We start from the raw sequence: 72,089 nt of genomic DNA, 5'->3' as shown, positions 1-72,089 counted from the left end.
AATCCATCAATGTTGGGCCCCTGTATATGTTAAAGGCATTTTTTGGGCTGGAATGTCTACTACTTAAAGAAGTGAAAGCATAAATGCTTTCTTTGATAATTATGTTGGTCCAACAACATCCTTAAAGCAATTTGTGGAGTAATATGACAATGCATTAAAAAATAAGATTGGGAAAGAACTGATTTTACTTCTTTCAATGCAAGTTTTCCACTACTGATTGATTGTTATTTTGAGAAGCATCTACAAGAAGTTTATACAAATGAAATTTTTAAGTTGTTTGAAGATAAATTGAGAGGAATGCTTTATTTCAATTTTGCACTTGTCACTTGAAATGGGCCAATATGTATATTTCGGGTAACATATATTTTCAGTTGAAAAGAAGGCAAAGTTAGAAGACAGGTGATGTTCGATAATTATTATAATGAGCTTGAATTCGATATTAAATATTCGTGTCATTTATTTGAGTTTAGAGAAATTATTTATAAACATATATGCAAGGTTCTCATTAAAAAGAATGTAAAAGAGATTCCATCTCCATATATTTTATCCTGTTGGAGAAAAGATATCAAATGCAGGCATATTTATGTGATGAATTGTTATGACGGTGCACAAAGTAGTGATTAGAAATTGTGATACAATAAATTATGTTCACATTTTTCTAAAGTTGCTGAAATAGGGATGGAATTCTATTGAGAAGTATAATTTTTTAATGAACTATGTGGATGGAGCAATAGAAAAGTTGATGGATAATTCAAATTGTTGGGAGAGTCATTCTAATCAAATTCAACTACCAATGATGTTTGAGAAAGATCATGAACAATACCAAAGAACAACTTCAACAATAATGTTTTGAACTCCTTTAAAGGTGCGGAGCAAGGGCTGACTACCATCAAAGATGAAGAACTCAAAAGTTGAGGAAATAATCATTAGAAAAAAAGGTATTAATGGTTTTTATCAATTTTTTTTTCTCAATTCTATAATTACATTTGTTTGTTTAAAATAAATGTCATTTCTTGCAAAAAAAAACCCAAACAAAGGGAAATTATCAAACTCAAAATGTCTCATGAAGTGAAAATTATACTCAAGAAAGTGTGGTAATGTGATGCTACTTGTTAGTTACATTTATCATAGTTTCTCATAAAAAAAATTTAATATGTTGGACCACAATTTTTTCTTCTTAGGTAAATTCAAATTCTTTTTTCAAACTCGCTGAATATGCCCATTGATAATTTGACTTTACAAAATCTTGGCATTGATACTTCTTCACAGGTAATCAAAAAGTTCAATGATTTAATCCTTAAAATATCAAACACATGATTTAGTTGATTGAAATTTCATCAAATTTTACTTGGCAACTTGTATACTAATTTTCCTCGAACTTGATTTGATTTATTTGTAGTTGAGTGGTCCGTCAAATTATCCAATGATGAATGATAGAGTATAATGAAGTTATCTTTGAGGTAAATTTATTTTATTTTATGTATGTTGTATGCTTTGAATTGAAAAAAATAGTTGTCACTTTGGATCCTAAGATTTTGATGTTTTTATATACCTAAATAGTTGGTATTGACAACATCAAAATAAATTTCATTTATGGTGATTTTTTAAGTTTTTACAATTAATACAATTTGTTATTTCAAGAGATGGTGTTGAAATTTGAATGTAGATGAAGGGTTGATTAGTTTTTGGTGATTTGTCTAAGCATGTGATGAAGAGTTTTTGCAAAATATTTTATTGGTTGAGAGGTTTATAAGTATGTCTATGTATGTCTATGTACATTTTTTTCTTGTGATCTGTCTAAGCATGTCATGAAGAGTTTTTTGCAAGATATTGTTGTAATGATATTAGTTTTATTGGTGGAGAGGTTTAAATGTATGTCTATGTACATTTTTTTTTATCTGTCCAAACATAATGAAGTGTTTTTGCAAGATGTTGTTGCAATGGTGCTAGTTTTATTGGTGGAGAGATTTATGTGTATGTCTATGTACATATTTTTGGTGATTTGTTTAAGCATTTGGCATTTGTCTAAACTTTTATATTTGAAACAAAAAAACTCCTCCGTATGTGCAAACAATCAAAAATAAAATAACAGGTTGTCTTGTACTTAATTGGATAACATATCTGTAGACAACAATCACAAAACATGGCAAAATTTTTGAACTTCCACAATATTATACTCTTAGCAGTTTTTCAACTTTGACGGTATCTGGTTTTTCACCTGCATAAAAATTTTCTAAGAGTTTTTCATTTGATGATCATATAATCCCTCCATGACAAATTTTATTAAAAATTACTGGAGAAAATTTACCTAAAGAGCTCAAATAGTTCACTACAAATCTTTTGTGATCCTCAAAATCTGGACCACATAAGTTGGCCAAATTATAAGTTAGGCTTGCTCATGAAAGTTATAATTTTAAATTCAGAATGATATTGTAAGAATTACAGTTGACCACTGACTTATCTGAATATTAATTAAAAGTCAAGATGTGTGGTGTTTTAGTATGGCAGTCAGCACCCATCCCAAAGAAGTGATTAGCGAGATCATAAACCACATGGTTGAAACTTGCATATTCATAGTCCTAGCAGATAAAGAAGAGTGACAAATAATACAATTAATTAGAAAACTTGAAAATCTCTAATCTGGATAATTACAATTAGGTGAAAACACAGAGCCCAAAACCAATGACCAAATATTTATCACGAAAGCAATATATGTTGCATCCCACGAAATGCATCATACTATTCTCATCGCATGCATCATCAAACCTTTTTTTTCACTCACCTTCATATCCAAAACTTTCACATAAAAAATAAAAATGACGGTTGATGATCAGTCAACAATCCAAATACTTTCTTAGTATTACTTACAAGATCCTAACACATCTTTCCATTTGCCTAAAAAACCTTTCCCACCCGACAATTAAGTCAAAACACAATCACAAAATTTTATCATTCAAATTATACAACTTCCTTTAAAAAGTAATCCCAAAACCTCACACTAACGCAAGAAAAGCCACTTGCCTAACTATCTTGATTTCAATTACAGCAAATTCACTAGTTATCTTATATTTCCAATCATAATTGATGCAAAAAATAAACAAGTTTTATGGTGTATTTTTATTAAGAAGAAAAACAAATTTAATCAATGTCCTTCATTTCAACTCCGAATTCATTGCTCCTTTGTCCTCTCAACCAATCAAAAGAAGATCAATTCCCTCTTCGTTTTCTTCTCTTCTATTTCGAACACATCCATGACCCTAAAATCCAAAAATTTTAAACCCGATCCAACCAAAACCCCAATTCCACACCGAAACACTTTAAAAAATTCGGTCTCTGCCCAAAAATTCAAATCAAGAATGAAAGAAATCCAACACAAATGCAAACCCAATCAAATAATCCCAAAACCCTAGAATTGAGAATGAAAGATTGAAAGAAACAAGGGACAGTGACAACATGGTCGGCCATTGTATCGGGCAAAAGCCGCTAGAATGATTGACCATCGCAACCAGTGGAAACAATGGGGATGGTAGAGACATCTTCAATAGTGGGCGGTGGCGATGGCGATGGCGACCTTGGCGACGGTGCTAGTGGCATCAGGAGAGACAACCAGGATGGTTTGGGAGATGCGATGGTGGAGCTTGGATGATGAAGAAGACTGAGCACATTTAGGGTTATTTATTTATTTATTATTTTTAACTTTTAAAATGGGGGTGATTAGGATGTGATGACATGGGCATCTCGCGGAGCCTACCTCATTCGAGTGAGGAATTCGGGAAAACATTTAAGACGATATAGCATTACTCATTAAAAAATTCATTTATAATCTATTATTTTTTACTGGTTATCCCTAACAAAGGTCGGGTGATGAAAAAAGCCCCCACAAGAGAAATAATTACCAATGTTTGCGTACATTATTGCATATAATGTAAGTAACTAAGACATACAAGAGCTCTTTTAACATTTAGTAGAAAAGTTAGTTGCTATTGTACTAAAGTGCTTATTGATCATCTTAAAAATATATATAAGTTCCATCAACAAATACCTCATCATTTAATGATGATGAAGACTGAGCAAAGTTAAGGTTTATTTATTTATTTATTATTTTTAACTTTTAAAATGGGGGTGATTAGGATGTGATGATGTGGACATCACATGGTGTCCACATCATTTGTGTGAGGAATTCAAGAAAACATTTTGAACAATATAAATGGTGGCTCATGGATGATGAAGAAGACTGAGCAAAGTTAGGGGTTATTTATTTATTTATTTTTTAACTTTTAAAATGGGGGTGATTAGGATGTGATGATGTGGACATCACTTGGTGTCCACAGCATTCAAGTGAGGAATTCAAAAAAACATTTAGGACGATATAGCATTACTCATTAAAAAAATTCATTTATAATCCATTATTTTTTACCGGTTAGCCCTAACAAAGGTCAAGTGACCATAAAGGCCCCCACAAGAGAAATAATTAGCAATGTTTGTGTAAATTGTTGCATATAATGTAAGTAACCAAGACATATAAGTGCTCTTTTAACATTTAGTAGAAAAGTTAGTTGCTATTGTCCTAAAGTGCTTATTGATCATCTTAAAAATATATACAACTTCCATCAACAATTACATCATCATTTATTTAAACCAACATTTTTTCTCCATATTTTAAGGTTTGTAATTGTAAACCATTTTATTATGGATTTTAATCTTTTTTTTTGTTAATTTTATTTGAACAAATTTTGTAATTTTAATTCTTTATTTTTAAATGATTGGTTGACATTATTGATATAAACACATATTCCTATCCCTATTTTTTGTAATTACATAATCCTTACCGATGTAGAAATCAAACAAAGTTTTAAGGAAAGCCGCCCAAATGATCCATTTAGAGTGACTTTCATCTCTACTTTAAATAAGAAAAATAAAAGATTTATTGAGTATTTAAAGTTATTAGATGCATCCCGAATATTTTGCTATGCTCATCTCTAAAACAACGCAAAGCTTAGTGTTATCTCGTTTGCCTACACTTTAGAAGATAAACAAAATTTATGTTGACAAACAAATATAAATAAAGTGGATAAGTAACAACAGTTACTCAGTGTGGGGTTTATAATTTTTTTTCAAGGCCAGAACAGATATTTGTAGCAAAATCTAAAACAAATTTTGAGGCTACCTCTGTTACAACAGTTAAATTTCATGTAGCTAAGTAAGTCATCTTTCATGAAAAAATATGCTAAGCAAAATGCAAGGATAAAAATTAATAATAGTTTCTTGAATATAAAACATGGTCAACAATCTTCAATATATATGGTATGAAAATTTGCCCATGCATCCCAAATGTAAAACAGAATAAGAAACATTCATTATGAGATCAATAAATCAAAGCTCCTTAATGTATAAATAGTATGGTAGATGTAACAATAATGCCTACATATAAAATCATGTTATTAGGCCTACAAAAGAAAAAACCATCCGGACTAGCCATATCCGGGGCTTGGTTCATGGTTCACTAAGGCTACATTGTGTATAACAAAAATTAAAATAAAAGCCAGGCTAAGCTTGCCTTATCATTGGCTTGAGATCACATCCGTGGTGATATAATGTGTTTTAGTATTCGTTAGGAGTACTCTCCTTACTCCCCATTAAGTTCTCTCAATGCCTTCTTAATAGAGTTAACCATACATCCTGCTAACCACACCCCTTTCAACAGGTAGCACCATGGAGAGCCCTATTGTAGTAGGCAGAGCTTTCGGCTCCTTGTCACCAATGAAAACAATATCTCATAATTATAGCACGATAAGTAGAATTTTTGGCATAGAGTTAAATGTGATTTCATAATAACTATAGTGTCTTCATATATATAAAGGCATGCCGCATACTAAGTAGCTACCAAGCTATAGGGAAGTTTATTTTCTAGTCAATTCTTTTAATAAAACCTTACCCATTAAATATCAAATTTGAAGAACATATTTGCAGGCTAAGTTATTTATCAAAATATTTTTATGAAAGGAAAACCATGTGATAAATCTATCAATGTCTTGTCTAATTCAAAACAGCATTTATTAAGCCTTTTAAGCAAAGTTGAAAGACATAGTAGAAAAAATTGCTCAACATTTTAAAACAAATCATAATTCAAGCTACAAAGCCAACACAAATCAAGTAGTAAAGACATAAAATGACCAATTATAATAAGATTAGGGTATGGGAGCATGATAGACTAGTTACAAAATATTTATAAAACATTATGATGAAGTGCGTAAAATGAATGTAACTAAATTACCCCCTCAATGGGGTTATGCAATGCAAACTACCCTCTCACGAGAATCCAATCAAGCTCCATGATATTTAATCTATCAATACAAGCACTAGCATTTCCAGGTAGAACTTTGCATTCTGGTTCAATAAACAATCTAGCCTCACACACCCACCACTAACACCAAATTCCAAATCAATACTTCTAACTCAAAAGCCAATTCAAGAGTCATAAAAACTTTAAAATAATATAGTTGAATTCACTTCCAACATAAATAAAATATAAAACACCAAGGTGTACAAGTATGGATATAAATGTAATTCTCTCAAAATACATAGAAACATCAAGTTTTTCAATTATTTACAAGCTCACCGACTATGGCTCTTCTTCACGTCTCTTTTTATCCCTCTTATCCACTTTAAGCTCTCTCTAACTAACTCGAATTTAGAGAAAAATCAGAAAATAACACGAGAAGGATAAGTGAATGATTTAACCATTCATTCTCTTGGTTTTACAATAAAAAGCTGATGTATCATCAACCCAAAATCATTCTTATACATACATTCCCTCAACGATACATCTCTTTTATTCCCATAGTAAATACATACCTCCAAATATTTCAAAAAGTTTTATACCATGATCAAATTCTTCAATGTCTCACCATTATAACACCCAATCCCTTATTGGCTATGTTCAACATTATATTATACAAATATGTGTATATCTCTCTATAATCAAACTCAAGTAGTGCACCAATAGTTATATAGTACTTATCTTTACACATGAGTTTTATAAACATAATTAACAACTTATACAAAAATACTAATAAAATATGTTCAATTACATAATTCCACTTAAACCATTCAATCTCAAGAATCAAACCAAGGCTTCCTAAAGGAATTAACATCCCGCTAGCAAATTTTATTCTGATATCATTTACACATAAACCCCAAAACATACAAATCTATGAACAATGCCATCTAAGTTTTTTCTAACCCATTCTATATAATTCAAGCATGCCTAATCACAAATTCACATCTTTCTGTTATTCAATAACTTACACTAGACTCAAGCTATACAAATACATAACAACCTAACATTTCAAATTAACAATTCTCACACAAAATCAACCTTACAATCCAATGAAAGATAATTTCAAATATGTCATGAAATTTTTCATAAGAGAGCCTCATCAATGTAAGATAATTCTATTCTCAACTTTAATTACAAGGGTATAGAATAATCTCATACTTATAAGCCATGTTTGAAATATAACTATATGCATGCTTCAACTTGAACTTGAAATTTCAAGAACTCTACTAACCATTCTCATTATATCTTTTCCTACACTTATCAAAATCATGCAAGTCTTCTTCCAAGCAAACAGGATGTATAGGCTACCACATCATGAAATTTTATAATATTTAGAGCATCCCTCAAATGATGGCATCAATTTGTATCTCACCTTATTTTCTGCACACCAACAATTTTAGACATACATCTTTAATTCATGCATCTCTTCTAGTATACATCTCTAAATACAATGAAATTTTGTAGAAAAAAATTTGACATAGTTGAGAATAATTTTCTTGTTTATAAATATATCTAATTCAATTTCAAAGATTGAGAAAACATAGCTAAACCTTAGGATCCAGCACAAAAATATCATCCCACACAAGTCCCTTTAAAGGATCAGAACTCCTAATCTATAAATCCAATGAATATAAAATTTTACAGGTTGTTAGATAAGGCAATCTACTACAAATCTCCATTTTAAGCTTCTCCAAGTTCTATTACTAAGACCTTTGCAATTGAAGGGTATTTTCTGTTAGATTTATGCCAAAGATATGAAGTTTCCCAATCCCTACAACTCTCTTTGTAAACATACATGAATTAAAACCTTTAAGCATCTTTACAACCCTCTTATCCTCAATTCCAAGGAATTATCTATCCTCTTTTTCATCCAAAGTCTCAATAAAAGAAGATCAATAAAATGCAAGAATACAACATAACACACTTCATCACACTACCAACATTTTACACATAAATTAATATAGAAATTGGTGCAACTTTTCAAGGGATAGAAAGAGCAACAAATTCACTTGAAATTCTAAGAATGAAGAACAAGCTAAACCCACTCACTAATTGAAGCTCACTAAAATTTCCTTCTTCTTCTTCTTCTCCTCCTTATTCCAAAGCAAATACATCCTTCCTTAGCCCTAACTCTACTAAAACCTATCTTCAAAAGCTTATAGAAAATAAATAAATCTCTTGAATCCACATTCATTCTTCTATAACTACATGTACAGTAGCACAGTACAGACTGATTTCAAGTAGAGTAATGGCTTCAACAAAAACAATTACGAATGACTTGATTTGTTGTACTATATTAAGTGACAGATAAATAATATGTCCTATGAATTGATCATGTAGATCTTTTTTGAGCACTTGTTGGATCCTTTTAACTATCATGGAGCACAATCTCTTATATGAGTTCTTGAATGTATATGATGAGAAACCAAACATCTCCAAAGCAATAGGTCTTACTTTATTAATATAAAGGCATAATGTTGATCCATGATTAACCTTATTAAAGGACCATGGTGAGTCACTACAAGAAAACCGTTAATTACTAACGGAATTTACCTAGGAAACATTTTCCTGGGTAATTAGCCAAGGAATAGATAGGGAATAGAAAGGAATGATTAGATATAAAGGTTAGAAATATTACCCATGGATTACACAAGGAAATACTTAGAGAATTAGCAAGAGCAAAACTTTCCCAAACTATTCCATTACTAAATCTCCTGGGAAGTACGTGCCTAATATTTAGCAATGAATTACCATCGAAAATTATTCGTTGGCATCTATACCCTAGCTAATCCCTGGGTAAAATTAAAATATTTTAAAATTACCCAGGGATTACCTAGCTAATCCCTATGTAAAATTGAACAGCTTTAAAATTACCCAGGGATTAGCTAGATAAAATAGTAGTTGTTAGTTGGCCGTAGCTAATCCCTGAGTAAAATTGAACAGCTTTAAAATTATCCAGGGATTAGCTAGGTAAAATAGTCATTGTTATTTGTTCGTATCTAATCCCTGAGTATATTTACTTTAGGTTTTTTATTTAGCAAGAGATTAGTTTCCGTAGGTAAAATAGTTAATCTTAAAAATTACCCAGTGATTAGCTTGGGATGATGGCTATTATGTTTAGTTCATAGCTAATCCCTGGGTAAATATAAATTAACTTGATTTTTTTAGAAGTGTATTAAATTGGTTTTTTTTTAGATTTATTATTGAGTTTAAAAATTTTATTATTAATTGCATTAACTTCATTATGTCATATACATAATTTTATAGTATGATTTTGTTAAAAATACATTAAAAGAAAAGAAAAGAAAATAAATAAATATATAAATGCACTTTCTTTTTGAATTAGCACCTAACTAAAATAACCCCAACCACCATTGTTAGGAAGAATGCATTTTTTTTTTTTTTTTGGCATTCTTGATAGTCATGGCATACCAAAACATGAGTAAAATTAAAAATTTTAATATGAGTGACCAACAAAAGGTTACATTTTTAATTTTTTAATATACCAAGCTTTAATCTTGATTGTTGTTTTCTAAAAGATATATTGAGCACCATCTTTTATATAGACTTATAAAGACATATATTATTATATTCTAATATAGTAATATTATAATATAATAACATTATACTTATGATGCCCCAAATCAAAACATGGGGCCAAGTATACAAAATAATGCTCCAGCAGTACAAGTCCAATTTTTATTATTAATAATGAACCAAACTAAGCATAAGAAACTAAATAATTTTTTACTTTATCAAAATTTAATAGGAAAATGGGTGCACTCACCAAACACACATGAACCCGCTTCTTCAACCCGCTTCTTTCCCAGTAATTACATTTTGGCCAGCCCAAGATATTTAAAGTTTAAAAGAGAAGACAGTAATATGAGAAAATCCTTAATTACCATTCTTTCCCATCCTCAGCAGAGAAAGCTCATTCAATGATCAGTGTCCTGAGATATTTAAAGTTCTTAATAGCTTTATAAATTAAGGCAGTAACTAAAAGAAATCCTTAATTATTAATTTTAACATCATTTTAACCCAACATCCAATAGTCCAATTTATATCCAAAGATCAGTGTCCTTAGAAAACGCTATGATAAATTGTATATCTAACTATCAATATCTTTTCATTTTTTAAAATAATATTTAAAAAATAAAAAATAAAAATAAGAAGAGATGGTGATCAAATGGCTGGCAATAACTTCGATCTCCATGAGACATTAGGGAGATCGAGCGGCCGAGATTGTTCATCCGTGCACCACCAAAGGCCAACCCTTTATCAAAGATAGCCTCCTGCTCCAACCCTAACTTTTCTCCACCAACTGAACGCAGGCGATCGCTGGTGAGCCCTTGAGCATCATCTGGCGATCTTTTTAGCTTTTCTCCTTTGATCTCCTATGGATAAAAGCTAGGGCTTTCAGAGGTTGAGGGTAAAAATCTCTTCTGATCCCGGTAATTCATGCTTGATCTTGTAGAGATCTTGGAATCAAATCATGAATCCAATTTTATTACTTGATGGCTATGGTTTCTTCATTATTTCTTGTGTTCTATTGATGATATCTATTAGGTTGGTTGTGGGACTTGCGCAGGTGATCTCTCCATCGCTTCTTCATCTCCGGCCCGGGCATCCTAGTCCTTTCAAGTGATCTTGATCCATTCCTTCACTTCTCTTGATCTATGATCTCTGATCTCTTTTTTGTTTCTCGAGAATTCTTTTGGTGTTGATGCTCCTGAGATTGGTTAGGGTTTTTGTTGATTTTCTCTTTTGTATTGATTATTGGCTGGAAGGATCATTGAGTTGGTGTGGTTTCTTGAGATTCTAATTATATGTAATTTTCTGACTATAATCTAATTATTTGAATCTTGTTTCTTCTACTCTTACTGTGTTAAAGGTTGATGTCTGGTATTTTTGTTTCTTAATATGTTGTTGGTACATGAAGTACTTTTTTTTTGTTGAAGTGTTACATGTTTTCAATTTGTGATTATTATCTTAATTAAGCTTGCAATGTATCACTTAGAGAATTTTATTTTTAGTGTCTTACCCTCAGTGATGTTTCTAAGTGTTCAATTAGGACAAAGATTTTTATTAGGTTTGATATGGAAGCACTATTTTTATGCCTCCAGGTCTTTCCCTTGTTCTTCTTCTTCTTATTTTTGATGCTTATATTTCTTTGAAATTCATGGCCTGTAGATGAGTTGGATTTGATCGTAAGTGCTGATGCTTCCGTCTTTTGGGAAAAAGTTGTCATCTTGTAAGTTGTAATTAACGCAGTCACTATTGTTGCTTTATCTATTTAGGAAGTTATGATGAAGTTGCAATCGTTGTTCTTGCCTACTCATGTTAATTATATAAACAAAAAAAGATGAAATTTTACTAGTTTATGAAGCTATGATGAAGTTTTAGTCATTTTCCTTGTTCTATGAGGTAACTAGAGAAAGAAAATTGGAAATTTATGGCTTTTAGATCAATCAGAGTTGATTCTATGAGTTTATGATTTATCTTTTTGGGGAAAAAGATGTCTTTTAGGTTGTAATTGAAGCTTGTACTGTAGATACTATAATTCTTGAACCTTTTTGTCCCTTTAAAAATAGAAGATGTCTTTTTAATTGTTTTCTTTGCTTTCAATTCCACTGTTATGATCTTTGTGTGTGCTCTGTTCTTTTTTTAACAAACATCTGCAAATTATGTGCAGTGTTTCAAAGGAAAGTCTTTGTCGAAGGTTCTGGCCATTGAATGCTGAGATATTACATGGTAATATCAATGGTTGCATTTGAATGTTCAAAGTTCAAATGTTTGCCAAGTCTGATCTTTGTGTTTGGTTTTTCTTGTACTGTTGGTAGATTGCAACTTAACTATTGTCTTTTTATTTAATATATATATATATATATATATATTGCTTTTCCATTGAAAATTAGCAAAATTAGTTGTGAACCTTTGATTTTTCAAATTTTATTTGTCACATTCTTTAATTTCATTTTATTGTAATTTTCTTTTACTGGCCAAACAATTTTTAATGTTTTAACTTGTGTTAGAATAATTCATTCACGTTTTACTATGCCAAATCTTAAAGTAAGTAAATTATTTGAATCGTCAATCCTAAACTTTTAGCAGGATATAAAATCCTAACCTATAAAAGAAAAAAGAAAAAAAAAATCACAAGAGATAGGTGGAAGAAAGCATGTGAAATTACTAAACTTTCTTCTTCTAACCTCTCTTTCTTTACTTAATCGCTTATAACCTCTGGTTTTCGGTCTCGAACTCTAGATTTACTTCCATTATGTACATATTGATATATGCTTAGTGTGCAGATAGATTCTTATCTAAATATATGATGACTTCATGCAAGTATCGAAAGAAGTATCGAAGCATGTTTCATGATGAAATTTTCCATCTATTTAGGACTCTGTCTTGAAAGGCCAAACGGCTACTAGTAGCCTGTATGTAAGACAACTTCTCTGCTCTATGTATATAAAAATTTATCAGCTTCCCAACTTTTTCAATTTGCATGCTGATCATATTCCTTTTTTTCTTTTTGTTAATTGTTTATGAAATTAAATTGTTGTCGGTTTTTTTAATTGAATTACTGTTAATAGATAGATAGTCCTTGATGAATTCTGAAGTTAATCATACTTGCTTTCAACTTAGTTTGACAGTGTTGATGTGTTTATAAAAACAAGTACTTTTTTTAAAATGTTTTTTCTTGATGCTTTAAACCATTAAATCTCTGATTTCCCAATTAAAAAAACATAAATTTTTTTATGTTGTAAATAAATATGTTTTGGGATAAATATGGTTCCTAATAAACTTTTGGAAAATTGTTGTCAGTTTTTCTCTTAAAATTATTAGTTAATACATATTTACCCTTTTATAAGATTTTTTTATTTCTTTTAGTTAATATAATATTTTTATTTCAAATAAATTTATTTGTTCACAAAATTTTTATGATTCATAGGCAATTCAAATTCGTAACTGTGGTAATTTATTTATTTTTTTTTATTTTTTTTTCTTTTAAGAAGAATCAAGCATGTGGTTGGTGGATGTACTTTGAATCAAATTAATAAATGATATTTTGGCTATAAATAATTGAAAACTGTAGCATAAACTTTAAATCAAATTAATAAATGATATTTGGCTATAAATAATTGAAAACTGTAGCATAATTGTTGCTTGTTTTTTTGGGTAGGCTTGTTATTTTCATATGTTTGCCTTTGGTACTTGTTATTAGGCTTTATTTATAAGTAGCTAGTTTTGTTGTCTGGTGGTATGTCTCAATTTAAGGGGTGACCACCGTTGAATGTGTGCTTTCTAGAAATTTAAGTAGTTGTTTATATTTGGAAACAGGTAATCCTTTCCCGGCGCCGAGTCATCTGCGAAATCCGTTGTCATTCCTCTGGTGCATACTCAATTCGGAAGTACACGCGTCCAAGAGGTCGGATCATCTGGGTACTCTCTCCCATTCTTGAATTTGTTTCCTATATATATATATATATATAGACACGTATTTGAATTTGAATTATTTGGCATTTTTAGTTGGGGGTTAGATTAATGAATTTATTTGATGTTGGGGTTTTCAATGGTTGGTCTCTGTGTACATTGTGTAAACTATCGACAATGTTTATTTAAGTAAAGATGAAATGATGATTTTACAATTTTAACATAGTATACAGTGAGCATTTCTTTTAACCATCATAAGATATATATATATCTTGTATATATATATATATAAATATCAATTTAGATTGTCTTTAGTAGAAATACAAATACACTGACTGATGTATATTATACATCACTAGTAGTTACATTAGTTGGATCCTATTACAAGACTATTTTTATGATTAAGGATTAAGACTAGGAGATATGAAACATAGTAGCTATGCCCGCTCTAATTGTACTGCCTAAAGTTTATTAATTTATTTAGCTTGCAAATATGTATTTGTAATGATGATATTATTTACACCATTCTCAAATGAAAGATAGGTTGACTAAGCATGGTTCTCATGTTGGGTTTAGTAATGGCAATTGATGGTGCGCATGAGTCCTAAGTAATATATATATATATATATATTTACAATTCAGAAGAGACTTTTTAACAGCTTAGTTTAATTGTGATAGAGCATTTCATGAAAGAACTAGATTTAGTCAACAGACACTTAGTTTGACCTCATAGGCACACAAGAGTGATATGATTACATTTAGTAGGTGCACTATGCCAGAGAAATTATGTCATATGTAACAAAAAAAAAAACCTTTAAGATTTGTTTGTATTTGTCAACCATAGAGGTATGCCCTGTTCACCTAATCTATCTCAATTTACTTGTAGACTTATTTTGAATTTGCAATTTTATTTAACTCTTAAAATATATATTTTCAATAGTATTCATGTGAGCATATATGGTGTATGTGTTTTGAATATATTTTTAATCTACAGACATGTGTTAATTATAAAAAATATATTGTTCTATGTTATCAGAATATAAACGGGAACTGATCGGGAGTGGATGTATAATAGACATACACATAGACATAGATTCATTAACCCTGACTTTGTGGTTGGGGTAGAGTCATTCATCCAATATGCTTGTGACCAACCGAGATTTATGGATGGTGATAAAATAAGATGCCTTTGTTGTAAGTGTCAAAATCAAAGATATGAAGTGGTTGATAATGTGAAGTTGTACCTTCTGAGGAATGGGTTTACTCAAGATTATTTCAGTGGGTATGTCATGGGGAACCTTTGCTATATGCAAATTGTAGTGAAACTCAGTGCAATTCTTCGAGATCGCAAGATGTGGAAGGATCAAGTTCATATAGGGACATAATTATTGATGCAATTGGTCCTAACTTTGATCCATATTATGACGCAAATGAAGAGGAAATGCTAAACCTTATAACTCAAAAATTGTATGACATGCTTGATACAACAGAAGAAATTTTATGGCTTGGATGTGAAGCGCACACTCAATTATCTGCCGTTGTAAGATTATTAACAATAAAATCTAAGTTTCAAATGTCAGAGAGGTGTTATGATGCTGTATTGCAATTTATAAAAGAGGCATTACCAGCTAATAATAAAATGGTTGATAACTTCTATAATACAAATAAGTTTGTTGCGGGCTTGGGTCTTCCATGCGAGAAAATCCATTGTTGCATAAATGGATGCATGTTATATTGGAGTGAGGATAGTGACAGAAGAAGTTGTAAGGTTTGTGACCATCCTCGATATAAAAGTGGGAAGAGAGACATAGGGAATTACAAAGATTATTCACCGAATTAAAAGATGTTTTATTTTCCTCTAACACCTAGGCTACAAAGATTGAATGCTTCAAAGGTGACGGCGAAGGATATGAGGTGGCACAAAGAGCATGATAAAATATGGCGTGATTTTTCATCCTTCTGAGCTCAAAGCATGGAAGCAGTTTGATCTCATACATCCTCATTTTGCATCAGAGGCTCGAAATGTAAGACTTGGGTTATCTACTGATGGGTTTCAACCATTTGGACAATCAGGCAAGCAATATTCTTGTTGTCCTGTTATTATCACACCAAACAATTTGCCACAGTGGATGTGTATGAAGGACCCTTAAATGTTTTTAACTATTATTGTACCTGGCTCAAAAAACCCAAAGCAAAAAGTTAGATGTGTACTTGCAACCGTTGATAGCAGAGTTAAAACATTTGCGGAATGTTAAAGTACATACATATGACGTGTCCAAGAAACAAAATTTTCATATGAGAGCTGCACTCATATAGACCATTAGTGATTTTCCAACTTTTGCAATGCTATCAGGATGGAGTATAGTAGGCAAAAAAGCTTGTCCATATTGTATGGATAAATCAAAGGCTTTTAGCCTTGTTAATGGTGGTAAAGTTTCGTGGTTTGATTGTCATTGGCAATTCCTACCTACACATCATCCTTTTAGAAGAAATAAAAATGACTTCCTAAAGAACAAGATTAAAGAGTCATCACCTCCATCTATTTTCTCTGGGCATCAAATCTTGAAACAAATCCATGACTTAAAATTGAAGAAAATAATAGACGTTGATGCATAATAGTGGAATGCTCCTCTTTGTAAGTTAAGTGGATGGCACAAGCGTAGTATATTTTGGGATTTGCCTTATTGGAGAACTAATGTTATCTGTCATAATCTCGATGTCATGCATATTGAAAAAAAAATGTTTTTTAAAATATGTTTGACATTGTGATGGGTGTGAAGGAAAAACCAAAGATAATGCAAAAGCAAGAGAGGATGTGAAAATATATTGCAAGCATAAAGAATTGGAGAAAAACGAAGCGATGGGGAAATATCCTAAAGCTTGTTATAGCTTAGGTAAGGATGGAAAAAAAAGTTGTTTATCAATGGGTAAGTCAACTTCGATTTCCGGATGGGTATGTCTCGAATATGGCAAGATGTGTTGATATGTGCAAGTATAAGATATATGGAATGAAAAGCCATGATTGCCATGTATTCATGCAAAAGTTAATCCCTATAGCCTTTTGTGAATTATTACCATTGTCATTGTGGAAAGCTTTGACAGAGAGCTAAGCCTATTTTTCAAAGACCTTACTTGTTCGGCGATTAGAGTTGAAGACATGAATAGGCTTATCGAAGAAATTCCTATAATATTATGTAAGTTGGAGCATATATTTCCTCCGGGTTTCTTTGACTCAATGGAACATCTTTCAATCCACTTACCATATGCAGCAAAGATAGTAGGGCCAGTGCAATATTGTTGGATGTACTCATTTGAAAGATAAACTTTAATATAAATACAGCCTATATGATTTTGTATAATATTTATTTTTTCAATTTGATATAACTATTCTTATTTATAATTTAGGTTTTTGCATCATTTAAAACATAAAGTAACTAACAAGGCCATGGTTGAAGGTTCAATTTGTAATGCGTACTTAGTTGAAGAAGCATCAACTTTTTATCCATATTACTTTGAGCCTCATGTGAACACAAAGATAAGAAAAGTACCTCGTAATGATGATGGAGGAGAGGTTGAAGCATCTAAAGGTCTTTTTTCAATATTTAGTTTTTCTGGTCGACTATATGGGTAAGCAAAATCAAGACGTTTGACTGATAAAGAGTACCATGAAGCTTAATCTTACATCTTACTAAATTATGATGAAGTTCAACAATATGTCAAGTATGCTTCTCTACTTCGATTTAATTAACAAGTAAATATTTAGTCTCATTTTTTTAAACCAAATGGTTTCATCTTTGAAGGATATTTGTGGAAGAGGTGGTGGAAAATACACCAAATATAACTGATGCACAAGTTGATGATAAATTGGAAAACGAATTTGCTAACTGGTTTAAGATTTATGTAAGTCTTAACCTTCATATATTTTTTTTATTTATCAATCTTAATATATTGATTCCTTGTAATATTAACATTACATATTATTATGTAGGCATGAGATCCTAATAATAATGTGACCAATAAAATGATGATAGATCTTGCAACTGGGCCTTTAAAATTTGTAATGACTTATCTAATGTATTTCATCAAAAGGTATAAATTCCACACAAATGAGCATGGTGTGAGAAGAATGACAATCAATAGTGGAGTTTGTGGAAAAGGTTCCAATTACTGTACAACATCATATGATTATTATGGTCGTTTGAGGGAGATTTCACAATTAAAGTATCTAGCACTCCCAATAAAAAGAACTACATTGTTCAAGTGTGGTTGGTTTGATCAAACTCTAAATGTTGGGATGAAGATACATAAGGATTACAATCTTGTGGATATCAATCACAAAAGAAGGTTTAACAAGGATACACCCTTCATTTTATCTACACAAGCGACACAAGTATATTATACATCTTATCCAAGCAAGAAGCTTGACAAGGATAATTGGTGGGTTGTATGCAAAATTAAGCCAAGACAAATTATCGGTGCTCTAGTAGCAAATTTGGGATTGCAAGAAGATGAAATTGAAGAGCACTCCATTGACAATGTTAATGATATATAGAGACCTTTAAATGATTCAATTAGAGGTCCATGGAGGTTAATAATAGCCATGATGATATACTAGAAGATGAAATTGAAGCAGATTATGAAACTGAATACAAATCAGAAAATGATGAAGATGAATACATATCCAATGATAATGAGTTGTAATCATTAGTTTTCTTGTTAGATTGGTGAACAAATGCAATACATTTTATATATTGTAGTAGTTGATTTGCAATTTTATTCAAGTTATGATTATTGTTGTATTGTTAGTTTTCTTTTGCTAAGTTATATTTCTTTTGTTAAGTTATATCATGTATTATTTACATATGTTGACTCATTTTCTTATCAACTAATTATATTTCTATAATTGTATAGATATGACTAGGGGTAAAGAAAGGATTAGATTAAGATGTGGAAGGAGTGGAGGCCGCACTTCTCATGCTGATAGTGCACCATTTTCAAATGCCAATATTCCAAGTGTTGAGGAAATAGTAAATGGTATTGGATCTCAATAACTCAATCAAAATGATGTAGCTGTTAGTGATACTCAAGCAAACTATGGTAGCACACAAGATGCTTTAACCATTCTTGAGAGGTTACATATCACATTTGTGAATGGATTGTAAGTATTCACAATTTGGCAATCATAGTATTTGTTATTTGCACTATTTATTGCTTGTTTTTTACTTAAACTATGGCAGATTAGAACCATTTAGCAAATGTGCAAGAATAATCACAAAAAATTTTAAGGAAAAAGTTGACTTTGAAGGATACACATGCAAGATAGTCATATAACCTATAAGAGACTTTTCTTTTGAAGAATTTTGGGTATTATTAATTATCATTTCTAATTTATTTAATTGTTTGTTTTATTTTTATTTGAAATATTTTTTATCTTATGTAGAAGAACTTTATTTGGGATTCCTCATTAGAGACACAAGTAACAGAAGCTTGGGTTTTGAAAGCCTCACAGCGATATAGTGATTTTTTGAGGGATATAAGGGATGCAACAACAAAGCCAGAGTATATAAGTGAGGAGCAGTACAAGCATTAGAAAACTATCTAGAAAAGGCCTACATTTAAGAAGAAACAAGAGATAAATTTTAAAAATCGACGTAGTGTTGCTGGACTATCATGCCATACAAAAGGATCAATATCCAATGTTGAGCATGGGAAGAAGCTTGTAAGTATAAATATAAGATTTTAAATGTATTGAGATGTGTTTATTTTATCTTATTTTGCAAATTTATGTATTACATGTTGCTAAGAGATTTTAATATTTTTTATTGTTATAGGAATCTAAATTGAGTCGGAAAGCCACTCCACATGAGCTTTTTTTTTGCATACTCATACTAAAAAACATGATGGGGAAACTTTTGAAGATCTCAAGTCAAAAACAATGAATGTAAGCATTTCTAAGACCCATGACATTTTAATGCAAGTTGTTTATTTTTTTTTTCTAAATCTGTATTATTAACATTTGTCTTCAATGTAGGATAAGTTGTTGAACTTGAAACAACATGCAATTTTTATAGAATCTGGATCAACAAACTTAGGACCTACTCCAGTAAATGAATTGGCCCTTTATATTGAAGTTGTTGGTGGAGAGAAGAAAAGAAGAGTCTATGGTCTTGGTTCTCAAGCATCCTCCTATTATGGATGCTCTAATTCAAATGTTAAGAACTCAACTACAACATCTACTATGCAAAATAATGAAGATTTATAAAATGAGCTAGTATATGTCCGTAATCAACTACAAATCCAAGAAGAGTGACATCAACAAAAGCTTCAAGAAACTCAATAAGAACTTCAAGAAACTCAAGAGATGGCTGAAATGAGGAGGATGCTACAATTACTTATATATCAAAATCAAACACTTTCTCAAATAAATCAATTAGGTCATGATGAAGATGTTGATCCTACTCCACCAACTTAGTAGTTGTTCTTATCTTATGACTTATTTCTTATATTTGTTGCTTGCTTGTGATACTTTTGAGTTTTAGTATTTGCTACTTATGTTAGTTATGTGTGGTTGCACTTATTTTGAATATGAATTGTGTTATTTTTTATTGTCTTTGACAATGTTTAATATAATTTTTCATACTTGGTTATGATAGATTTCAGTTGTTATTTTTAGCATATTGTAGTAAAATTTATTGATTATTCTATATGAATGATTTAATACAGGTTTTTGTATTATAATTTATAATATAATTCAAAATAATTAATTAAAACTTTGTTTTATATTAGCAAGGGGTTACCGAGGGAATACTCCTATTTTTCAAATTTTATTACCCAAGGATTACCCAGGAAATAATCCCCAAGTATATTTAGCAAGGGATTATCAAGTCTATAATTCATTACTGCTCCATCCAAATACTAATGAATACCGAGAAAACAATCCCTAGGAAATATTACCCAAGGATTACCCCGGGATTTAGTATGTCAAAATTTGAAATTTAGCAATGGATTTCCTATGGAAAATACCTTGCTAAAATTACCCAGAGATTTCCCAGGAAATTTTCGAAGCAAATTCTTGTCTTTGATGAATCGATTAATATAAATTACCTAGAGATTAGCCAGGAAATATTCCGAAGCAGATTCCTTGTCTTTGACGAATTGATTAACAATAATTACCCAGGTAATTTATTATTTACCCACGGAATAATTCGTTGCTATTTAGCAAGGGATTATAAAATCCCTGGGTAAATTATTACCCACGAGGCTTTTACTCAGGGATGTCAATTACTGGGAATATCCTCGCTAATTAATATTACCCACGGATTTTAGCATTTTAGCTAGGGAATTGTCCCAAGTTAATTGCTATTTTTCCTGTAGTACACAAATATGAAAGACTTCATCAAGGGTGAGAGGAAATCACTTATTATTTAAGAATATCTCATGAAAGCTTTGACCATAATAATGACAATGTAGCACCAATGAAGATAATTGGTGACAAAGAAAGAAATGACAAAGAAGGAAGCCTTGATGAAGCTTCTAATTACTAGTTATCAACGTATTGGTAGCATTTTCTTATATCGATAACCTCGAATAGAATTGGTTGTAACTATGCCCTTACTTGATGCTACCACATTGTTGATCAATTATCTTATTGCCTATTAATGAGTTCCTTTGCCTTTAGCTTGTAATGTAAAAAAATTGGTATAATCGAAGTTAGGACTACCAATAATTGGTATAATAGTTGTCGATTAGAAAAAAAAAACCCCAATCACCCTAATGAAGGTAACACTAAAAGAGAGAGTGTTCATCAAGTCGTTTCTGATAATTGAATAGAAGAGTAGTTGTTATATTGAACTATAATTGTGTTGTTCTGTTTAGGTGGTTAATTAATATACATTACCATCAATTGACTTTCCTAATCAAATTATTGTTTAACCAAAAATAATAGAAAGACAACTAATTTTTTTTTATTAAAAGTACAAATGATCATAATATCCTTTTGCATCATAATTCTCTGTTTGATTACAACATGGAAAATGGGCGGAAATTTTTCCATAGAATACTTGTCCATGGAAAAATATTTCATGGAAAACAAAAAAAAAATAGTTGTTTACTTGGCATTATTATATGGCTAGAAAATCAAGAATTTTTTATGGAAAATTCTTGCTTTGTTGTTTGACTGCTCTTATTTTCCATAAAAAATGTATGTAACATTTTCCATGGGGAAAAAAATCTCATTTGTTGTTTAATTGCATCAATTTTCCCCGGAAAAAAAATTACATTTTCCATGAAAATTGTTTTATATTCTCCAAGGAAATTACTTTTTTTTTTTAAATTTTGTTCATATGTAAATTAGTTTAGTTTATAAAATCAGATGTCAAATAATAAATTTTTACAAAAATTCTACTAAAAATATAATTATATGTATTATATAACTTAATTTGTAAAAATCAAAAACTAAAGAGTAGATTTTTTATTTAAATATATTCAAATATCAATAGATCAAATAATAATTCTTGTAAATATTTTAAAAATATTTTGTTTTATCAGTATTAATTTGTTAAAAAAATTGATTTTTTAAAATAAAAATAAAAAATCCTAAAGAGAGATAGATATATTTTAAAAATTAAAAATAAAACCAAAAGAGAGTAACAGAAAATAGAGAGAGATAAAAATATAAAAAAGAGATACCTAATTTATAAAAAAAATTGATTTTTTAAAAAATAAAAATAAAAAACCCTAAAAAAAGTTAGAGATATTTTTAAAAATTAAAAATTAAAAACCAAAAGAGGGGAGAAAATAAAAGCTTAGATATATATATATATATATATAAAGAGAGAGAGAGATATCATGAAAAAGGGTGAGAGGGGTCGCTGGCCACAAGGGGGCAGGCAGGGGGGCGCCCGTCCCCCTGCCCCATTCTCTCTCCGCCCCTACCAGTGCCTTTGTTCTCAAACTTGTTGTACTGATTTGATTATTATAATAAATACACATCCAATGTTATATTATACAAGAAAGAAGCCGGCAGATCAGATCTATTATGCTTAATTAATAAATACAATTGTTAACGAGTTATTACTTTTTAGTAATCTAATTATCATAGTATTTATTTATTTATTTAATAATATTTATTACGACTTCAATCTCCAATAAAGTTTTTTCAAATTGCCCCTCAATTTATTTTTTGAAATAGCTCCCTCAATTTTCCATGGAAAAGGTTTCTTGAGTTGGGAGAGGAAAATTTTTCCACAATATTGAGGAAAAAGTGGTCAGGTAACTTGTGGAAAAGTTTTTCAAGGAAAATTTTTACAATCAAACAACCAATTTGACTGAAAAATTCTTGATGGAAAAATTTTCCATTGGAAAAATGACTAATCAAACACAGCTTAAGAGTTACTTATATTTCTTTTTCCACATCAGCTTGTTGACTTACCAAGTCATTAAAATATTTTATCTCTAATTCCTTAAAGCTCAAAATCAAAGGGGTGAACAATTAGCCAGAGTAGTGATGCTACAACAAAACTGATTGCAAAAGAGGATATATTAACCACATTAAAATTACTATTCAGAGATATCTGTTTTATATATAAGGGCCTGTTTGGCTGCAAAATAAAAAAATATGGTATAAATTTATTATGTAGGAAGTGCAAATGATTATTATAGAAATTATGACATATTTTATTCTATAGAATGAGAGTTTGGTTAACAAATAAAAAAAAATTACGGAGACCGGGTGATCGACTACCGGACCACCGGTGGATCGATGGCCAATTGCTGGAGGTTGGCCGGACCACTGGTGCCCGATCATCGAAGGCTAACCGATAGGCGACCGGATCGGTGACCAACTATCAGAGGTCGGTCAGACCACTGGTGGACAGTTGGTGTGTCACCGGAGGCCAGCCAGACTGATGGTCGGTCGCCGGAGGTCGACCGGACCGCCGGTGGCCGGTCGCCGATGGTTGGTGGCTGGATAAAAAAGAAATGAGAGATTTTTTGCAATAAGAAAAAATATTCCACTCTTAGGTTATGTTTGATTGCCCTTTTTTCCATGGAAAAATTTTCCATGGGTCATTTTCCAGCTAAATAAGCTTTTGTTTGTGGAAAAATTTTCCGTGGAAAATTTTTCCACAAACTCTAACACGTGACCCTATTTTCCCTCAAATCAGTAGAAAATTTTCCCTACCTTCACCCTGGGAAAAGTTTTCCAGGGAAAACGTAAGGAGCTATGTGAAAAGATATCGTGCGATTGAAATATTTAAAATAACTTTTCTTTTAAAAATTTAAAATAATTTTTTTTTCTTTTAATTTTTTTTTAAAAAAAGATAAATTATATAACTTGAAAATATTTTAAATAAATTTATCCAGATAAAGTGAACAGATCCCGCGACGTTTTGATGATAAGATTCAATTCCACGTAGTGTTATTTATAATTTTTATAAGTTTTAAAAAATTTTCCATGGAAAATCTGACTTTTTCCAGGGAAAATTGATGCAATCAAACTACAAATGAGGTTTTTTCCATGGAAAATATTACATTTTTCGTGGAAAATAAGAGCAATCAAACAACAAAATCTGAATTTCTCATAATTTTTTTTAATTTTCTAGCTAGAAAATAATGCCAATCAAACGGCTATTTTTTCATTTTCTATGTAAAATTTTTCCAATCAAACGACTATTTTTTCATTTTCTATGTTCCAGCCATTTTTCATGTTGTCAATCAAACACAGTCTAAGTACAGTCTAAGTGGAATATTTTTTTATGCCATAATTTTATACTCATACCCAAACAGCCAATCTAACATAATTATCAAAAAATGTTAAATTATGCCATATTGTACGGATTATGCCATAATTTCTAACTATCCAAACAGGCCCTAAAAAAATGACTGATAACAATCAAACAAGTGGGTAATATTAAGTTGATCCAAACAAGTTTAGGTATAACCACATTCACAATAAAATCAAATTACAATCACTCAAAACATGGATAGATTAGAAACATACACGTATATATACGTATTTTTAAACGAACATATTTTCCATTTGTTCTATTTAAAATAGGGCCCATGGCCCGCATTTGAACCCAAAACCCGGACCCAAACCTGAACCCAAACCGACAAAAAGAATGCGAAGAGAACGGGTCCAATCCAACCCACCACCAAAGAGCCCGGATTTACAGCAGAGGCCCCAGATTCAGCGCTCTTCTCCCTCCTCCCCCTCCTCCACGCTTTTTTTCCTTCTTCTGTGATTCGATCTCGATGTAGTGAGTACTCTTCTCCTTCTCCTTCTCTCTCTTCTTCCTCTTCCTCTTCCCCCCTCCCTCCCATTCCGATCGGATCTTGGATCGATGCTCCGTTCCTAACCCTTGTGTTTCTCATATCTATCTCTCCTGATCATGGGATCCAGCTAGAATTCCGTGTGTGTTGTGTGGAGGTGTTGTTGTTCTTGCTAAGACCCTCATGGCTTCTTCTCCTGTGAAGTTCTTCTTCGTGCTCCTTGTCGTCTGCACCATCGGATGGGTCGTCTTCATGTAAGCTGGTTTTCTTGTTTTCTTTTTCTTGCTCATGCTTATTGATTTTGAGATTAGTTGTTGTGGATCGTGCATGATGTTGCTGTGATGCGTTTGTTCTTTTGTTGAATTTTGGGTTTTGGTGTTGTTTCTCTGATGATTTTTGAAGGTTTTTTTTAATGCTGTGTTGATATTTTGTGGAAATTGTGTCTTATGGGGATATTATGCGTTTATGATTCTTTTGTTGTTTGTCTGGATAATCGGAGTATTTTTGTCCATTTGACTGTCTGGAATGATTCTAGTGCTAGGGTGTTGATTTTTCTTTCTTTTTGTTTTTTTAATATAAACAGCTGCTGTGAAAATAACATAGGGTTGATTGCTTTGTATCACTTTGTCTTAGTTGTGCTTTTTTTTAATTATTCATTTATTTGGAAGAGGTACTTGAAAATATGTGTAGTTATGATATTTTGAAAAATAAATACTATCACCATCTCGTGATGGCCGTATAGATCTGGTGGCATTATATGACTCTTTCATATGGCTTTGCCATTTTTATTTACTGTTCTTAGCAACACACATTTATTCAGTAATCATGTTGATTTAGTGCACTCTTGTTTTTTATATTGTCTGAACTTTCTTCTGATCTAATCATTGAATACACTTTTCTTATCAGATTTGCTGCTAGGCTGTTGGCTTGGTTTTTGAGCCGAACAACGGGAGCATCTGTGGGCTTTCGAGTTGCTGGTTGCAACTGTTTCAGAGATGTTACTTTGAAATTCAGAAAGGTTTTTTACCATAACTACTATTTAAATTTTCTTTTAAGTTATCACAAGAAAGTTTATGATACTTATGCATGCCATGTGATAGTGCAACTGATCATGGGTGGACTTGATCATTTTACTATATTTATTAGGGCTAGTTCTCACTTATTGACATTTGTATCTGTGAGACAAATTGGATGCTTGAATTTGTTTCTTTATTGCTCTTATTATATGTGGAAGATGCCCTAACTTAGTGTTTAGATTGGAATTATATATGTTTGCAAAGTTTACGCTCAATTGCAATTAATAAAACTTGTCAACTGTTTGAATATTCCATTTTTTTTTAGAAAAATTATTAAATTAAGCTGTAATGGTTCCATATGAGAATGCGAATTAAGTGATAAAAAAGACTGAGCATTCATATAGGACCTATCTGTAGGGCAAATCATTGCTCTATGTTGCTTTCTCATCTTGTTTGACTGTCAATGCAAGTAATGTTAGCACAAGCTTGTGTATATGCTGCTTTCAAGACGAAGGGCAGGGGTTCATGGTTCATCTGTATATCGGTATATAATATATTCATTTTAAGTAAATTGCAGCTAGATAATTTTCATAATTTCCTGTAAGTTTTGCATTTGGACCACTAATATAGCTCACCTTAAGTTTTTGTGTTAAATTTCCAGATTTTAGTCATGTCCATATCTTGAAGAGCCATCTATCGTGTTATGCGTTAAGAACTGAAATTTTTCTTTGATAATCTTCTAACTCTTGTTGCTTTTCATGCACCTTTTGTTGTTTCACGTTTTATGTATCACATTTGTTAGTAGTGAGAAACTCTCCGTGCTTCTCACTGAGAAAGGCCATGCGATATGATTTAGCAAAATCAACAATGACAAATTTTTTGCTATGATGCCTCACCTTGTTCTTAATGGTTTATTAATACATGAATTAAGAATAATTAATCAATATCTCTTTCCATTTGTTTCTTGGATCATAATATGTGGATTCTTTTTATGAATTTAAATATTTGTGCCAAAGTGGGAAGAATTTTATTTGAAAGATAAGTGGGGTTTTCACCATTTCAGATGATAGTGTTTATAGTATTAATGCAACATTTCAGAAGAGGAGTGATTCATTAGTGGGACTAAGAATGTAAAAGAAACATTGATGTAAGTGATGTGAAACCACATGAGGACAAAGGATGTAACATACTAACATATCAGATGATATTTGGTTGGTATTATGGGAGAAAGGGAATTACTGTTTGGACAATAAGTTGTTTTTTTAGAATTCTTTCTAAATCATATCAGATGATATTTGGTTGGCATTATGGGAGAAAGGAATTACTGTTTGGACAATAAGTTGTTTTTTACATTATTTGGCTGCATTTATGCTTCATTGGGTTTGCTACTAATAGAAGTAGTGCCAAATGGTTTTTCATGTTATTTGATCCATAACTGTCAGACAATTCATCATCAGATAAACCCCAGATCATGACATTTATCTACACAATTCAAGTGTTCAATCTGGAATTTGTGGAGACAAACTTAAGGGAAATTCCAATTTAGAGTGCAATTTATTTTAGCTATGTCTAGAAAACAATAATTGGAGTGCAATTTATTTTAGCCATGACTAGAAAATAATGATTTAGGGGAATGTAATACCATGTAAATTTTAATCCATAGTTGTAGATTAGGGCTTATCAGGTTTTACAACATTGTATTCTTAGTAAGATCATAAATCTAAGCCATTGGTCTTGATATTCACATGTTTACACTACCCATTTTAGGATTTCTTGATCTATTTGTAAAAGACTACTAACTTTATGAAGTTTTATTTCTGAATGTATAAAACATGCTAAATCAGTTTTGACAATTATGGATTTTTGATTTGGGAATAACATCTTTGAAATGTTCTGGTTGTATTCATGCTTGAATCTTGTTATTGGCAGATGAACTTCTCTGTGTCTTTTTGTGTGTCTACGGGTATTCTTTTTTACATAAGTTTCAGAATGTTTGGCGCAAAAACAAATATCTATAATAAGAGGAAAGGCCAAAAAGGCAGCAATGAAAATTTATGAAATATCATCATTTTTCAAATTAAAAAAAAAATCATTCATGATTCAGTTCCAACACTATTTAGTTTTAAATTTTGAGTTTCTGTTGTGTGTTTGTTCATTGAAGAGTTTCCTTGCCAAATATTCTTTCCTTGGTTGAATTAGCCAAGGGCGTCCTTATGTTCTTGAAAACATATTGTGCATTATGTTATGTTGAGGTATTCTTCCATTCTGGAGACTGCACTCAGACAGTTACCGTGCATGATACAAGAATTGGCTTCTCCAAGATGGGAGATCAAGAACTCAGAATTTGTAATGACCTGAGCATTATGTTACTTTATTCTCAGGATTTCTTTGGCTCATTTTCATTGTTGTCTTCTTTTTCCTTGTTGTAACAATTTCAGGGGTGGCCAAATGCTTACAGTTGTCTTGTTGTCGTATACCATTCATCTTTCTAGATGAACTTTATTTCTTAATTTTTATTTTTTCCCATTTTTTGACATAAGAAATCTGATTAGAATGTCTCGATTAACATCATCAAGACCTGTAATGTTTGGTACTGTGCAGTGGTTTGAACTGTCAACCAGCTGAATTTGTGCTCTTATTCATGCTGGAAACTTCTATTATTTTTAATCAGTATTACTGTCTGTTTCAGTTACACACATCTTATGATCAAGAACTCTAAAAGCCTGTCCATTGCTGTAACTTTGCCACTAGCTTAAATGTTTTTTGCAACTTCACACCATATCCTATTGCTTATATTGACCTTTTAATGGTACTGCAATGATTTTCAGGGTGCTCTTGAATCTGTATCTATTGGTGAGATCAAGCTTAGCCTGCGGAAATCTCTTGTCAAGTTAGGCTTTAGTTTTATTTCTCGAGATCCAAAGTTGCAATTGTTAATATCTGATTTGGAAATAGTTACAAGGCCTTCTGTGCAAGGAAGTAAGAAGGGTAAGTCTCATAAGCCACGTTCTTCAGGAAGAGGGAAGTGGATGATCTTATCGAACATGGCACGCTTCCTATCAGTTTCTGTGACAGAATTGACTGTGAAGGTGTGTAATTACTGCATTAGAAACATTCCATGATTAATTATTGTGTTGCTTGTTTGAAAATACAAATTAGAAGCATTGCATCCTTTTCACCTTTGGAAGATCCATTTTGTATCTCAAAGTGATATATAAATTGTTGCCTGTCTCAATAAATGTCTGCATTGTTGAAAAATTATCCAGCCTACTTAGTAATATAGATCACTAGGTTGTACATGCTGTTCTTTGAATTACAAAAACTAACATAATTGCTTCCTATAACTTCACATCTTTCATTTTATTTGTTACACAGCAAGAAATAACTTATAAAAAAAGTGGTGTGCAAATCAGTTTGGCTTGAATTGGTTAAGAATTATTGGGACCCTAGAGATATGCATGTCAGTTTTGATGTGGACACCCTAGTTTGCAGGTAATATTATTTCATGTATGTGAATGCTGCACACATGGGCATGATAAAACAAAACTAGCTTGTGAAGCATATTAAAATTTACCTTTAAGATTCTTCAAGCATGGGTATAGAAATAATGTGGTGAAGGCTGTTGCAGACCTGTACTTCTAAGAATGATAGTGTTTTGATGTTACTTCTTTTTAGCTTTTGATATTGACTCTCAAACCCAATTTCATAGATTTAACTTCATAAATTTGGTCATCGTTGTGATGATGTGTTCTACTTGTTTTGACACTTGTTGAATGAAAACTAAACCTTATCGTTGTAGAACATTGCCATGACTGAATGAACATGAGGGATTAGAAAAAGTGGTCAAAGCTAGTATAATGCCCACCAGATACCTACAAATAACTTGTGAGGCACAGTGCTCTTGGATGATTCTTGTCATTCCCTTGGATCTAACCAAACTGATCTTCAATGCACACTTCATTTTGGAGGACCACTGGTCTTAAATTATCATAGGTTAGCCTCAGAACAATTAGGCCTAGCATTTGAGCCTTATGTATTGACTTGGGCTGTTATGACATCCCTCTGCTTGATGCATTATTTGTAGAATCCTGGCATTGTATTGTAAAGGTATGTGCCCCTGGCAGTGGCCATGTATGACAATAGTTTTCTTGTGAATATGACTCATGGAGTCATTTTTTTTGTCATGTTGTACAATGCTTTCTGGTTTTTTTTTACTCATGCTATTTTCTCTCTGAACTAGTGGCCATTGTGTCAGCTTTATTTTCTATCTAGCCAACATCGTCCTGAAATATCTGCTTGTAAATTAACTTTTTCTTTCATATGATATAGGTGCCAAAAGCAATAATTGAAGTTAAAGACCTGAAGTTGGATGTATCTAAAAGTGGTGGATCAAGTCCAGTTCTTAACATAAAATTATACATAATCCCTTTAACTGTGCAAATATGTGATTCACGACTCAGTTATGATCAATCATCTAGTTATAACCAGATGGAAGGCTTGCTAAACTCTGATCTATCTGGTTCAGCTATAATGGAGAAAAATTCTGCCCCTTTTATTTGCGAGGATCTGTCTGTTGCGTGTGAGTTTGGCCATGACAGGTGAGTTGCTTGCTGGATTATGATTTGAGAAAATTCGTTAAAGCACGAGCTTGAACATTAAGTGCAAATTGAAATGCCAGATTAACTCTTGGAAACATGTACAGACTTTTCACTAGGCTTTATATAAGCTTTGGTGGATGATATTACATTCACTTTCCTATGGAGCTTCAGTGTCTTCAAATACTAAATTTAATAGGCAGATTCATTATATTTGATTGATGTGATGTTTAGTTGGGAGAACATATTTCCTCATGTGGATTTTTTTTTTCTTTTTGTTGTCTTGGGTAACGTTTTCAGTTGTACGCTTTAGACTCCTTAACTAGTATGTATTCTTATTTTTTTGAGTATCATGTGGTTTCCTTGAGGCTTAAATAGAATATTTGATTAGTTGCACTCGACGGATGTTTTAGTTAATTTGTTTGGCTAACCAGTACAAGCTAAACACTTGTTTTGATACACAAAATTGGCTTTATATTTACACAGGGAAAGAGGAGTTAAAATAAGGGACCTTGATGTGATATGTGGTGATGTCACCCTCAACCTGAATGAGAATCTCTTTCTGAAAAATACCACCAAGTCAGGGACCTCCTCTGATGTTGATACTTCTGGAGGAGCCACCTTTGATTCCTCTGTAGATAAAAGGTCTCAGAAGAAGAAACTTTCAGTTCTTTCAATGAAGAACCATATTTTGGCATTTCCAGAGAAGGTTTGTTGGCTTCAATGTGAGATATTTTTTTGCATAAGCAATGTTCATGACATCAGTTTCATTTCATTGTGTCATTTGATTGTCTTCTTAATTAACAGTTAATATGGACAGTGCATTATACCAATCATCCATAAGGCTATATCTTAGGCCGAGATGATGAGTGTCGTGAATTCATTTTGCCATACCTCTATACTGCAACAATTTCAAGTCGGATAGAAGCCCTGGTCATTTCACATTGATGTAGCCATAACCATCACTGATTCAGTTGGTGTGCTTTAGTTCATAAATTAGTTGAAGAGTTGGGTACGGGATTAGGTTTCTTGTTTTAGTTGGTTCCTCGACAAGATTGGTTTAATTCATAAGCACTATATTGATATCCAGGGTCTTTTTTCCAATCAGCTGTTAACTCTCGATAGTAGTTCTAAATATCTTAGTATAACTTTTGGATTATTATTGTTATTTATATAACTCTTGAAGATAGATGAAAATTTTAAAATGTAAAATCACAAAGTCACAATATGGTCATGAATGATTATTGCTAGATTCTTGTCCAAAGATTTCATATCATGTTTCAAGGTGAATTAGAATTCTAGATCATTGCATTAAGTATTCAATTCATACTCAATGAGGTGGTGAAGTGGTGATGAAGCAGCTCTTTCTTTCCCAAGAGCTGATAGGCCTATAAGAATTTTATACCTGTAAAAGTAGAGCACCTTTTTCCTTTTTCTCCTTGTCTGTGCAAGGAATGGTGGAGGTTTGCAGGCAGCCACCTTAGCGTGTCTCTACATATTGATTGTTTGGTGGTTTATAGCATCTTCTTGCTTGGATTTTAGTGGGGGATAATTGTTACTTGATCTTCGGTTATTTTTGAACATGTGTTTGTTCGCTAGTGGACGTAATATACTATGATTGCATTGAGTAAATAGTCTTCATTGCTGTTAAACTGTCATCGTATGATAAACTTCAAGTATATTTGCATTTTTTATTCTTACAGCAAATTAACTATCTATCCATAGTTCTTAATAACACTTAGTTCTTAATAACAATTAGAGGGCTGAAGAATATATGTCTTAAATGCAGAATAAGAAATTTTATCCCAAAACTGGCTGCATTTTCCTGAATTTGGTTGGCTAGAGGAAGGGTCAGTTTGGGAATATCAGACATGTATGTCATTTTAGCATATGTGTCTTCCTACTAAATCTTGTGATCATGTGTTTCTGAAGTAAGGTTATGCCCTTATTTATGTAGAATTATCTATCTTTCCACTGGATTTATCTGAATACGAACTTTGTGGGCTGTTAGCTTTCTTCTAAGGTCAGTTCTGTTGAAATACCAAAAACTAAGAGACTTTGTGATGTACCAATTTAGTTAAAAGTTCTGGTTATATCAAACCTTCATAGGTGATTGGAAGTGAGGCATATAGATTGCACATAATATATGTGATATGAAATATTATATTTTGCTTGATGTGAATATACTTGAAAGAATATTAGAAATTACTGACAGCTTCGGTAATGCAACTATGCAAGGATAGCTGAATTTTGCATAATTGGAAAAATTCAGAAAGAGCAAAATAAAATTTGTAAGAACCTCATTTATCCTATAATCTTATATTGGGATGTTTCTCAGCAGATTTGTTTCTTATCAAAGCTCGTACTAGATTTAAGCTTATGATTCTAGCAAGCTAAACATGCAATGAGAAGGTGAAACAGTGGTGCAGAAGTAACCGGATGTGTTTATAGACTTTTTTCTTTTGGATTGGAGACATATAAACTTTGTGATCATTTATCTGAAGCTTAGGCTTTGACTATGTTTGGTCTTGCCTTTCTCTTATTTCTTCTTGTTTAGTTTGTTATATTTTCCAGTAAGTGTATACTTTGTTATTTTTGTAGTTTCAGTTGTTAACTATTTGTTTCGATTCTGTTCCTTCTCCCTATTCATTTTTCTAATTAATTCTACACTAACAAATTCATTTATTTTTGGAAGGTTAGCTTCAATATGCCAAAGCTAGATCTGAAGTTTTTGCATAAGGGTCAAAACTTGTACATTGAAAACAATGTTATGGGCATCCATTTCAAGAGCAGTAAATCACAATATGAGGATTCGGGGGAAACTACTTCTCACCTCGATATTCAAATGGATCTCAGTGAAATTCATGTACATGTTTCTATTTATTTATGTTTTTTGTCATTATGCAACTCTGATTGATATCTTATGTGATACTTAATTTTCAGCTTCTTAGAGAAGGCACAACTTCTATATTGGAGATTCTTAAAGTTGTGCTGATTGCGTCAGTAGATGTACCAATGCAGGTAAGCTCTTGGTATTTAATCTCATTGAATGACATCACTAAATTTGTTCTAAAATCTTGTTATCCTTTGATTTTTAGCATGTTGATTTAAAATTTTTTGCATAAAATCTGAGATTTTTTAATTTTAAACTTTTTGTTTGTGGTAACCTTTTTAGCAGCGTTTTCCTGCATATCTCTTTGAGGTTATCATTCTATGTAGTTGATGTCTACATTGAGAAGATGGCCCAAAGGAGATGATTATGGTGATTGCAGCATTCAAATTAGAGAAGTTTATCTCTTTAATTACATCAGGACAGCTAGTTAGAGTGCGGTGAAAGGCAGTAATGCTGTCTGCCATCACGATTGGAGCCCTACTACCACTGTGTACCAGCAATGTCCTTTTTTAGCAGAAATTCTTCCTTTTCTCTGACAGAGTATGGAAACATAGAAAAACTTAAATTTTGTAATTTAGAACCAAGAGTTTCCTCCACAAGCTATCCATGTTTGTAGATATCTCCTTGTGACAATATAGAAAGCTTCATGATTGAGATCCTGGGGGGTGTGAATGAAAGACTTGACTTGAAGAGTAAAGGTAACATTCTGAAGAGCATTTTGGGTCAACAATGTTCCAGTTTGACTGTGGCCATGTTAGCAGGGATGGGTCTTGTCATGTGTGGTTTAAACTAAATACCTTGCCATAATTTCTGCATTAAGAACATCTTACATTGTTAACTTGTTTCTACTTCATCTGAACTTGAACCACAATTCTGCAGTTTTCTAGACTAGCTCCTTTCCAGCAAATTCTCAATTGTCAGGTTTTTTTAGGTGAATATTAGCCAAGAGAAAAATTTAAGTTTTATGGGACATGCATTTTCAAAAGGCTATGGGTAGATTCAATGTCCATGCCATCTACCATTAAATTATATAAGATTTTGGTAGAGACTATGGTATCAATTTCCCATCTCTCTTTTGTAGAGTGACCTTGTATTCAAAACAGAAATTTGATGTCAACTCTCTGTTCCAATATTTCTTCAGGACATCTGCTCTTGAAAAATTTTCTCCATGTTCTGCTTATTACTTTGACTCCCATATGGTGTTATCCTTGTAATGCATATAATCTGAGATCAAAGGGAAGTTTTCATAAAGTTTTAAGCACTTATTTCACCTACCGTATGATCTTTTCTCTCAATGTCTATGTGTCTGTTCTAGTTGTTTTACGTAATTAGTGCAGCACTAGTGCTATCTCAGTGGCGGAATAATCTATATTATACCCTGTAAGAGTCTGACAGTGTAATAATAATTTGTTTTCATCCATTGTTGGAGGGTGGTGTTATGGAAGCTAACTTTATAGTCCCTAATTCCTAATTTAATAAATTGAATTTGTTCAGCAATGATGACATCTCCCAACACACCAAAACTTGCTGTCACTCTACCAGTTGTAGGAGATGTAAGAATTGATACGTAGAATAACTTTATATTTAATTGATAATTATGTGGTGCAGAAGATATTTTAGCCATTTGCATGGAGCTCAAACTTCCTTATTGCATGCATGCTCCCCCAAAAGTACACACAATAATGAGAGGTAGAGATTTATTAGTAGCATAGTTGATCAAACATGTGATTTTCTCCCTATAAGGACCACATACTGAATCAAGAGAAATTGCGGATATTCTATGAAACCCATATGCTAATTCTCAAATGGAAGTTAACCAATGCTGTGCCTGTTCGAAATGCAAATAAGAATGAGATGCAATCCAAATTGGATTAGTATTATGTGGTTATGTGTATGCTGGGAACGCCTGAGTAATAGTGTGAAGCTTGTTTAAATACCTTAACTTAATAGAAAGAAGGTTTTTATTTGCTTGGAAATCATTAATCATTACTTGGAGCTCTGAGTTGAAGAAGTTATTGAAGCTAGACTATAAAAATGATGCATTCTAGAAATTGATTTTCTAGTTAGTAACTTCTATTGATTTTGTTTTTCTTTTCTTCTTCTTTGGTTTGGATCGAAAATAGAAGAATTTAAGTTGATCCAAAATTCAAAGGAGGTTCATGGCCGGTAAGGATGCCAGAGTCAGTTATTTTTGAATGCACCAGTTGTGTCCAACATTTTGTCTCTCATTCTATCAGCTTAAGTTTTAGGGTTTAATCGAACCCATATATTCTTTGTTTTATTTGTACTGAACATGCTATTGGAGGTTGATTGGTTAGTTTGGATTATCAAGTACGGATGGAATGCAGAGTAAATAATAGGCTCACATTGTTAATTTAATTAACTTGGACTTTAACATATATGTCTAGTTTTCTCATTATCTTATTGTAAACATTTGGATTGAATTGAATCCACATATCATGTGTTTATTTTGCATCTAATAGATAGGCTCTTTTGAGAAATATAGTCCTACTAGAAACAAATCCTTCCACTAAAATCTATTATCTTGATATTCATGTCTGTATGCTATTTTACATTCTTTTAGTGAATTTTATATGATGCCTGTTTCAGCCTGTTCTACCTATTAGAGCTGAGATCGATGTTAAGCTTGGTGGTACCCAGTGTAGTCTTATTATGGGAAGATTAAAGCCATGGCTACAACTTCATAATTCAAAAAAGAAAAGAATGGTTCTTCATGGGGAGAATGTTCACCAAGAACAATTTCAAGCAAGTGAAGTGAAGCCTATCATGTGGGCATGTACAGTCTCAGCTCCAGAAATGACTATTGTGCTGTACAACCTCGATGGAATGCCTGTATATCATGTGAGTTCTTATATTTCAGAATCAGAATATGTTTTCCAGCTCTAAACATGTGATTTTGTTTGGGATTAATGTCATTGAATTATTTAGTATCAGATCCATGCAAGCTTGTTGAATCTGTGATCTTTTTGATGAATTATTAATTGATGTCATCTGGTGAAGACTTCCCTTTACTTTTATCTGAAAATATAGATAGAATGCAAAGGACTCAGAAGATAGATTCCTCTCTGGTGTATGTTTTTTCTAAATTCATCTATATAATTTGTCATTAATGCAGGGTTGTTCACAGTCTTCTCATTTGTTCTTTAACAATATAGCCAATAAAGGAGTTCAGGTGCATGCTGAACTTGGTGAATTACATCTACACATGGCAGATGAATATCAACAATTCAAGGAAAATATATTTGGTGTGGAGACTACCTCAAGCTCCTTGATACACATTGAAAGGGTTAGTCTCGACTGGGGACAAAGGGAGATTGAATCCCATGAAGGATATGACTCTGACAAATTGCACCTGGTCTTTTCTGTTGATATAAGTGGAATGGATGTACAGTTTGGATTGAAGCATGTCGAGTCTTTTATATTTACCATGATGTCGTTTAAGGCCCTTTTGAAAAGTTTATCATCTAATAAAAGAGTCACACAGAACAAAGAAGGACGCCTCAGAAAGACAGCAGCAAAAGGGTTTCGAATGTTAAAACTTAATCTTGATAAGTGTTCGATAAACTACTGTGGCAATATAAGTCTAGATAATGCAATTGTTGCTGATCCCAAGCGTGTTAATTATGGCTCCCAAGGCGGTCCAATTATAATAAGTGTCAATACTGATTGCACGCCACGCAATGCAAACATAACTTCTTCTCTTCCCGATGGCTGCAAGCATCTAAAGTTTTTTACATCTCTTGATATATTCCATCTCAGTGTTTGTGTGAACAATGATAAGGAGTCCATGCAAATGGAACTTGATAGAGCAAGATCAGTTTATGAAGAACATTCTGAAGAACACAAACCTGCCATTAAGGTTAATTTATTTGATATGCAGAAAGGGAAGTTTGTCCGTCGTTCTGGAGGGCTTAATGATATTGCTGTGTGCTCTTATTTCAGTGCAACAGATATATCAGTGAGATGGGAACCTGACGCACATTTGGCTCTCTTTGAATTTGTCACTCGTTTGAGGTTTATGCTACATAATCAGAAGCGCCAGATTTCCACTAATGAAATAAGTAAAGATCCCTTTGATATCCGTGATCATGAACTAGGGAAAGTAATTGTTATGGATGAATCTCAGCCTGAGAAGCAATGCAGAAAAAGGGAGTCAGTTTTTGCTGTGGATGTGGAAATGTTAAGAGTATCTGCTGAGCTTGCTGATGGAGTGGAAGGAATGGTTCATGTGCAGTCCATCTTCTCAGAGAATGCGAAAATAGGTGTACTTCTTGAAGGACTTATGCTTAGTTTCAATGGATCCAGGATTTTCAAAAGCAGCCGTATGCAGGTTTCCCGAATTCCACTTCCAACAACTAATTCAGGTGACACAAAGGTGCAGTCAGCCACCTCATGGGATTGGGTTATTCAAGGCCTTGATGTTCATATATGCATGCCATACAGACTACAACTGCGTGCTGTTGATGATGCAGTTGAAGATACACTTCGTGCCTTGAAGCTTATTACCAAATCAATATCTTCTGTTCTTTTTCCTGTTAAAATGGATAATTCAAAGAAGGGTAAGTCTAAGTCAACAAAATCTGAATCTGTCAGGTTTATTATACGTAAGCTTACTGCAGATATTGAGGAAGAACCCATACAAGGCTGGCTTGATGAGCATTACCAGTTGTTAAAGAATGAAATATGTGAGCAAGATGTTAGGTTGAGGCTTTTGGATGAGATGATCTCTTCTCACAGCAATGATATTGGAAATGTTGAATCAAGTGAGCTCCCTTCTGAAAAGAAGTTAAATTTTGATGGTATTGAGATTAATGTGCTTGATGCTTCAGCTATTCAGAGGTTGAAAGAGGAAATTTACAAAAAGACATTTCGGTCTTACTATGAGGCATGCCAGAAATTTGTCTTTTCTGAAGGATCAGGCGCATGCAGCAGTGGTTTTCAGTCAGGGTTTAAAACTAGTACCAACAGATCTTCACTTCTATCTGTTTGTGCCACTGAGCTGGATGTTAGTTTAACTAAAATTAAAGGCGGTGATGTTGGAATGGTTGAGTTTATAAGGAAGTCTGATCCTATAGCCTTAGAAAATGAGATACCATTTTCTCGGCTATATGGAAGAGATATTTCTGTCAATGCAGGATATTTGGCTGTCCGGTTAAGAAATTATACTTTTCCTCTATTTGCTGCAACTTCTGGTAAATGCAAAGGTTGTGTTGTTCTTGCTCAGCAGGTCTGGTTTAATGCTTCATACTCTTCACATCTTTTAATGCATAACTTTCCTTTATTTTCATAGTATTAAAATTTTATTTATGTTATTCCCTTTCCCATGTCTATTTTATCTAATGGACATTGTCATCTTGGGAGTTTGAGAATTTAACTGTAAATGGTACTAACCTTGGTATGCACAATATAAAATGTTGTTAAAGATTTCATATTCTAGCTTTGTTTTATGTTGCTTATATAAGATAGCTCATTGATATAACATTTAATTTTTGATTAGTCCTATACAGAGTGGACCATTTTGCATGGTATGCCTAAAATTCCTCATTGTGATTATGGAGATAGTCTTCTAGATCCAAAAACTTATTAAGATAAATTGCGTATGTCAATAGGGCTCTATCTTGTTCTTCTTTCCTATAAAATTGTTTACATATCTTAGCTTATATTTCCTTGTTTTGCCTATTGTTTCTAGTGGGCCTGGTTGCCTTGCATCAGTTCAAAAGTTCAACTGAGGAAACTTGGTTTGGACATTTATCACGGCCAAAATTCTCATTATTTGTATGACACCAATTCTAGACTCGCTGTGGTGATCAAATATTCATACAGTGCATGGGAGCAGCACTGCATAAGTGTGCCTAATATTGGGCTCAAGTTTGTCTGATTTGGATATTTCATATTTAGGGGGTTTAGGCATCATGTCTTTGATGTAGTAGATAATTGTAGGAGGTTTTGGAATTCGAGAAATGGCTCTTCTGAGATTGCTTTAACTTCTCTCTGGCCAGGCCATGCACATATGAAGACAGGAATGGATGGAAAGGATAGGATTTTGATTGAATATGAATCAAACAATCAATGGTTTTGGTGGCCTCTCACCATTTTAGAGATCTTGTTACTCACAAGAAATGAAAATCAAAATAATTTCCCCTATTTACCAAACTAAGAATGGAATTTCTTAGAATAGGGACTTCAACTAATACTCGTAATTAATCCAAACTCCTAAATTTAAAATGTTAAATCCAATCTATTGATGACAAAACATACGTTAAGATTTTTTATGAACAGTTTAAGTTTGAGAAGACCTTTGAGCATCCCAAACCCTTCAAGGTTTGTTGTAGAAAGAAGCCTTGATTTGGTCCTAATAGTGTTGGAGTTTATTTACTGGAGTTACTGGCTTAATTAGGACTCTTGTTTGTAATTTCTTATTTTCATACAATTTATATCATTCTATGCTTATTTTCATTAGAAGTGGGTTTCTATTAGAATTTTCCCTTAGTGTTTAGGGTTTCCTTTGTGATTATTAAAGCATCAATTGTAATCATATAAAAGCAACAATAAAATCAGTGAAAGAAAAAGGGTTTTGATTGAGAATTGATTTATGTCGTTTTGGCTGGTACCATGGAAACCCTTAGAGATCTTCTCTGTCCTTGATTTGAGTTAGATTCCTTGTTTTTCCTTTGTTTATAGTAATCTAGAACATTTGTTGAATTAGGATTTGAAAGACATATTGAAAGGTGGCAATCTCTTTCTATTCAAGGATTGCTGTTTGCTTCTACGTATGGCAAGTTTTCGCTGTTGGAATTTTCATTCATTATTATTATGCCCAACTGCTCTAGGTTAGTTACTCCCTGTGCCTAACTGTTTATCTTTTAATCTTCATTGTCTAAAAGGAACTTATCCTTGTTCAAAATAAATAATTTTTCCCTTGCTTAATGTATTGGCTTTTCTAGCCTTTTATAGGCTGCCTATTTCTCATGGTCTTCTGCCTCATTTCCTTAATACTAAATTTAAGCGCAACATCTGACCTGTGGCCTGGAACCAACTAATGGTATTGTATGAAGAAATTAATGTGCAAATATTTTATACATATACTGTATAATCTTGTTGAATAGCTGTTTGCATATATAGTCTTCCAATGTTTGTAAGTGCAGGGACGCCCTTCTGACTATTTGGAACAATGCCCTTTGTTATTGTGGCAAACACAATCTTGATTATTAGAGATGTGTGTGCGTGTGGATGGGTGTGTTCACAAAACTATAGATGTGATATATACAGGGATGTAGGTGCAATACCATTTTAGTCATTACATTTTTTTCATTTCTTTCCCAACTGACTGCAGAGAACAAGTTAAAAAATGTAGCTTATAGATTCTTTTATTTAGATCATCAAGATTCATTCTGCTGATTGCAATCACCATGTAGTTCTGCAGGTGATAATAAATATTTAAGAAGGAATTGTTCTCATTCGTTCTTGTGCAATTTGGTCATTATAGCTATAGAGAAAATTTTAGTTTTTTATGAAGCATACTGCTTGCTGTGTGAAGTACATTCAGCATACCAGGCAACATTTATCATAATGGATCTTATGTATTTCTACATTGATTCATAACCTGAGTAGTATTTTTAATCCTTAAGGAAGCTTGTGCATGGATGTACTTATTCTTCTCATACACCCATAATGCTGCTGCAATTCTTGTGTTTGGTTGTTATCTCTTCAAGAATAAGTTCCCAAATCTTTGTGGGCAAATTCAAGCTTGCATGAAGCACAGGATGGTTCTCTTCCTCTCCTGTTAGTTTGAAAGAAATGCTGATATTATTGCTAATTTTGTGTTTTCATATTTTTTCATTAGTTTGGTTACACAATTGTTATATTCAATTTCGTTTAAATTAAATTTATGATTTTTTAGTATTATGCTTTATGCCACAAGGTTTAACCTCATTTTATTGGGTCCAAGGGCATTGACTTAACCCTAGCCTTTCCAACAGGAGTTCTTAAAGTTGAATGTTAAACCATATCATGTTTAGGAAATCTCTAAGCACAAATATGGCTGAAGGACGAAGAATACTGATGTAGTTAAAGTGAAGTCAATTGAGAAATATATGGAAGTGAAATGTTACCACTTTAATTTGGGTAAATTGGCAAAATTAACATCGGCCTATCTCCATTTTCTTTCTTGATACTTGTGAAGATTGTAAGCTACAATCTTTTTGGAACCAAATCAGAGGCACTGAAGCGTGAGACATTTGAATGAAGAAAGATGGGATTGCATAGTGAAACCAAGGGGATTAGGGTGCGGAAGAGTGCAGTCCTCTGGTACTTTGTGTAACTATGATGAGGGGGTGGCATCCATACTATTCAGGAGTGCACCTTCATGATGCAGCCTTTGTGCTTATCTGATTACTGTTAATTTTTCTGTGTGTGTGTGTGTTTAGATGACACTTGCTGCATCTGTTAAGATTTGGTGATATGGTCAACCTGATTGGTATGAACAAGCTTGAGAACGTGGACAAAAGTGATCTGAGATGAGTGTAGCCGATTTCTGTAAAATTACTGTGATGTATTCAACAGCTAATGAACCATGTACCTATTTTGCTACCACTGCTCAAGACATGAAGTGGTCTCATTGAAGATAAAAGCCTTAAGTGTGATAATTCAATTGTAATTGATAGTAGTAGGTTTAGAATTGAGATTTTTCAAATAACATAAGTAATTCTTCCAAATTTTTAGGTTTACATCATTCACATTTTCCATATTTGTGTGAATTTCACAAATACTGAGTAAATGCCATATATGATGTTGGTATTCAAGTTCAAATTGCTTTTTTGGATTTGATATAAAACTTCTCAGAACTCCAAACTGTCTTGGAAAACTTGGGGTCACTCTTAAATTTAAATGTTCTAAGAACCTATGCAGCTTTGCTTTCTAAATTCGTAGGCCTTTCTCTCAGCTTATATGTTGTATACATAGTTTAACTTCTGCTAATAATTTATTCTGAATACTCCGTCGCAGGCAACTTGTTTCCAACCCCAAATAGTTCAAGATGTTTATGTTGGTAGATGGAGAAAAGTGCAGCTTCTACGTTCAGCTAGTGGCACAACTCCACCAATGAAAACATATTCTGACTTGCCAATTTGTTTTCAGAAAGGAGAAGTTTCCTTTGGAGTGGGTTATGAACCGGTATTCGCAGATATAAGTTATGCATTTACAGTGGCTCTTCGTAGGGCAAACCTTAGCATAAGAATTCCAGATTCTGGCTTAAATAATCAAAATGTGTTGGGTTCTCAACAACCTACAATTCTTCCTGGAGGTCAACCACCCAAAAAAGAGCGCAGTTTACCTTGGTGGGATGACATGAGGAACTACATTCATGGGAAGAATTGCTTGTGCTTCAGAGAGAGCACATGGAATCTTCTTGCAACGACTAACCCATATGAAAAGTTGGATAAACTTCAAATTTTATCTGGTTACATGGATATCCAGCAAACAGATGGTCGTGTATTTCTTTCAGCGAAGGAGTTCAAGATTTATGTCAGCAGTCTAGAGAGTTTATCAAATAATTGTAGTTTAAAGCTTCCACGCAAAACGTGTATACCTTTTATTGATTCACCTGCTTTCTCTCTTGAAGTTGTCATGAATTGGGAATGTGAGTCTGGTAATCCCCTTAACCATTATTTATATGCACTTCCCAATGAAGGAGGGCCAAGGCAGAAAGTTTTTGATCCATTTCGTTCTACATCACTATCTCTTAGATGGAACTTCTCACTTAGACCTTTGCCACTGGGTGAAAAAGATCTCAAGTCTGCTATTGAAGATAATGCAATGCTGGATGGAACCATCTATTGTTCTTCACAGAAGATGGAAAGCAGTTTGTCTGACTTCCCAACCTTGACCTTTGGAGCCCATGACTTGGCCTGGATATTCAAATGGTGGAACATGATGTATAACCCTCCCCATAAGCTGCGATCTTTCTCTCGGTGGCCACGTTTTAGAGTTCCTAGGATTCCCAGGTCTGGAAATTTGTCTCTGGACAGAGTTATGACAGAAAACTTTCTTCGGGTTGATAGTACACCAACATGTGTCAAACATATGCCTTTAGGGGATGATGATCCTGCTTCTGGTCTGACTTTTAAAATGACTAAGCTGAAATACGAACTCTGTTATAGTCGTGGAAAGCAAAAGTACACTTTCGAAAGCAAACGTGATTCTCTCGATCTTGTATATCAGGGTCTTGATCTGCATATGCTGAAAGCTTATTTGAATAGAGATAGTAGCAAAACTGTTCAAGATATTCAAACAGCAAAACATAGCTTGCAGAATGTACCAGCAGATAAAGTGAGCAATGAGAAGAACGGTTATTTGAGTAGTTGCACGGAAAAGAACCAAGATGATGGCTTTCTTCTGTATTCTGACTATTTTACAATTCGTAGGCAAACACCCAAGGCTGATCCTAGTAGGTTGTTGGCATGGCAAGAAGCTGGTAGGAAGAATCTTGAGATGACCTATGTGAGGTCTGAGTTTGAAAATGGTAGCGAGAGTGATCATGCACGATCTAGTGATGATGATGGATTTAATGTTGTAATAGCTGACAATTGCCAGCGCGTATTTGTGTATGGCTTGAAGCTCCTGTGGACCATTGAAAACAGAGATGCTGTTTGGTCTTGGGTTGGTGGAATATCTAAAGCATTTGAACCGTCAAAACCATCTCCTTCTCGACAATATGCCCAAAGAAAGCTGGTTGAGGGTTCAGTACCTGAAGGACCAGAAATGCCTCATGATGACACAATCAAGTCTTCCCCTTCTATTTCTCAATCTGCAAGTTTTTCTTCCCCAAAACATGTGGAGGTTTCTTCACAGCTTCCATCTTCATCATCTTCTACCAAGATAGATGGTTTGTCTACTATTGCTTTTGATGAGTTAATCGAGAATTATCATTTGGATATTGGTCTATATTAGGAAATTGTGCAACATATCTAGATAACTACGTATGGCTGTATGTGAAAATATTGGAGCACTATCCATCTAAATGTTTGATTTTATTTTTTAGAATGATTAATGGTTGGATTAAATTGTTTCAGTCAGTCACTCTCCCATGAAGCTTGGACATGTTGATGACTCAGAAGACGATGGGATACGCCATTTTATGGTGAATGTTCTTCAACCTCAATTCAATCTGCATTCTGAAGATGCTAATGTAAGTGGGGCCCTTATTATGATGTCCATCCTCAGTGCTTTCAATTCCTTTATTTGGTACAAGTAATCGGTGTGTTTTGTTTGGGATTTCATTTACCATTAACATTTTACTTTGTTCTACACTCCTAGAACACATTTTATACATATTATCCTCCAATATTTGCTCTGAATTCATTAGCACCCAAGTTACTGTCAAAAAGTTCATGATCTCTTGCAATATTTGGCTGTATCATAGGTTTTGCCCTATAATATTTTGACTCTAAATATTCCTGTTGTTATTCTTGGTTTGATAAAGCAGTTAACTATTCACCACGCTTTATCAAAATATCAAAGGCCCTTTAACTGTCCTTTTTAATAAAACAGGTAATGATGAAGGCAGGTAAATGTACTCCCCCTTTTAACTACTTTCTCCCAAAGAATCTTTATGATGATGGTTAGGCAAGTAGTTAGAACTTACTGGTATTTTATCAAGGTATATTTTGTAATTAGTGAAGATATAAAATGCTTACTGAAACCTTCCCTTGAAAAAAATTGTAGAATTTGAAACATTTTGGATTGAAGATTTTCAAATTGTTGAAATCCTTAATCATAGGTAGTGCTTGATTTGCTACTTTACTGAGATGAGCAAGTCCTTATTTGTGAGTTTTATACAGTCTTGATAAATAGTTTTTGTTGCACAACCGCAAGCGTACGATTTTTGCCAAGTAGTAAATAAGTTATCAATCCCACGAGGACCAAGCGCGATTACTAATCTATTGCAACAATAGGCTATTTAGGCAATTTAAAGATGGGAGAATAAAAACAACAAAGTAGCAGAAAGTACACAAATGAGGAATACAGAGATTTAGGGGTATGGACTAGGATTCAGATTTGAATGAACTTAGGTTTGGGAACTCACCACAAAGAGCAATGAATGATGTGTTTGGATCTAAACTTAGTTTGGGTAGATTATTTGAAGGGTAATAATCCAAAACTACTTGTCACTCTCTTTCAAGAGATAACAAGTTGATCTTGATTAGGCCATCTCCTACTTTCGTGGTAGATGAACCCTTTCAAAACCTTAATAAGATCAATGATTATATGATGAACCCTCAAGAATTACCTTTCAGTAAATTCAGGGTGACTTAATAGGTTCCAAGACCTTGATTAACCTTTCAGTTAACCTTGATCTCTAAGATAAAGCAAGCAAGGCTTTCACACTCACAAGCTATGTTACTTGAATCAAAAGCCAACTCAAGGAAATCTACCTTTAAACACAAAAAATCCATACAAAAGTAACAACCATCAAACAATCACTACTTTGGGCTAACCCAAATCTAAAGAGAAGTTTTACACTTCCATATCTCAATTACAAAGACAAATAGGAAAAATAAAAGTTATGCAAAAACACAGCACAATAGGGCTTGGAAAACTCCCTATGTTGTCCACGAAAATCTGGTCTTTAGTTCTCCAGCCCTCTTCTCCTTCTTCAACCCCTTTCAGAGCCTTTAGAAGTCCCTTTTTTTCTTCTCCAGCCGCCCCCCTTCTGCTCCTTGCCTTTCTTGCCCTCAAAACCCTTTCATGACGCCTTTTTATAGCCAGTGGCAGGAATTGAGCTCCAATTAACTTTACAGATCACAGGTACTTTCACAGACCACAGGTGAGTGGTGTGTCTTAGAGAAGCTGGTCCTCAGTCTATCAGAGTTTCTTGGTTAGCTCCAGCCTTCTACAAACAAAATAATTAAAATGAGTAGTTTGTACAAAAAATAAAAGGGGAAATCATTACAAAGGCCAAGAAAATGCATGAGTAATGATGGATTACTAGCTAAATGCATGGTGATAGTAATACAATTTTTATGTACAACAGTTTTCAATTCAATTCTCTAACTGCAAGATCAAAGAGCAAAAAGGTCAGCTTCACATACTGGTTGGTATCTGTGTTCCTAAAGGCCCAACATTAAACTTTCTAGGGGTTTTCTGCTTTTCTTTCCTTGATGATAGAAATTATAAAATGAGCAGTGATGGTAATCATGATTGTGTCTGAGTTGCTTCTGCATCTTATTGATAGTTTCTAACCCCTAGTTCATGCATATGGATTATAAATTAGGCAACCTTATTTTGATGTGAAAGCATATTTTTAAAGCTCAAAAATTCTCCTCACGGTGTAGAAATTGGTGATATCTTATTCAGTTGCTGCCTCAAAGAATTGATTTGTCATCATCTGTCTGTGACCTATGTTGCAGGCTTTGAAAGTTCTCTTATTTTTCAGAAAAAGAACCACTTCAATTGGTGTAGTATTCCATTCATGTGACTAGTGGGATGTTCTTATTCTGATCAATCAGCGTTAGGACTGTAATTTAGAGTGACTGGGTGTGAATCGTCATAAAACGTGTTCTATAATAAATTTTCTTGGCTACGTTAGTCACATGTGGAATGTGTACAGTCAACTTAATTCAATTTCATCAGTCGCAACACTAATCTCAAAATAAGCTAGTGCAGATTGCTCCAATGTCTTGTTGAAATTACAGCACGAACATGTATTGAAGGCCTGAAAAATTTATGCAAGTTAAGAAAGAAAAGACGCAAGAAAGGCAATGTGTGAAAGAGGAAGGTTTTGTAGTTAAATGGGTTATTTATGTAATAGGTGTTAGAAGTAAATCTCAAATTTGCAGAATCAACCTAAGGTATCCTTTGACTTGAATTTCCAAGAATAAGCAAAAATTAAAGAAACGTAGAAAAGAGTCTTTAACAAGGTTCGAGTAATCTTCTATTGGAACCTATGAATCTTCATGAGAAAGAATGAGAGAAAAGCAGCAATCGACAAGCCACTGGTGGATTGTCATACATGCCATTAGAATATTGTGTCTGCATTGTTTGATTGATGCATCAAGGTCTGGTGTGCCTGTCATTCTTGGTTCTTAGTTGCATCAATCTGTGCATAGAAGCATGCTTTCTGTTAGTGATGGAAAGCGTGAACATGGTGGATGTCCAGTTAATTCCATTAATTTCTAAAGTTCTTATTAATTTATCGACTCATCAAAATCATTCCTACTGTTTTGAAGCGATGACCTCAAAGAGAAGCTATCGGGCATATATATATATATATATATAATCTATTTTAATTGTTTCTTTTCTTAATTATGGCATATGCATTGTTCTTAGTGAATGATGTCTTAGGCATTATGCTTACACTTTTTTAGCAGCATCTCTTCACATCACAACCATTTGTAGAGCTAAATCTACTTTTACTGTTACGAGTTTTTGTTTAACTTTTTGATGTTTTAAATGTTAAACCCAAATTAGTGCAGTTAACTTCTCCCTACATTTGACAGGGTAGATTCCTGTTAGCTGCTGCAAGTGGTCGTGTCTTAGCCCGTTCGTTTCATTCAGTTCTTCATGTTGGATATGAGATGATTGAACAGGCCCTTGGTACAGAGAGTGTTCATATTCCTGAGGTGGAACCTGAAATGACTTGGAAGCGTGTAGAATTGTCTGTCATGTTAGAACACGTTCAAGCCCATGTAGCACCAACTGATGTTGACCCAGGTGCTGGACTCCAATGGCTGCCTAAGATATTAAGGAGTTCACCAAAAGTAAAGCGAACAGGTGCATTACTTGAAAGGGTATTTCTGCCTTGTCAAATGTATTTTCGCTATACAAGGCACAAAGGGGGAACTGCAGATTTGAAGGTAGTGTGTGTAAACCATCAAGCATTATACGAGTAATTTCATTGTGGAAACTGTTTTGATTGATAATCAATACAACTTTAGTGCTGTATAGTGTAGTATGCAATATTTGTAATCTATACGTGCTTTTTCTTCTTGATAGTTGACATTTGCCATGCAGGTGAAGCCACTAAAGGAGCTAAATTTCAATTCTCCAAATATTACTGCTACTATGACCTCTCGCCAATTCCAGGTTATGCTGGATGTATTAAGCAATCTTCTTTTTGCGAGGCTTCCTAAGTAAGATTCTTTATCACAATTTATTTCCCAGTTTAAATGTATAATTATCGCATGATGTATAAACCTCAGCCATTTTAATTTGTAGTAAATATGATTAGCATTTAAGAGAGTGCTCTCATGAATGACATTGTTTGTGCAAGTGCTGAACCCTTTAGATAGAACTAGGAAATGTTCTATAGTTATCATGAACTGTTCTAAGGTCTAGTGTTGGCCTGATAGTGTTTTGCAATTGAAGGGTGAAATCACATGGAAAACATGTACACCATTAACTTGTTATTTACTTGAGTCTTGAGTACTCAGCTAAATTTTATGTCTGAACCTCATAGTGCGAGTCATATCTGCAGGTGCACTACTTGGTGTTAAATAATTTACATAACTATTATTCTAGCTTATTTATCTTTCTTTAATCAAACTGTACTTGATAAACAAGTTGTCATTTGCTTACCAAAGTTAATCAGAGGTCAACATAATTGTTCATGTATGTTTAGATATTTTTAACCAAGGCTATCTCTGCATATGCTATACTTCTGTGAGAAGTATCGTGAATTAAAATGGAAAACTACCTGTGGGTGGTTCGGTTTTTTAAATGCTTTCATTGATGGTATGGCTTATGTCAGAATGATTTCTTGTGTTTTTTGATCATGGTTAAGTTTGACTTTGATGTTTTGTTTGTCATTGCTTGTTTTAGCAGAAAGTTAGGATGTCCGTGTTTGCTTTGTTTTCCCCCACATTTTTTATTTTTCGTTCTTGCACCTAATTTTTTATTTTCCTATTTTGAGTTTTTATTATTTTGTTCTTTTCCCTAGATTTCAGGAGTTCTGTTTTCATTTGAATTTGTTTATTTTTAAAATTGGTATCACCCTCTAATGAAAAGCATTGTTACGGAAAACTGAAACCAAGACTGAAAACTGAGAATGTCTATCCAAATGCACACCCTTATTATTTATACTATAGTGTTATTACACAGCATCATGCAGGAGGCCATGCTCTAAGCATTTGATTGGACTTTATCACAACAATTTATGGGATGACTGCAGGCTAGATGTGCATACATTTCTTTGCTTGGTTGGAGCACAAGTCCTGCATTCTGATACTTGAGGAAATTAATTGTTATCTGTGGTCATCAAAGTATGATATGTTTCTATCAAACAGGTCTTTTGACGAATCTGTTCATTGGATTTGAACTGTATTGATAATATTTTATGAAATTCAAGATCTGCTCGACTGTGGATTTTCTGTAGAGTCTATAGGCAATCCATCAATATCTATTTATATTGTCCAAACCAATTATTGGGATGATGAGCTTGCATCCTTTTGTCTTCGAAGATGAGAAACATCAGGCATTTGACAGAAAAGTTTCAGTCTTTGATCTTCACTATATAGTGATCAAATTCATTGTGCTATATTCTGTAACATCACACATTCATTATGTCTGTATTTGTTGTTTTATCTGATCTAATGGAAGTAATTTTTAGGTTAAGATTTTTTACGATGCGTGGTTGAATTGTCATCTTAGGTTCTATTAATTAGTTTATTAGTTTCTTGTTGATGTATTTAATACACTTACAACCAGTAATTGACAAAGTTATTAACATATTATTTACTGTTCTCAATGGATACATTTCTCTTTCTCAGGCCTCGCAAGAGTAGCTTGTCATATCCTTCTGAAGATGATGATGATATTGAAGAAGAAGCAGATGAGGTTGTTCCTGATGGTGTTGAAGAGGTGGAACTCGCAAAAATCAGTCTTGAACAAAGAGAGAGGGAGCGGAAGTTACTCCTTGATGACATTAGGAACCTATTGGCGACCAATAATATTTCTGGTGATCCTTGTTTAATGCCTGAAAAGGATGAAGACATATGGATGATTACTGGTGGAAAGTCAATGTTGGTATGTTTTGACTCAAGAAACTATTAAAAACTTGAATCCTTCAGCAAGTACATTTTGAAATTCTCATTCTATTTTACTGTGTTATTTTATGTTCGTGATCCCAATAATCAACTATATCACTCACCCTCCAACCTTCTATTCCGCAATCAGTGATCTTAAACAATAACAATAGTTATAATGAAAAATATTTAATTAATCTCTCAAAATCCGAGACTAAGCCATTGCAGGGGTTATTAATTCCGACACTTATCTAGTCTTTTTTTTCTTTTTTTTTTTGGTTTGGTTGGGGAGGGGGAGGCGGGGCTTGTTTATCTTATACCTCTTATTGAGCATTTAATGTGTAAGTATTTTAAGTGGGTACCGCACTATGGTCAATTTTCATTTTAAGCATTGAACTTCAATTTGTATCATTTTGGTCAATCTATTTTAATTTATGTTCACCAAGAGGGTATCATGGCGATTCCAGAGAGAATTTGATGGTTTGTATGCCGGATTTGCCACGTCAACACCAGTTTTCCGTGCTATTGATATGCGCGGGCATAATACATCATCCAAGTGAGTTACGTGGTCACTCTTATTGGCATGGAACATCCCACGTCAACACCATTTCACCAACAAACTGGTCAATAAGAGTGGTCACGTTGCTCTCTTTGATGATGTGATATGTTTGTATATGCAAATGACACTGCGAACTGATGTTGATATGGCAAATTTGGCATACATGTTATCAAAATATCTCCGGAATCCCCTTTGGTACCCTCCCGGTGAACACAAATTGAAGTTGGGCAACCAAAATGATACAAATTGAAGTTCGATTCTCAAAATGAAAAATGACCCTAGCATGGTACCCGCTCAAAAAATTTACCCAACATTTAATATATAGATGATAGATAGCTATTTGAACCTGTACTTTGTTCTGTTTGTGTCCTTTACCTGTTACCACATATTGTATTTAGGTCCAAGGACTGAAGAAGGAGTTGGGGAACATTCAAAAGTCTCGAAAGGATGCTTCAACTGCTTTAAGGATGGCTTTGCAGAAGGCAGCCCAGTTACGATTGATGGAGAAAGAAAAAAATAAAAGTCCCTCCTATGCTATGCGAATTTCGATGAGAATCAATAAGGTGGTATGGAGTATGCTTGCAGACGGCAAAACTTTTGCTGAAGCTGAGATAAAGGATATGGTAGGTGCCTCTGATATATTTTTAACAGCCCTTCTCTAGATATTTTTTGCTAGGCTGTTTGAATGTTGAAAGAGGCTAACTATGATATTTGGTTTTCTCCTGACATTAACGATAGTGTAGTTGGAAATAGTGAAGAAAGCTTTTTGCTAGTTGCCTACTTGAGATTTGTAGCACTTCTTTACAAAACCAAACCTTCCAATTCATTAACTGGTAAATATCGCTACTCTGAGTTGTGTTTGGATCCTGTGTACAATCTTTGAAGGATCCAATGCCAAAATGGTTTGTATTTTGCTTCTTGTAATTAACTTCAAACAAATTAAGTTAGGTTGGCTAGATTCCACTCCTTGAGACTTTACCAATATCTTACACATGCGTCTAAATGCATGCAGCTGAAATGTTGAAAAATGAATATCAAAGTAACAAGGAAAACTGTAGTCTAAAAAGATGATGAAAAATAAGGAAGCGAGCAATAACCTTGAAGGCAATCTAATAAAGCATGGTTTTAGCAACTGCATTTTAATATTGATGATATTCTGATGGTAATTAAGATGATTGCTTCTGCTTTGTTCCAACAAACTATCAAATCATGTATAATTTGTTTCTATTCTTTTAAACAGATGGTTAGATAGGCTTTTAGATTCATTAAATACTCTCAGGATAGGTTTTATGAAGGAACGTTTTTTCTTGCATTCCAACATTTGGTCTTGTTTCCCATTGTATAGGTCTTTTAATACTGTTTCAAAGTTTTCATTTGTTTTGTTCAACTTGTAAATGTGTTTGATCTTATCACTGTTCATGCATAATATCTCAGTTTGATAGATTCCAATCCTTTTCCAAAACGATTTCCAGTTCTGCTCCTCTAAGATTTGTTTATAGCATAATGGTTGAGGCTGAAGGTTATGATGATTTATCAATAACTTCTATTGTGATCATAATGTTAGTACTCACACTGATTGTCTACTTAAATGTTTGGATAATGTTAACCTCTTTATCATTAAACCATTCAACACAGTTTGCTTAGACAAAAAATTTTCTTCCTGTCTTTAATATTCTCTTTATCAGTACTTTTATCTTTTTATTCTATGATAAGAGAAGAAACTTTTGCAAAGTTTATCCACTTGGAGAAGTTCAATATTTATGATTATCACGTTTATGCTAGTTTTTAGAACAATTTCAGCTAGATGTTTGGTGTGATCTGATAATTGTAGAAATTCATTGGTTGAGCCATAAGTTGTTTACATTCTTGTTCTTGCTTCGTCTTTCTTCTTTGTTATTTCAACCTAGTAGACGTCTTTGTTGACAGCAACTTCTGCATGTTTCTGTAATTTCACTTAGTCCAACATTTGAACATCTGGATTGATACTTGATATTTGTTACTTTTTCCTTATAAACCTGAGCTATATTGATGTTTACAAGACTCTTTATTAAATGGTTTGCCAACAAAAGCAATCTTCCTATAGCCTTCCACTTCACTTCGAATTGAAATACTGATGTTTTAGCCATTATACATTTAAGTTTCCTAAATTATGTGTATACCCATACATGTAAAATAAATTTTAGTATTCCAGTTAATTTGGTATCTGAGGAATTGAAAATGAAATCTGGCTTTTAGATTCTCTTGTTTTTGCATCTGCTAATGAATTTATGCCTATATTCTATAATTATAGTTCACACTAGGTTGCTAATCTAATTAAATCTGGAAAGAGATAATTATAGTTCTTATCTGCACAAGTGAAGTGTACCTCAAATTGTAAAAATATATTGGCTTGTGTATTAGATGTAAATGCATTACCACCTTCTGTCATCTGTCACATGCTAGAGCCAAGTTGAACAATGTGATTATGTTTCTATTGAAACCTTAAACCTTCCCAATGTGGCTCATTATATTACTGTTTTGTGTAGACTCTTCTGTTGATCTTTTGTTAACTCTACTTTGTTAGTTACTTAGCTATTGTGTATTCTTTTTAGACCCTCAGGTATAATTTCCTTTTGCTTATTATGACTGACATGCAAAATTAGTTACATACTTAAATATGTATGTATTTCTTGTTTTCTCATTTGTTATAGCATTGGAATGTTGCACTTGCTATTTATGTTCTTCTGGATATTTCTGTTGCTCAATTCACTACAACGTGTTTCCTTCCCATATTTATATTTTTGTTGTTTCCTTATAATTTTAATTAGCTCTGTTGTTTCTGTTAATCTTTGGGCAGATTTATGATTTTGACCGTGATTACAAAGATATTGGTATTGCTCAATTCACTACAAAGTCATTTGTTGTTAGGAATTGCCTACAGAATGCAAAGTCTGATATGTTGTTGTCAGCCTGGAATGCTCCCCCCGAATGGGGAAAGTAAGACCTTGGTCTTTACTTATTTTTTCTCTTTGCCTTACTAATGGCATTTCGATAAATGAATATAATGCAAGTGTCACTTGGCATGAAGAACTAGTCTTTTTGACTTGATTGATTACTAAACCATTGCTTTCTTTTGAAGAAATAACCATTTACAACCAAAAGTTAGCAGATTTTTTATATATTTCTTTATGGGTATTATATAAACAAAGTTCGTGCCAATCCTCATGGAGTTTTTCTGCAGCTTTTGTAAACGAATTAGGAGAACTTCTTTTCAAGAGTATCTATCTAGAAAAAGATCCAACTGGACCTGTTCTTGACTAAAAATGCTCCTTAACAACATTTGCTTGAAAGACATAAATATGCTTTTCTTCTCTTCTATTAATCAAACTTTTCTTGGCTGATGTTGGTGTGATTTTGTGAAAGCAATGCTTAAAGGTTTGTTAAAACCAATACAAGCATTCAGATTTGTTATAAATTATATTGGTATAATCTGTAATTTCAATTTTCTTTTATTTTTTATTTATTTAGCTAGTGAATTTTCGCTGCACATACTCATTTACCTTGATCTGTATTTAATGATATTTTTTTTTTAAAAAAAATTAATTTTCTGGATCATGTGTTAATTCCTTGGTTCGTTGTGTTACAAGTTGTATTATTACTAGAGAAGGTATTTACCGGCCACCAGTCTCATGTGCCTTGGTCATCATTTTCTGTTAGAGGAGAAAACAAACATATCTAACTCTCTGCATGGCTGCAGAAATGTCATGCTCCGTGTGGATGCCAAGCAGGGGGTTCCAAAGGATGGAAGTTCCCCTCTAGAACTTTTCCATGTGAGTTGTGTTCAACTATGACTTGATCTTGCATATATTTTTTTCTTGCATTTTCTTTTTATAACTTAGTTTGTTAACTTCATGGAGAATTTCTTAATACATAATACACATAAGTTAAAACATTGTCCATTGATTGCATTTAGTATGTGCAACATGGTATAATAGTTTTATGTTCCTAGCTTTTTTTTTTCCAATCCTTTTTCAATAATCTAGTTCTATTTGGTATGATTAACTTTGTTCCTTTTTCTTTCTTTCTTTCTTTTTTTATTTTTTTCCTCCACATCCCATCATGTTCGAAAGAGATCCAGATACCAAATCTTGATATGTTCTCGTTTCTCTTTAATTAGTCCTTTGATATGAATGTTGTCCCCCTTAACAATTTAGTTTCAATTTATTTTGATGATCTGGATGTTGACTGCTGGTTGTAGATTCCTTTCTACCATAACATACATGTAGCTTCATATACAAATTATCTTAACTCAATCGGAATAGATTATGAAATTTTATTTTATAGAGTCAAATTCCAAACATACAAATAATATATTATATAATTTTCAATTAGTTAGATGCTTAGTTATTTAAATAAGAAAGATATGCGCAGCAATTAAATGAAGGTTCAAAAGATTAGGAAGATCACATGATGGTTCTGGAAATTAAGTTTAGAAAGATGAGCAAAAGATCAGTAATACTTGAAAAGAGAAATTCAAGAAGATAGAGAAAATCAGGATATTTTCCGGAGAATAGAGGAAAAAGAACAGAAATTTGGATTTCTGTAGCAAAGGAGAACATGATACATGTAATCTAGAGTGGCTTAGGGTTACACAAGCGACCTGGACACATTATCCAAAAGTTCATATTTGTAGGTTATGCCAATATGCAAGTAATCTACTTCACATCTGCGTATCAATGTTGTAGAATCAAATTGTAGATGTGTTTATATTGCAGTGATATCTCTTTGGGTTGAACATTCAGGCAAGAACTGTTTAGATCTATTTTGAGAGCCAAAGCCAATGGCCCAATGATAAGGAATTTTCTATGATATGAGCTTAAGTCTTAAACTAGGTTCTTTGATTTGGATTTGGATCAGGATTTCTCTTTTGTAAATGTGGACTTGGACTAAAAATTATTATTTTCCATCACAAATAGATAGGAAAATAAGCTAATACCCTGCAGGATTTTTATTGTTGCTAGTGTAGGGGGAAGCTCCTCTAGGTGCAAAGTATCATTCAGTTGGATGCAAACCAAACATATTGTTTTCGCCTAATTCAACCCACAGGGTTAAATTGGTATAATGAGAAACCCAAGCTTATATATTCAAATCTATATTTTCCAAATTAACCCATGGGGAACTATTAGTTTCTCTAACATGCCCTCGTGATACATGCTAGTCTTATTTTAACCAACCATGTTGCAAATAAATCAAACAGACCAAACTCTGATATTATGTCAGATGCAAATCAAATATATAATTTGGGCTTGATTCAACACAAAAGGTTAAGCTAATAGGATGAGAAAACCCGGCCTATATATTCAAATCCATATTTTCCTAATTAATCAATGTGGAACTATTAGTTATTCTAACTTCATGTGTAACTTCATGTGCACATCTTTTCCGTATCACCTCTATTCTTTGCTTTTCTAAATCCAGGGCAGTGAATTATTTGTTCATTCCTTCAGTAGTGGACTTCATATTGATTGCTTTTCCATGTATGCAGGTTCCCCTTCAATTTAATTGTTTATCATTTGTTTATTTATTTTTCTTTGAATCTGGGTGTTTGGATAGGGAATAAGGGGAGGATTTGATTAGGCCATTGAAAGGTTAAATATTTCCCCTTATTCCTTCTAGTGTTTGAATAGAGGGAAGGAATAAGGGTGGGGTGTTTGCTAAACTAAAGGGAGGGATGATTGGATCAAGAATGTTTATTCCTTCTGTTCGACTTTTTTATCATTTATTTGACATGAATCATACATTTAAGAGAGGAAAATTATTATACTTATGGTTGTCATTAGCATCTCCCTTATCATTAATATGATGTAATCATATTATTCTTGCTATCATTGTTATTTTTGTTTTAACTATTATTACGTAGATATACTTGTATTTATATTAATATATACAAATTAGGATGTTATGTTAAATGTTGATAATTACTTTTTTGAACTTGAATAATTGATTCTGGCAATGGTATATAATCAGTAATAGAAAAATCAAGAAGACAAACAAGAAAGAATAACATAAGATTGGATTGGGGGTATACTCGTAACTCTCATTCTACCCCTTAATCTGGCATAAGCTACTGTTGATATTGGATTAAGACTTGTTATTGCTTATAGGGAGGATTGAGGATTAATGGGTTTTGGGGTGTTTGGCAAATTTTGAGGAATAAGGAAGAATGATCCTTCATTTATTCCTCTATCCAAACACCATTGTAGTGTCTATACTGACATTCTACTGTCCTCCCTTTATGATTCAGCTTCTTTGGTAAGAATGTTATCTCATTTGACAGTGTGCTGGACTGCAATTAATTGTGTATGGATTTGACTCCTTTGGCACCCTTCTTAATGGTGATCATGCTTCCGTTGCCAATGATTAAGCTATATATGATTTTGTTGGTGGCATGTGATCAACCTCTTTCCCCTAACCATCGAGATAAACTAGTCTGTGATTATTGCCAATCAAAAACCCCTTTGATCTAGCTTAACTACCCCATATTGGATTCCTCATCTCATTGATCTGGCATCACTATTTTGATCTATACAATGAAGCTTCTTTCTAATTGACTTTCTTTAGTTGATTTTCTGTGGGCAAATAATGCATCACTAGCTATTTTAATCTTTTCAAAACAGTCCTGAGGGTTTTTCCTTTCACATTGAGTATGAGAGAAGATGAGAGGAAAAAGATTTTGAGATCAGTAAACAACTTTGAGTGCGCAATGAACACTGGTGATGCGCTAGAAACTAGAAGGAAGGAGAAAACTCTGTTGTACCCAGAAAGATAATGGCTGCATGGGCAATATTAGTGCCATAAAGACATCAAGAAGAAACTTCTTGAATTTTTATTTCCATTCTGCCTTGGTTTTCCCTGAGGGTAATCCTTCTTGCATCTTGAGCATTATTAATTGGTATTTTATCTGTGCAGTGAGCGCTACAATCTTTACCTGATCCTAGTGGTTACTTTTCAATGGTTTACGGTTCAAATTGAAAAAGCAAACCTATTTGTCAACAGCTAAACTAAAAAGCCTTCTTCGCAATAGAAATTCACATATTTGTAGGAAATCGTTTATCTGAATATTTCATTGTATCATGAGCTTTATTACTACTGTTTATTCTTGTGTGCTTGTGAGTCTCATACCAAATCTAATTGGTTGACTATTTTAGATTTAAAATTGAACTTGAAAACAACATTCCTCTTTATTGCACATCATATGGTTTATGTTTCAACTTCAATTTGGCTTAAAATCTTATGGATAGAGGTGGTATGGAAAAGATGTATAGATTAGGACCACTAGCATGAAAATCAAATTAATCATTTTGAAGTATGTAATTTAAAAACTTGTGAATTAAATTTCCTGATATCTATCTAAAAACTCTGTACACTTCTCAGTAACCTTAATACTCGTAACCATTTATTATTGTAAGTGGCAATATGTTGTTTGTTCTTAAGAGAGACCATATCTCATATGCAGTAAATAGGGCTGTCAAACAAGCTCAGCCCTCGCATAATTTTTGGCTCACTCAAGCTTGTTCAATCATAAATGAACCAAAGCTTGAGCTAAAATTTAGGGCTCAATAGGTAAACGAGCCAAGCTCAAACATACCTTGGCTCATTTGATAATGTTCCATCATACTGTGTTGTAAATAACATAATATGGTAGTAAAAAAAATTTTAAAATTAAATAAAACTTTTAATTTAGCTTTTGTAAGGATTTAAATGAAAATATGTTGAAACATGCAACTTTAATACAGTAAATTTTAAGATAGCTCCCCTGCCGCTGCAGTTTCAATATTTAAAACTAAAAGTCCAGTCTTATCTTTTACAAATCTCCAATCTCCAAATCTTGCATAACGCTCTTCTCAGAATTGAACCTTAGTCAAAAGTGAGCCGAGCTTTAGCTCAGCTAATTAAGCTTGAGCTTGAGCCTGGTTCACAGGCTCAAACCAAGCTTGAGTCTGCATCTAGCACAGCAAGCTCAATGTGAGCCTGGACAAGCTCACTCAAGCTCGGCTCAATTACAGCCCTTGAAGTAAGCAGACACATGCGGTGTTTTGAATTATTGATTATTTATATATTTATAAAATGCATCTTTGTTTATTTGCCTGTAAATAACTAGCAATATTTTAAAACTTTTTTGATTTGATAATTTCTATAAATATTGTATATTTTGCATTAAACATATACTGTAACCCTTTCAACGAATAATGTAGTCTACAGCTACTAGCCCCTCCCTTTACACTAGTCTAACAGATGGGTGATTTAGGGCCTGTTGCAGTTCCTGTCCTTCATTTCCCTTTTTTGTGTGAACAAAATTCCTTTCTCCTTTTCTGTTTTGTCTCCTAGATCTTTCTATAGGAGTATGACATGATTTGTGAGGATTATAAATAGTTACTACTTGTTGGATTGAATATCATATCTTCATGAATTCTATGATCTGAAGTACCTTTGACTTACTGTGTTCTTCATCTTTTGGGCCAAATTTTAATTTTACTTTTCATTTGACACATGTTCTGCAGCATCTTATGAACAATGATTTTGTTTGTTATGAGACTTGAGATAGCTTATGGTTGTACCCTTGTTATGATGGAATTTTTTTTAACTGCCTTGTCACCTTTTCCTATGAGTAGTCCTTACTGCATGCACAAAATTTGGTGTCATAATGTTCTGAAAATTGGAAAGAAAAGGAAAAAAAAAATCTAAGGATTTTGCACATGTTCTTTTGCAGGTAGAAATATATCCATTGAAGATTCATTTGGCTGAAACAATGTACAGAATGATGTGGGACTACTTTTTCCCAGAAGAAGAACAAGATTCACAACGACGGCAGGTTAGCTGAATGCTGTTGTATATTCAGGTCTCTTGATTTCAATTATATAGTTTCCACTAATTTTCCTGATACCTTTTTGCTTTGTGAAATGTTAAGGAAGTATGGAAAGTTTCAACTACTGCTAGTTCAAGACGGGGGAGAAAAGGTTCTGCCGCTGAACCTTCTTCCTCAAGTAGCCACGCTATAAGAGAACTTGAGGCTCTTGGAAAACTGGGGACAGCTGCCAGTTCCTCTGTTCCTGGTGGCGCCATCCAATTTTCTACCCCTGGTGATTCTTCCCAAGTAAGTCTCAATAAAATGAGCCACTTGTACAATTTTCAATTAACAATGCTTTTCTGTAAGAAAATGTTGCACTAGAAAATGGAAAAAATGACATGAGGCATAAAGTAAAAATTTTGAGGATATGCTTTTTTCCATTTTACACAAGGAATGTGTCATTATATAATTAAAGTGGGGCAATTACATTTTAAGCCTTCTGTTTCCAAAATGTAGTGATTTTTTTGTAGTATCTGCAAGTCTTTATTTACATTAACTTATGTAAGCTGCATCCAGGGAAGCAAAAAACCAAACACACGGCCAAATTCAGAGCTTCGACGAACATCTTCATTTGACAGAACTTGGGAAGAAAATGTTGCTGAATCTGTAGCCAATGAACTTGTCATGCAAGCCCATTCCTCGAGCGTATCTACAAAAAGTGGTCTCCTTAATCCAACACCAGAACTTCAAAATGCTTCTGTGGAAGTCACATCCAAAAGTAAACCTAAAGATAAGATGGCCAAAGCAGCTCGCTTGTCCCATGAGGAGAAGAAAGTTGGGAAGTCTCAGGATGAGAAAAGAACTAGAGCCAGGAAGATGATGGAATTTCATAACATCAAGATAAGTCAGGTTAGTCTTTCTATGCATATACTCTGTCAATTTGACGCTGTTAGTTCGCCTGTAATATTACCACCCAGTCCAGGGGTTTACCCATATTTTTGCATACTTGTTTCTTAGGTTGAGCTGCTAGTTACTTACGAGGGTTCAAGGTTTGCGGTGAATGACTTAAGACTTTTGATGGATACTTTCCATCGTGTTGAATTTACTGGCACATGGAGGCGTTTATTTTCAAGAGTAAAGAAACATATTATCTGGGGTGTCTTGAAGTCAGTGACTGGGATGCAGGTTATTGCTGAACATAGAATTTTTGCTTTCTGTCGTCCATTTATTTTTGTTATTTGATTAGCAGATATGCTTAAATATTTTTTTTCTGTGAACTATTTGTCTTATCATTGCTTTGATCCTCGAATCATCTCAGACTTTAACCTTGTTGATGTTTAAATGCAAATTATCCTGCTTGACCTGCCTTCGTAATGGCCCTCTTTATGTAGGGCAAGAAGTTCAAAGACAAGGCACAAAGTCAAAGAGATGCACAAGGTGTTGTTCCTGACATTGATCTTAATTTTAGTGATAGTGATGGTGGGCAGCCTGGAAAGGCTGATCAAAACCCTATAGCATTTCTCAAGCGGCCGAGTGATGGTGCTGGTGATGGGTTTGTCACCTCCATAAAGGGACTGTTCAATTCTCAACGTCGGAAAGCCAAGGCTTTTGTATTAAAAACAATGAGAGGAGAAGCAGACAATGAGTATCATGGTGAGTGGAGTGAGAGTGATGTCGAATTCTCTCCCTTTGCTAGGCAGTTGACGATAACAAAAGCTAAAAAACTTATTCGGAGGCACACAAAGAAGTTCCGTTCCAGAGGCCAGAAGGGTACATATAATCTTTTCCTCCAATGCAAAACTCGAATGCTTACAGACCAAGAAGTGTCTTGTTTTGTTTTGTTTTATATGAACTTGAGAGTTTCCAAGCAATTGTTCTAGGCAGGTCAATGAATTTTGACAAATGCAACTCTTATTTTCATGTCTTGCAGTGCAGCAAATCGATTCACTCCAATCATCGCCAAGGGAGACTACACCATATCAAAGTGATTCTTCTGGTGGATCTTCCTACGAGGACTTCCACGAGTTGAAAGCCGCGGTCCTAGATTGATTCCTCAAATTCTAGCCAGCCATTATTCGACATTTTTCTCAAATTTGAAGTATTTCTTAGTAGGCCAAACCCAAGTATCCCGGTAGGTTTTGGAGATCTTGCTATAAGTTATTATATGTATATTGAAACTTGAGAGAGAAGTTCCGGCAGCATGACATGAGAAATCTTTTGCTAGAACCATGATTGGATTTGGACTAAGGTGAAGGAAGTTGAATTATGTATATAGGAGTAAAAACATGTTGGTCTGTTTTTTATATTTCTGCTTTTTCTATTTTTATTTTTATCTATCTTTTGTATCCTCTGTTAAGAGGTATATATATATATATCCATATGGGATCTCAGTACATTCCAAATTTTTGCAAGTGTAGATGTCACTACAAAAGAGAAATAAGCCAATAAAAGAAGGCCTAAATTTTTTCATTTTTATTTACAGAATTGAGTTAAAATGTTGTATGTGTGTGCAACTCAACAGTATGAGAAACACAGTGCTTCCACTGTGTTATCAGCAGTTTGGAAGTACTCATAAAATAAGTTCTTCACTTTCATTTTTCTGGAGTACTTCTAACACAAATATTTCTATTTGTAAAATAATAGTTATTTTATTTGGATATTCGGATGCATATTGGAATGTATTGTTAGGCTCTTGTTATATCTTCTGAACGTGAGCCTAGACAGTTAAAATCATGAAAGGTATGCGGTTTTGGAAAAAGACTAGAATTCATTCATACGAATACCATGGAAATTAACCATTTTAATGAAAGTATCATTGGTTTAAAAAAAAATGTCCCAATGTATTGTTATCCGACTCCAAAAGTGCTTTTTGGGAAATATTGCTTAAAGCATGTAGTTTGGATACCTAATTTATAAGTGTTTTTATGCTTTTTAGGTTCAGCGCTAGTAGTTTTCTTTTATGTGGTTGTGTGTATTGTCACAGGCTTGTACTTCAACTCCAAAAACGTGGGGCACTTGATCAAATTCTCTCTGATCAAATTAGGGTTCACAAGGATCTCTCTGATCAAATTAGGCTTCGCTTCCTTAAGCTAATTTGTCTTAGCAAGTTGCCCATGAACTTAGGAATACCAAAAAAGGAATTGGAGACTTTAAGGATCTTTGGGGAAGCTCTCTATTAAGTGGAACATTTTATAATTGTTGCACGCACTTCTTGGTTACCCCTCAAGGATGACCTAAAGGGTATTTATAGTACTCTACCTCAATGGACAGTGGAGATCGACTTGATCTGATGACTATAACAGATTCTCTAGAGAACTCCATATTCTTCCACACACTATTAAAAATATCTAAGTTTCTTCCAAGTCCTAGAGTCTTCCATCCAACTCTACACTTATGGAGTGGACTTTAGAGAACTCCATATAATTCTACTAGTTTACAAGATACAAGGCCCTTCCACATGACTCTAGATTATTCCATTCAAATCTGGACTAAGTTTTGGGTGGAACCTCTATGATGCTAGATAAATGTAGGGTTGCTCAGTCCATGTTGCACCATGCGTGTACTATTAAAAATATAAGAAAATATTTTTGAAACTAGGATTTTGCTTAGATATATGTGTGTGACGCCTCATGAGTTGATATAGATATATAAAAGGATCAAAACTATTTTCTTTAAGTATTTGTTTGGGTTAAGGCTTGGAGCTGAATAGTGATTCTTTTAACTTGAAATAGTTTCACGTGCTTATTGGGATTGATGGTGATAGCGGCCTACGGCCTATGGGCATTGGCCCAAAACTGTGGAAAAGGTCTAGCACTGTAGTGCCGAGATCTCCTCAGTCTAATTTATGTAGAGGTGGCATTATTGACCCAGAGTTTTTCTATGCAAGAGGCGTTGTAAAGCTCTTGATGGTTGTGATCTTGAAATACTTGAAATCACCACTTGGGGAATCTCAGAGGCTAATAGCAAGGGATTTCACTTGTATTGTTTTATCCTTGGCGGTCCTAGGACTACTTGTGGCCACAACTAAACTGGGAATGCTTTTATGGCCAACTTGTTTTCACAACCGCAAGTGCACGGTTTTGCCAAGTAGTAAATAAGTATCGATCCCACGAGGACCAAGTATGATTACCAACCTATTGCAACAAGGGGTTATCTAGACAATTAAAAAGGTAGGAATTGGAAACAACAAGAAGCAGGGAATAAAACACAATCAAGGCTACAGAAACACAGGGCTGTGGATTACACTTCAGGTTAAAATAGACTTAGGTTTGGGAACCCACCACAAGGTGTAACATGAATAATGTGTTGGATCTAGACTAGATTTGGGTAGATCTATTGAAGGGCATTAATCCTAAGCCCCAGGTTATCCTTGTCACTCTCTTTCAAGAGGTAACAAGTTAGGTCTTGGTAGGGCCATCTCCTACTTTCATGGTAGATAAACTCTTTCAAAACCTAAATAAGCATGGTGATTAAGCAAAAGACCCTCAAGAATTACCTTTCAGTAAGTTCAGGGTGATTAATGAGGTTCCAAGACCCAGGTTATCCTTTCAGTTAACCTAGATCTCTAAGGTAGGCAAGTAATACTTTCACAATTACAAGCTGTGTACTCAAATCAGAAATCAACTCAAGAAATCTACTTTTAAGCATAAAAGATCCATACAAAATGTATCAACATATCAAACATATACCACCTTGGGTTAATCCCAAACCTAAGAAGAGTTATACACACACATTGTCTCAGTTACAAAGTGAAAATAGGAAGAACAAGAGTATGCCAGACACAGCACAACAGGGCTTAGAAGACTCCCTATAATGGCTACAAGGATATGATCTTCAGTCTCCCAGCCTTTCTCTTTTTCTTCAGCTTCTTTTCAGCCTTCAGAACTTCCTCTTTTTCTTTTTCCAGCCGCCAGCTCCTTTTTCTCCTTACTTTCCTCCTACCCTAAAGCCCATTTTCTGGTCCTTTTATAGCCAAAGATGGAAGCTGGGCCCCAGTCACTTTACAGAACACAAGTACTTCTCGCAGACCACAGATAGGTTGTGTTTCTTCCCAGTCTCCAGGGTTTCTCAACCAATTATTGCTTTCTGAAATCAAAACAACTAGAGAGAGTAGTTTGTACAAAAAGAGAGGAGAAATCACTATGAAAACTTGGAAAAATGCATGATATTTAGCTAAATGCATGAGATAACAATGAAATTTGTAAGTGCAACAACTCCCCCAAGCCTGAATTTTGCTTGCCCTCAAGCAATGTTACATTTAAAGAACATGACAAGGGAAGTTAACAGAATTCAAACGATGACATTATCTAGCACATGACACAAGCATAACTTACAAATAAAGTTCATAAAGGTCATGGAGTAATTCAGCTTCTTCCATAGGATAGACTGTACACAAGCATCACAAAAGAACTTGATTCACCTCACATGCAAATGGTCCTGAAATTTAAGATAGGATATACAGATGCAATAGATCTTAGAGACTTCATAGAACTCCCATGCACAATCCATTAGCCAAGTTGCTTATTAGAGGGATCAATAGGATTTCTTTAACACTTTATTCACCCTTTTCTCCAATTCTTTGTCCGACTAACATAGGACGTGGTGATTTTTCTCTTTTCTCTTCTTTTTTTTTTTTCGAAGGGTGCACATGCAGGTTAGGCACAAGAGCCACCCTTCTACTTGTTACAATCCTACATAGACGCACTCATGTCTCGATAGCAAATAGCCCATGAAAACAAAGGAGTGCTGGCATAGACCTCTTTTTTTTTTAATTCAAAATTCAGAAGATCACCTATATCATTTCCCTCTTATTTAAGAGCTTAACTTAGGCAAAGAGAATGCTATGGGGTCACAAAATCTCAAGAAGAATCCATTGCAAATGTATATACTAAATTAAATTGCAAGATCACAAACAATGAGATTAGCAAAGTTAGACTCATGCAAATGCAAGTGTGCAGTCCAATCACTATTAGATAAGAAAATTATCCCATGGCCTTTTTTTTTGTGTCATGCTGAACAATTCATCATAGGATTTCTGATGGCAAGAGTCTTTTTGTTTTTGTTTTGCTGCTTTTTTTTGTGTCAAGATAAAATCAAGATAAATATGCAAATGCAAGTGTGCATGAAGGAATGTAGGCAACTATTCTATTGCCAAAATAACTTACTAACTCCCCCAAGCCTAGTTATAGCATTGTCCTCAATGTTCAGTAGTTAATAGAGAAAAGTAAGCAAGTGGGGAGTGTGGAACTGACCAGACTATTGTGGAGGAGAGAAATGGCCTTGCGCGACTAGCCACTCGTAGATTGAATTGGTTTGCTGCTGAATTTGGTTTAAACTTGGCCGCTGTGCTTGTTGTTCAGCAGAAATGGTGTCGAGGGCAGTCATAATGTGCGTGAGATTATTGCAGCCTGTGGAACTTGCCGCGGGGGGTGTGGAACTTGTTCTGCAAGGGGATTTCCAGTGTGTCGTGGTGCGGGAGGGATCAGGCTAGGAAATCCCCAGTTTTTGCAGCGGTGGACAGTGGTCCGCTCAGGGTCAGGAAAGGGATAATGTGGTGTCCCTTTGAGAATGAGGTAGTAGACATCAGCTTCTTTGACGATCATCTTCATAGCGATGCAACCTTCCATGTCCAACCGAATGTTGCTTGGATAGTTTGAAATGGAGATAGGTCACAGTGAAAAGCAAAGGCAATAGGAGTGATGAGACCGCCAAGGACAATGTCACCCGAGGAAGCCTTGCCTACTTTGGCAAATTGCCTGGCTAAATGAGCACCAGTATCTAAAGGGGTGTTGTGGAGCATTGCCCAGAGAAACATGAGCTCGGATTGTCTAACGATGGCCTCACAATCACCACGGCCAAATAAAGAAAGGGCCATTATACGATGAATGTATCGGAAACAAGGATTCCTAAGACTGGTGGCCCTAGCAGTTGAAGGTTCGTATTTGGGTTCATTGGTGAGGGTGTGCCAAAAATCAGTGGCATCAAAGTCTTTGTGTGTCCGGCGATCACCACCGGTTGGAAGACCGAAAATTTGGTTAAACTGGGCCAGATTAAGCTTAAAATCTTGGTTAAGGAGTCTAAATGTGATCTCGCCTTCCTCACTACCTAGACCGTAGAGGACATGGACATCAACAGAGCTTAAGAACTCTAGGGTGAGGCATTCATAAGTGGGGAATCTCATATTAACGAATGCAGTCCACCCAAGGTTACCTACCATCCATGTACCTTGTTGGGGTGATTCTCCGTTTAGAAAGAACCCGGTATCTGTTCCTATGGAAAGCATCTCAGAAAATGATGTTGTGAGTAGACGTGTCAAGTAGCTGTTCAATTGAGGGGTGGCTCACTGGAGGAGATCGCGGAGGCTGGTCCTGGGAGCTCATTGCAGTGGCTGTACGTCTAGTTCTCCTAGTCTGCATGATGAAGGTGCTGCCTGTGGAGCTCAAGGTGAGGTGGTAAGAAGGCTGGTGGAAGTGATGGAGTTTTTAGGTTGATGGTTTGAGCTGTGAGAGGATAGTGGGAGCTATGTAGAAATGAATGTGTACTAGAGAAGGGATGGGGGTATAGTTGGATAGTTGATGGGATGGGAGAGTTATGAGGGTGTCTTGGTTGTAGGAAAAGGTAGTGTGGAATAAAGACAAGGACAAGAAGATTATGGGGAAAGGCATAGGTAGTGTTTAGGTCAATCTTGGGGTGAGAGAAAAAGTAATGGGGTGGGTGGAAAGTGGAGGGTGGACATTAGGATCGGGAGTAGAAGACTGGAAAATTTGGAGGGAAACTGTTTTTGGACTCTTCCAGTCTGCGTACGATCCACACCTGTGTTCCTTGACACACTACGGTTGTGTTTCATACCAGGTGAACCTGACGAGTCTGCATTAGCTGCTGGTAATCTAGTCTGTATAATTGAACAACAAATAAGCTAAAAGGAGCTCTGAAACAATTCTGAACCTGCAGAAAGCATCTGAACTTTAATCAGCTAACATAATTGAAAATTTGTAACACAACCATAAAAAATTAAAAATAAATAAAACAAAGACTGAAAATCAAAAAGAAAAATAGGAGCTCGTTTAAGGTCACGAGCACGACTCCTTTTTTATTCATTTATTCAGTAATGGGATGTGTTTGGGAGAGCATAAGTTCTCCCTTCCTCAATGAGCTCTCCAACAATATAATGCTTCAGTCTTTGTCCATTGACTTTGAAGGTGCCTATTGTTTTACTGTGAACTTCAACAACGCCATACGGGAAGACCTTGGTCACTCTGAAAGGTCCTGACCATCTTAACCTTAATTTCCTTGGAAAAAGCTTGAATCGAGAATTAAAAAGCAGGACCAATTCTCTACGAAAAATCTGCTTGTCATGCCATAATTTGGTTCTTTCCTTGTACATCATTGAGTTCTCATAGGCACCCAACCTTAATTCTTCCAGTTCTTGTAGTTGAAGTTTCCTCTTTTCTCCAGCTGTCTTAATATCAAAATTGAGAGCTTTAACTGCCCAAAATGCCTTGTGTTCCAATTCAACTGGCAAATGACAAGCCTTGCCATAAATTAAACGAAATGGTGTCATGCCAATCGGGGTCTTGTAAACTGTTCTATATGCCCATAAGGCATCATCAAGTTTCAGTGACCAATCTTTTCTTGTTGTCAAGACTATTTTCTCAAGTATACTCTTGATCTCCTGATTTGAAATTTCAGCCTGCCCACTTGTTTGAGGGTAGTTTGGTGTGGCGATCTTGTGTGTTACCCCATATTTTCTAAGGAGGCTTTCGAATTGTCTTTCTATAAAGCGTGATCCTCCATCACTTATGACAGCTCTAGGAATTTTGAACCTTTGAAAAATTACCCGTTTGAAGAGTTTAATTACAGTCCGAGCATCATTTGTTAGGGATGGTATAGCTTCAACCCATTTGGAAACGTAATCCACAGCCACAAGAATATATCTGTTGTTGCATGAAGATGGAAACGGCCCCATGTAATCTATTCCCCAAACATCAAAGATTTCCACTTCAAGGATGTAATTAAGAGGCATTTCATGTCTCCTTGAAATGTTTCCTGTTCTTTGACAATGATCACAAGCAAGCACAAATCTCCTTGTGTCTTTAAAAAGTGTAGGCCAATAGAACCCAGCTTGAAGTATTTTGGCTGCAGTTTTTGAAGAGCTACAGTGACCACCATAAGATGAAGAATTGCAATGGAACAGGATGTTTTCTGCTTCTTCTTCGGGGATACATCTTCGAAGTATTCCATCGGCACATCGCTTGTAAAGAAATGGTTCATCTCAAAAATAGTGTCTCAACTCTGAAAAGAACTTTTTCTTCTGCTGGAATTTCAAATCTGGTAGCAGTATTCCACAAACTAGGTAATTCAGAAAATCTGCATACCATGGAGCTTCAATTGTGGAAACTCTTAGCAGCTGTTCATCAAGAAATGCATCGTTAATAGCCAGCTCATTCTCTCCATTCTTATCCACAACCTGATGCAATCTTGAGAGGTGGGCGGCTACTACATTTTCTGCACCTTTCTTATCACGAATCTCAAGATCGAATTCCTGAAGGAGGAGAATCCATCTAATTAGTCTAGGCTTTGCATCCCTCTTGTTTAAAAGATATTTGATCCCAGCATGATCTGTGTATACTATCACTTTGGAGCCAACGAGGTAGGATCTAAATTTGTCGAAAGCAAACACAACCTCAAGGATTTTTTTTTTTTCTGTTATGGCATAGTTAACTTGGGCTTCATCTAACGCCTTGCTTACATAATATATTGCATTCAACCTCTTTTCCTTTCGCTGCCCTAGCACAACCCCTACCGCATAGTTACTCGCGTCGCACATGATTTCAAAGGGTAACTCCCAATCAGGTGGTTGAATTATTGGTGCAGTGATCAATACCTTTTTCAACCTGCAGAACATAGCCACACAGTCATGATCAAAATCAAAAGGAACATCATTAGCTAACAAATTAGTTAAAGGTTTTCCAATTTTTGAGAAATCCTTTATAAAGCGCCGGTAGAATCCTGCATGTCCTCGGAAACTACGGACTGCTTTAACTGTGGTCGGTGGTTGCATTCTCTCTATGACTTCCACCTTTGCTTTGTCTACTTCAATGCCACGTTCGGATACCACATGTCCCAGCACAATACCGTCCTGTACCATGAAATGGCACTTCTCCCAGTTAAGGATGAGGTTCATTTCTTGACACCTGTATAGCACCTTAGACAAGTTAGCTAAGCATTCATCAAAGGTTGTGCCATACACCGAAATGTCATCCATAAAAATTTTCATGATGTTTTCAATAAAATATGAGAATATAGCTGTCATACAATGTTGAAAGATGGCGGGAGCATTACAAAGACCAAATGGCATCCTCCTATAGGCAAAAGTGCCGTAAGGGCAAGTGAATGTGGTCTTGTGTTTGTCACTAGGATGGATAGGAATTTGGTAAAAACCAAAAAATCCATCTAAGTAACAAAAATGAGAGTGTTTAGGCAACCTTTCTAGTATCTGATCTATAAAAAGGAGTGCATAATGGTCTTTCCTTGTTGCCTTATTTAATTTCCTATAGTCAATGCACATCCTCCAGCCCGTGACCGTTCTAGTTGGGATTAACTCATCACTTTCATTTTTTCACAACAGTCATGCCTCCTTTTTTAGGCACTACTTGCACAGGGCTGACCCACTCACTATCAGAAATTGGGTAAATCACACGGCATCAAGCAATTTGAGTACTTCTTTCCTAACAACTTCCTTCATATTAGGGTTTAATCTTCTTTGGTGCTCAACGGAAGGTTTGTAATCAGATTCAAGTAAAATCTTGTGCATACAAACTAAAGGTTGTATTCCTTTCAAATCATCAATTGTGTACCCTATGGCTTTTTGGTGTAATCTAAGCTCGTTGAGAAGTTTTTTAGATTCTGTCCTGCTTAGATCAGCATTAATAATCACAGGATATGTGGAATTGGGTCCAAGGAATTCGTACCTGAGAGTGGGTGGGAGAGGTTTTAGTTCTACTTTTGGAGTTTTACAGTTTTCTGGGTTGTGTACTGTGGAAACTGGTTCCAGAGTTTCAATTCTGTCCTGTTTTTACTGCATAACTTTCTTGGACTGTTGTAGCTGTGTACAATTCCCACTCTCACTGTCTTCATCATCTTCCAGCTCATCATGCACCAAACACAGCTGGAGGGGATCTTTGGAAATGTGTTTTGGCAACTCCTTTTTGATAGCTTGTTCAAGTAGATCAACCCTACAACAAGTGTTTTCAACAAAAGAGTGTTTAACAGAGTTAGCCAAATCAAATTCCACTTTTTCTTCACCAACAGTTAAAGAAAGCTTGTCATTTTTAACATCAATAAGTGCCCCTACAGTTTCCAAGAAAGGCCTTCCAATAATGATTGGAATTTGAGTGCCTTCTTCCATTTCTAATACCACAAAATCAGCAGGTACAAAGAACTTACCGACCTTGATTGGGATGTCTTCAAGAATACCTATTGGATGTTTGACAGATCTATCCGCGAGTTGCAAGGAAATTGTTGTTGGCTTCAACTCCCCCATGTCTAGTTTCTCGCACACCGACAAAGGCATCAAGCTTACACTTGCACCTAGATCACATAGAGCCTTCTCAAAGCTTCCTGCCCCAATTTCTCTCCGTCATAGCATCGAGGGTACCTTCAGCAACCTAGCTTCGGAGGAGGATTCTTCAAGACGTTAAGCTACCCATCAAGGCCATCATCATGAATTCAAAGGTAGGGGGGGGGGGTGTGTTCTCTATGGTTTACATTGCTATTCATTGTATTAACCTTTGTTTTGTAACTTGCCCCATGGAGAGCTAAACCCTAGTAGGTATTTGGGCATGTGAACCCTAGGATCTTATATTTTGTATTGATTTGCTTTATGTTTCTATTAAATTCGAGTTGATTTGAGTTTTAATCTTGCATTCCCATTGCTTGCATGTTTTGTTGATCTTTGTGGTTGATTGTATGTGCATGATTTGTTACTTTGATGAGAGAGAGATCTCCATTAGAGTTAGAACTCCAAGGTTAAAGAGGGTTGAGAGGATGAGTCATGAGATAATGAAGTGTCCCCTTTCCCTTTCGACGAATGTTTCCTATCTCCGTATTCCTT

At 34.1% G+C, this 72,089-nt stretch overlaps 1 protein-coding gene across 4 annotated transcripts; it reads left to right on the top strand.

Moving 5' to 3' along the window:
• Window positions 1–24,950: 24,950 nt before the first annotated feature.
• LOC120277119 (protein SABRE) lies at window positions 24,951–62,452 on the top strand. Of its 4 annotated transcripts, XM_039283863.1 has the most exons (23): window positions 24,951–25,302; window positions 25,955–26,066; window positions 28,893–29,153; window positions 30,394–30,662; window positions 31,146–31,368; window positions 33,355–33,525; window positions 33,603–33,680; window positions 36,163–36,414; window positions 36,689–38,800; window positions 42,577–44,455; window positions 44,643–44,758; window positions 48,069–48,425; window positions 48,583–48,701; window positions 50,337–50,592; window positions 51,549–51,773; window positions 53,987–54,126; window positions 54,887–54,959; window positions 59,900–60,001; window positions 60,098–60,283; window positions 60,554–60,886; window positions 60,995–61,162; window positions 61,369–61,747; window positions 61,908–62,452. In XM_039283863.1, the coding sequence occupies exons 1-23, from the start codon at window positions 25,232–25,234 to the stop codon at window positions 62,024–62,026; spliced, it is 8,001 nt and encodes a 2,666-aa protein (XP_039139797.1). In that variant the 5' UTR covers window positions 24,951–25,231; the 3' UTR covers window positions 62,027–62,452. The 4 variants fall into 4 exon arrangements, with proteins under 4 accessions (XP_039139797.1, XP_039139799.1, XP_039139798.1 ...); XM_039283865.1 differs by lacking the exons at window positions 24,951–25,302; window positions 25,955–26,066; window positions 28,893–29,153; window positions 30,394–30,662 and having other exon boundaries at window positions 31,287–31,368; window positions 33,360–33,525; XM_039283864.1 differs by lacking the exons at window positions 24,951–25,302; window positions 25,955–26,066; window positions 28,893–29,153; window positions 30,394–30,662 and having other exon boundaries at window positions 31,345–31,384.
• The last annotated feature ends 9,637 nt before the right edge of the window (window positions 62,453–72,089 follow it).

Source organism: Dioscorea cayenensis, chromosome 15 (genome assembly GCF_009730915.1).
Source record: "Dioscorea cayenensis subsp. rotundata cultivar TDr96_F1 chromosome 15, TDr96_F1_v2_PseudoChromosome.rev07_lg8_w22 25.fasta, whole genome shotgun sequence".
NCBI lineage: Eukaryota > Viridiplantae > Streptophyta > Magnoliopsida > Dioscoreales > Dioscoreaceae > Dioscorea > Dioscorea cayenensis.
Note: the sequence above shows the minus strand (reverse complement) of the source record. Positions and strands in the feature narration are given on the sequence as shown.

Bases quoted from the DNA above. Each gene is read 5' to 3' on its own strand.
- LOC120277119 (XM_039283863.1), top strand. From the start codon at position 25,232: ATGGCTTCTTCTCCTGTGAAGTTCTTCTTCGTGCTCCTTGTCGTCTGC. The intron at 26,067-28,892 runs GTTTTTTACCAT...AATGATTTTCAG, and splicing joins TTACTTTGAAATTCAGAAAG to GGTGCTCTTGAATCTGTATC. The intron at 31,369-33,354 runs GTTTGTTGGCTT...TATTTTTGGAAG, and splicing joins TTTTGGCATTTCCAGAGAAG to GTTAGCTTCAATATGCCAAA.